At 31.3% G+C, this 72,089-nt stretch overlaps 1 protein-coding gene and 3 long non-coding RNA genes across 8 annotated transcripts; 2 read left to right on the top strand and 2 right to left on the bottom strand.

The window, feature by feature from the left end:
• Positions 1-16,394: 16,394 nt before the first annotated feature.
• Positions 16,395-28,684, top strand: LOC143249049 (anoctamin-6-like). Of its 4 annotated transcripts, XR_013027411.1 has the most exons (7): positions 16,395-16,526; positions 19,021-19,169; positions 20,355-20,470; positions 23,927-23,982; positions 26,079-26,212; positions 26,671-26,834; positions 28,048-28,684. XR_013027411.1 is itself a non-coding variant. In XM_076498247.1 (6 exons), the coding sequence occupies exons 1-5, from the start codon at positions 16,524-16,526 to the stop codon at positions 24,325-24,327; spliced, it is 387 nt and encodes a 128-aa protein (XP_076354362.1). In that variant the 5' UTR covers positions 16,395-16,523; the 3' UTR covers positions 24,328-24,369; positions 26,079-26,212. The 4 variants fall into 4 exon arrangements, 2 of the variants coding, with proteins under 2 accessions (XP_076354362.1, XP_076354363.1); XR_013027410.1 differs by lacking the exon at positions 28,048-28,684 and having other exon boundaries at positions 26,671-27,001; XM_076498247.1 differs by lacking the exons at positions 26,671-26,834; positions 28,048-28,684 and adding an exon at positions 24,265-24,369.
• LOC143249052 (uncharacterized) lies at positions 26,440-30,669 on the bottom strand. The gene is made up of 2 exons (XR_013027416.1): positions 30,553-30,669; positions 26,440-29,605 (listed from the first exon to the last, which is right to left on the bottom strand). It is a non-coding gene; the product is annotated as an uncharacterized LOC143249052 (long non-coding RNA).
• A 3,958-nt stretch (positions 30,670-34,627) lies between these two features.
• On the top strand, positions 34,628-38,691 carry LOC143249051 (uncharacterized). The gene is made up of 3 exons (XR_013027415.1): positions 34,628-34,893; positions 35,597-35,761; positions 38,428-38,691. It is a non-coding gene; the product is annotated as an uncharacterized LOC143249051 (long non-coding RNA).
• A 20,162-nt stretch (positions 38,692-58,853) lies between these two features.
• Positions 58,854-65,592, bottom strand: LOC143249050 (uncharacterized). Of its 2 annotated transcripts, none has more exons than XR_013027413.1 (3): positions 65,089-65,592; positions 63,849-63,954; positions 58,854-59,771 (listed from the first exon to the last, which is right to left on the bottom strand). It is a non-coding gene; the product is annotated as an uncharacterized LOC143249050 (long non-coding RNA). The 2 variants fall into 2 exon arrangements; XR_013027412.1 differs by having other exon boundaries at positions 58,854-59,640; positions 65,089-65,566.
• Positions 65,593-72,089: the final 6,497 nt, after the last annotated feature.

Raw genomic sequence — 72,089 nt, 5'->3', positions numbered from 1 at the left:
AACTGCTCGTCACGTACATTTACAAAATACATAAATTATTAAGCTCTGTAAAGTTACTAACAGCAAAAATATACTGACCTTAATCTTTAACTTTAAGGCCTCCTTAGGGACTTAAAAACAAACAACAACAAAATAAAACTTTACAAACAGTGCGTGCACCACCAGGTATAATATACGGCCTTCCTAAGATTTATAAACAGAATCATCCATTGCGCCCGACTAGGCATGGGCAGCTGGTTCGGGTGTTCGACTCGTAATGTAAGGATCGCGAGTTCGAATCCCCGTTACATCAAACATGTTCGTCCTTTCTGTTATGAGGGCGTTATAAAGTGATGGTCGATCCCACAATTCGTTGGTAAAAGAGTAGCCCAAGAGTTGGCGGTGGGTAGTGATGGCTAGCTGCCTTCTCTCTTATCTTACATTACTAAATTATGGATGGCTAGAGCAGATAATCTTCATGTATCTTTGTACGAAATTCAAAACAAACAAACCAGTACGCCCTATATCTTCTGCAAGCAGAATGCACAGTTATAAAACAACCAAATTCCTTATACCTATTCTTAATCCATTAACATTTAACAAATTTATTGTTATTGGTTCATTTTCATTTGTTAAAGAGTTAAAAGATCTACGCCCTCGTAATGAATGTTTATTGGGTCCTTTTGATGCAAGTTATTTATTCATAAACATTCCTTCGGATTAAACCGTTGACATTTGTTTGCAAAAACTCTTTCAATAGGAGTCTCTTGTTCATGGCTTAATTAAATAACAACTTAGATCTTTAATTATTCGTTCTTTAAATAACAACCGTTTTGTATTTAATGGACAAATTTAAAAGTTTGTCGAGATTATGGGAAGATTACGATGAAAAAGTTATATTACATTAATTTATTAACATAATTGTTTTAGGCCTTTTTACTTGAACTCAAGTCAGCAACTGCTTACAAAATCTAAGGATATTTTTACCGGCTAATTCCTACTAAAGAATTATGTAAAATATAAATCAATTTGCTTTACCTTATTTATTAAGAGCTCTGGATCAGATTTGTTTGTTTTTGTTTACTTCCACTTAATTTAATATCGATAGTTTCTTGTGCTAACACTTTTGAGTTCAATCTATTTTCACTATTCGAATTAATGATCTTTTCCGAATTTTGGGCTCGGCATGGCCAAGCGTAATAAGGTGTGCGACTCGTAATCGGAGGGTCGCGGGTTCGCATCCCCGTCGCGCCAAACATGCTCGCCCTTTTAGCCGTGGGGGCGTTATAATGTTACGGTCAATTTGTTGATAAAAGAGTAGCCCAAAAGTTGGCGGTGGGTGGTGAAGACTAGCTGCCTTCCCTCTCGTCTTACACTGCTAAATTAGGGACGGCTAGCACAGATAGCCCTCGAGTAGCTTTGTGCGAAATTCCAAAACAAACAAACAAACAAATGACCTCGCTTGCTCTAACGCCGTCTTTCTTAGCTGGCCCTACACCCTTACTTTATGGGTGAAGATGTCACAGTAAGAATAATAACGTCCGAAATTATTCTCTGAAGTTGAATGATTGGAAATCAATAAACGCTTCTGGTTCATTTCTGTTGTTTCCGATTAATAAACGTTACTCACAGTTATAGCTTCCTAGGCCTATAGCACACTGACTGGTTACTGTCTCTCAGCTCTGTATAAGAATTACGGAAGAGTGTACAGGGTGTTCAGAAAGTCACTGTGCAGTTTTGTAATCATATTTTATTCAGTCTATTTCAAGCCAGCAACTGATAGCGGTGTTTAGAAACGAAATAAGAAGGATCCAAGCCTGTATTGATGCCAACGGGGGTCACTTTCAACATTGTTTGTAATTGCCATTCATAGTTACTTCCTGTATTCTATATTGAAACATGTCTGTTAATAAATGTATAAGTGCACAGTGACTTTCCAAACACCCTGTAGTTATTTTGACACTGTTCTCGCGCGCTTTTGTCAACTAAATATTGATGCTTTTCACTTTCAAAATTTTTAACAAATTTCAACAAGCAGGACTTGCACACAATACGTAGTCAACAATATACGTCACATGGAAAAAGAGAACTATATAGAAACAAACGCAGGTATTAAAATAAATGTACAGCGGAAAATTCGTTACAGTACACATACAGATTCTTCTACCAAAGGTGAAATTTAAAGGAGAACTAGTTACGTTGAGGCATAATGTTTCACTTGATTGACCGTAACCACTGCTGTTGGTTGCAGTTTCGCCTGTTGAAGGCTCATCAGCGCAGCTTGAGCTGGCTAATCAAATAAATATAATTAGACTTCTTATCACCGTGATTTGTATACAACATTAACGGAAGGGGGTTAAGTCGTCTTCAATCACCAATAAAGTAACCTAAAATAGTTTAAGTATTTGAATGATGTTAGAAGTCGTGCCTTAATCACTATTCCACATTATTTATTACTTTGTTAATGTGATTTATCTCAAAAAATTAATTTATTTATGACATTCGTATTTTTTTCATGTATATACATATATAACTCTAATTCTCAAACATATGGTTTCAGTTGTTTGTAAACATTGTTATACACGGTTATTTATTTTACATGAAATATTAGATTTGAAACTTTTTTCGTTTACGAATTTAATATTCAGTTAGAGATACGAGAAAGTCTTTGTTTGAAATGTTGGGTCTACAGCATAGCGTATTTTATATTTATCTGTGCTTAACAACTTATTATCGGTAGTTAATATGTTATCAATTATTGTAAACAATAAGATAGTGAATTAATATTTTATGTCGTGTTAGACTTCCAAAAGCTGTCAAAAAATGATTACAATTACACTTGGAATAAAATATTAGTATTAAACCTGTTAATTTTGAAACACTTTTATTCCCGATATTTGACTTTTCTTGCTCATTGATATATTTTACTATTTCTATTTTACTTTTTTCTATAATATTTTCATTTTCTGCCTCGTTCAACTATTTTTTTTTATTTTATTTCGTCTTGATTTCCTTTCACTGTTTCTTAACTCCAATAAGCCACCAAGTAACTCAGCAGCATGTTTTCGAACTTACAACACTTAATATCAGGTTGATGGACACATCACAGATAGCCCACTCTGTGGCTTTATGTGAAACTACAAACCAACAAACAACTCCAGTAATAGTCATAAAGTCATCTCAAAGGTTAAAGTTTAATTAATATTATATTTTAATTTCACCAAAATAATCCCAATTCTGAACTTCATTAACATATTATATCTTTAGTTGCCTTCTTTTATTACCTGTTAAAATTATGTCACGTTCGGTTTATTTACGGATGAAAAATCTCAATTTATTTCAGCCTTTGTCTGCTACGGATTTTTTAATCTTGAAATTTAGTTTCACATTTACTGTCCATTAATTTTGAAAGTTAAGAAGTTGATATAAACTTCCTGTATCATACTTTATGTAATGTTCAAATATAATTAGATTGATATGAAATTCTGTGTAATAGTATTTTGCGCTTATAAAGTACCTTTTATCTTTATCCTTTGATACCATTCTGCCTGACGTCCATACCAAGTCAAACATATTTTTGTTTATTACGTAAAAAAGTAAAAAAAAAACTTCTCAAACTATCAAAAGTTGTTAACCTTTCGAAACTGTTAATGCGGTCGTGTGGCTATATACATCAGGGAGTCTAGGAGGTTATGTGAGTCATGGTTTCAAAAACTGTTACCAGATGGCAGTATCAGTAGGAGCAATTCGTGATGACGAGTAACCTACTTGAAGTAAAAATGTATCTCAGAACGCTGCTCCTCACCAGTACAGTGGTATGTCTACGGATTTACAATGCTAAAATCAGAGATTTGACTCCCCTCGGTGGGCTCAGCAGATAGCCCGATGTGGTTTTGCTATAAGAAAAACAAACAAATCTCAGGACAGTTGGTGTGGGTATTAACACTTTTGCCTATAAAGCAGAGAACAACGTTTCGACCTTAGGTCATTTTCAGATTAAGAAAGATACAATATTTGTAGGAGTTGTATTACTAGGAGCGTTTTGATAGGGGGCGTGTCAGCGACAATCCTCTCAAAGACTCAAACCACACTATTCTCTCACAGTTCTCAGGTGATGTTGCAATCTGGAATAGTGTCGAAAAACCAATAACAGCAACAAACAACCACTGCTAAACAACATAAAATTTTCACTGTACTAAGTGGAAAATTAAAATAAATGAGCACAAAATACAAGCCATATTATTTGCGACATCGTAGAAAAGGTTTGGGTTGTTTTAAATTTCGCGCAAAGCTACACGAGGGCTATCTGCGCTAGCCGTCCTTAATTTTGTAGTGTAATACTAGAAGGATGGCAGCTAGTCGTCACCACCCATCGCCAACTCTTGGGCTACTCTTTTACCAACGAATAGTGAGATTAACCATCACATGCTAACGTCCCCATGGGTGAAAGGACGAGCATGTTTGGTAGAACATGAAGCAAATTAATATTACAGTTATATCTAGATGTGACTCTTACAGGTAACAATATCAGCAAAATTCTTAAGGATTGCTTTGACTCAAACTGCATACAAGACATTAATAGCATAAAAACCAGAATTTGGAAAATAGCGAGTTACTTTAAGAATGTGAATGATAAAAAGAAGATTCAACAGAAAACATATTAAAACTTTACAGAACATACATCAGACCAGTCGTAGAATATGTTTGTATAACATGGATAACTGTATCAAAAACACTCATCAACAAACAACAGCATATACAACATTGTATTTTAACGCAAGCATATACAGTCCCACGATCAACAAACTAAATATTTCTACACAACTGTTCAAACATGCCAATTCTATTAAACAGACTCCTGGATAACTCGCTTCAATATTATAACAGAAATATTAATTCAAATGAACTGATGAGCAAACTAGAGAGTTACATAATACATGAAGAATCTAGCTCTAAGTACCTCTCCCTCTGAACGTCATAAATAAAAAACTTAAAAGTCCAAACAGTGCTAGGCTAATTGAGTCGTAGATAGAAACGTAGCTCTATTTTAAAATTTTGTATATAAAAATAGGATTATGCGTTTGGGTGCATATGACTGTATTCTGAACACAGACTAATAGTTCGATCATAAAAAAGAGAAGCTATAAAAATATATGAATTAATATTATCCCATGAAAAGACTAAGTTAATTACAACTATGGACAATGGGCAAAATTTAATATACTGTAAGTAATATAACAACAAAGTAAATGCTAATTAATTATCCAGGATTTAGTAGCAGTGCAGATAAAATAACAGTTCCAGAGAGGGAGGAAGAGGTATAGAGTAAACCTGTCCCTTTCTGGTCCGAAACATGGACTAAATCCAGATGAAGAATAATAATTTGCTAGTGGTTGTATAGTTCTAATAAGTGGCACCAGAGGATAGTGTGTTATCTTCGTCTTCCTGAAAGAACTGTTTCGTGTCGCCCTACTCATAAAATGTCCAAACTCAAAAAATGTATCACTAACGGTAACGTATTAATGTGGTGTGTTATTGTTATTAAGCAGAAAACTACCCAAACATATACCTATACTCTTCTCACCGAAAGTAACGAAACCCTATTTGTAGCGTTATTAGCCCTTTGTCTTATCGCCGAGCCAAGTAATGTAGTACAGTTGTATTCACCTGTTTCTAGACGATCGTATATGAAATTATCTATTCATACATTTAATGTTCTCAGATTTATATAGTATAAATATATAACTAGAGCTTGACGGTCAAGTCTTTGTGTATAAAGTCAGCATGTTACACATATTGGTCAATTGCTTTTGCAATGTTTAGGAAGATTATGTAACAAACATTATCTACTTCTGCAATGTGATACAAAAAGTGATTTTGACTTTGTAAGCACATTTACCCTTTATTAATATTTTTATGTTTTATGAAGCTTGAATTAATATGTATATTTGTTATTTTTGTGTAGGAATTAAACTCACTATCCACTAGTTCTAATGAAATGGAGAAGCTAGAGAGACAGACTGTTTACAGTTTAGATTTCACTACATTCACTCTCAGCTATTAACATATAAGTAAACTTACAAGCTAAAGAAAGACACAATAACAAGTTATTTTATTACGTAGGGTGAAGAAGGGGGAAATCTTTTCATATAATTAAATTCTTTTTCAATGCTTACAGATAATTTTATAATAGACATTTTTGGGGGTATATATCAAGGGTCAAGTGTTCTCGTTCTAATGAAGATCAGTCTAGTCGTTTTTCTGTTATTTGTTCTTTTTCATAGGCACGATCAAAAGTACGTAGAAAGGTTCATTTGGTTTAAGTTTGTATTGCTCGAATTGGGATAAAGGATTTGCATAATTAAATAATCATCATTGTTCTGTCTATTGTACTGTATATTACTCTAACATTTCTACAGAAGGTCAATATCTATAGATTTCAACAGGTTTTTCAAATCGGTAAGCTGTTATAACAGGTAAAAATTATAGATAAAACTCCAACTCTATCATCTCAGGTGTTATCAACACAGTTATTATTTCAAAATCTTGAAAAAAAAACCAACAAAAACAACGTTTTCCAGAGAATTATTGATGTGGAAGAATAAAGTATGAAGGCTGTAAAATTTACATTCAAAGAACCAAATCATTTGTATTTTCTTCGGTTTAGGGATGTTACAGGTATTTCACAAAAATATGATTTTGACACTAATAAAGGAAGATATGAAATTTATTACTAAGTGGTCCATGATTTTGACGGTAAGAAAACAATTTTTAAATGGTATAAAGCTTATTTACTTGACGTTAAACACAAAACTACACTAAGACAAGTATCATTGTCAGTGGAGATAAAATACTTCAAGTTAGGGAATGACATTAACAACCTCAGTTTCATTACTGCAGCTTTAGCTGTGTTCTGACTTACTAAAATTATAGAAGGAATATTTCACGTATTTGTTACACAGAAGAACCATAGATAATTGCCAGGAACACGTACCAAACATCAGACTTTATTCATAAGACACCATGCCAACAGTACTTCGAAAGAAATTTCTGGAATGACATCGATAGTCACGGGAGGAAAGTTACATCTTTGTTTTACAGAAACAGATGTACAGGTGATATCTAACATCAAATATTAAGATATTTTGTTATTGAGTTTTTATACATTTTTAAAACATATGTACATAACCAACAGATAACTGAAAGTTTTTATTCACATATGCCGTTCTGATATCGACATATTCCGATAGTACTTTATTTAATTCAAGGACAAGATGTTTTTCAACGCATGATAATTCCCTCTTATATCCACCAACACTGTTTTCACGTGTACGGTTATATATACGAGTAACTCTAGCCCTTCATTATACACCACTCTGATCCATCTCTAGGACAGTTTCTCGTAGATTTTACGGATAAACTTGATAAAGATCGCATCTCATCGTGGGTCGATGGTGGACTGAGAAACTGCGCATACCAAAGTATTAAATAGAGAAACCTAAACTTTTCATCAGTGAAGTATATGGTCGTGAATATGTTTTATATTGAAGAACGATCTACAATTCCTTGAAATTCATCCCTTAAACAGCAGCCATCATCAACTGATCCTGCTTCCTAGAACATTCCCACTGTTTAAAGGTTAAATAGAATATATTGAAACTTTAAAGACACTCCTAATAATCATTCGAGAATAAAACTATATCTGTTGTCTAATTTACATCAAATGTCATATCCTTCAAGTCTATAACATGCTACTTTATGATTACTATATGACAGCATCTTTTAAAAGTAAAATGAGACTTGCGAGCTGAAAAGTGATGCATAAACAGGACCTAAAATCGTTCAAATATAAAATGTTCTTTTTCTGTTTTACAGGTCCAACAGGATCTGTACAAGGTGATAATAATTTTTCCTAGTTACTGAATTACAATTAAAGGTCCTTTTCAGGACCATCGAATCTTTAAAAAAAGATGTTACGATTACACATTTAATGTTTTATATCTGTGATCGACTTAGTTTTCAAGTTAAATTGATGTACGTATATGAATCGTGATAAATTCAGCATTTTTAACATAAAAAGAAATACAGTATTTATTCTAATATATCAAACAAAATAGATGTGTGAGCTATCTAATTTCTATAAACATTTAACTTTCGTTAAAAGTAAAGGCAGAGGAGCTGCATAGTAACGCTATTAATAAAAGTGATGACAGAACTGCCAAGATAATAATTGAAATCAATAGAGATGACATTCTTAATTATAAACACAATTTGAATTTTACCTAATATTTGTAAAGAAGGAATTTCATTACGACCTATTGTTTTCGACAATTGAGTTTTCAGCCATACTTTACTGGGCTTTAGTTGAATTTTTAAAATGTTCAATATCATTGAATTTATATAAATAAATGTCAGTATGTGTCTGTTTCTCATACGTCTCCACGTTTATTGTTCAATTAACACAAAATTTATCACAGTGATATAGCTGTATTTGTTATTCGTCTGCAAACCATTAACTAGATAATCAGACCAACGTCTTGCAATTCCATCTTTCACAAATGCGAATAGTTATCTTTAGTGTTTTAGGACAGTGTTTTCTGTGTATTATAATCCTCTGTTCTTAGTTGTATCATTTAATTACATAAAACATTATTGATTGTATCAATACCTTTAGTACATCAAAAAGTGAGCTTAAGTTTTATGACAGTTGACAGCAAGAAAGAGAAGACCCAGGTGAATATTATATTCTTTGTTTTTCATGTTTTATTTATTATTTATATCACTGAGTAAAATGTAAAAAATAGTAACTTATAAGATAAGGTAAAGTAATTCTTTTTAATATAGTATGCTTGTGAGCAGCCCCTGGGTTATTTAATTTTTGGGTTTTGGTTTCAGTTTCGGAGCTCTTGTAAAAACAATCTTGTAAGGGATGTCAACATATTTAACATGATTATTATTTTTAGTTTCATGTCCAATAATATTATGTTCGCTTCGGCAACGTTTTAATTGGCACATCAGTGTTGGTTTCGCAGCTTTACCAATAATAAATTTGTTTCGGTTTTCTACATTTTCAATAGCAATAAAAACGTGTCTCTGGTAATGTTCTGTTTTACTGCCAAGTCTCACAGTAATAATTTTATTAACATTGTGAACAAGTCTAGTAGAGGGACGCCTGATGTTGTTTGACACCTCCCTCTGAATACGTTCATCGTCTTTTACTTCTTTTGGTGTTTTTGCCTGAAGATATAAATCATAATTAGTGAGGCAACAACACTCATCAATCGAAAAAAATGTTTTAATAACAATAATCAGTTAATAAACATTTTAAAAATATATAATTTATTCTTTATGTAACAATCATTTTACTATAATATGAGTAAAACCAAATAAGTGTTTGTATGAAAATTGTAAATTATGAAGTTGGTTTAAAATGTCTGATAAACGTTTTCTCGAAACTACGAAATATATCTCAAGCATTGTCCCAAATAGTGAGGAAGGTAATATACAGCAGACAATAGCTTTAAATAATGTTTGACATATATGTTTTGTACGTTCACAAATACTAACTTGCTAAAACAAGATAAAACTACTGTTATAAACAAATGTTAGTTATTCTCCTCATTTCATTGTTATATAAATTAAACATGAAAAGTTATGTAATCTGAACTACAAATGACTATAAAGAGGAAGAGTTTTCAAACTGTCTTATCATAGTTGTAACACTGTAGTAAATCACACAGTTTATAGTACTTTAAAATATTCAATAATCTTAGTAAAGTCCAAAAGAAGACAACTGGATATTTCACTAAATGTCTGTAAGACCAATGAAAGTTGACTGACTATAAAAAACAAACACTGATGCAAAATGTCTCAAAGTGTTATTAACAAGATATGGTGGAATCACGTGTAACAAAATGGTACAAATACACTGGTACTGGACTAAAAAGAATAAAGTCCACATTTAAGTAAGTTACCGTTATCTAACGATTCGCTACAATTATGTGATAACTGTTAAAAACAGAATCAGATGTTCGTAGCTGCAACCGAACGTCATTTCAGTGTATGTACAGTTAAAAACACAAGAGGTTTGGTAATATTACTGAGACAAGGTATATTATAGTTATAGTAAGACACAACTCACTTTAATATCAGTAGTGGAAGTACGTGTGGAAATGAAACATCACGAACGGACATTCTGACCTTTATGTTTTCCAGATGTCATTAAGACGATACATAATAGCAATGGAAGTACCTTTTACACTATCATATATGTTTACGTTTGGTTCTGGCTTTAGCTAAATGGATGATAATTGTCTTCCCACATGTAATAATATTGAAGAAGAGGTAATTGACCAGTTTAACTAGGGTACAGACTTATCATATCTCAATAGTATCGAACATGTATAGGTCTCTTTTGGAAGAAGAATTACATGTATTCAAATGACTCTGAATGCGTGTTTTTCAGTAGTTGTGGATGTCTTAACAACACTCATTGTAAGCATGCAACATCGATATGATATTGATCACTCAGTTTGACATAGTATACATTACATTAAAGTGAAATGTTTTTAACTACACTAAATATTAATCATAAACGTAATATGAATGAGAAATTAATTCAATTTTGAACCAGATACAGATATTCACAGAAATTAAATATGAGAATGGTTGTAATTATTTTATAACAGTAATTTTGCATTAACATTAATAATGTACTATTAATTCCATTATATTTTAGTTGCTTCTTGCAATATATATATATATATATATGTAGGTATAAATAAACTTGTACGAAGTGAAAGTTTAATATTAAGAGCAGATCCTTGTTATTAATGGTTATATACTAATGCTGTATAATACTGACTACTATAAAGTAAAAGAACTTTAAACATACGAACCGTTGTTAGTGAATCAGATTTTAATGTTTCTTCAGGTTTGTCATCATTCACGATTGTCCTAACATATTTCTTTAATTTAGTTTTCTCAGAACCTGAAGCAGGCTTCCTCAGGTTTTCTGTTCGTTCTGTTTTCTTTTCTACTGAGTGATTTTCATTTATTGTCTGCAAGATAGTTGGTTCTGTTTGATTTTCCTTTAACAACATATTAGTTTCTCTTTTATCAAACTTATTTGTCGAGACTTTCTCACACTCAAGGATCATTGAAACAGCTTCCAAAATATTTAATTAACTGGGGGTGACCTTTTCAGTTACAAGCTCCTGGTCTTCTAGCTTTGTATAGGTAAAAACACCACAAGACCCGAGGACGCGGTTTTTCAGGGCATTCCATTTGCCCCGGGCTTTTTCATTCATGTTGCCGAAGCAACACAGAACGCTAAACAATAATAAAATAATAATGATAATAATAAATAAAAAATAGATGAGAAATAAAAACGCGATTTATTTATTTCATTTTTCTATATAAACAACACTACTAAAGATTAACTCTAAATAGTTGTGTTTTTTGTTGGTTTTATTCGTAAACAAACAGATCTACAAAAACACTTGATAAATCACCATACAGAAGTTTGGTGAGAAGTGTTAACTGTAACTGAAAAGTTTTTTTACCTCATAAATAAGGTTAGTTAAACATATTCAGCTTTATTAGGTTCATATTAGTATTTTCACAAATTAACTACCAAAGGGGCACTGAACACACTTGACATTTTCAAATATCCAACCCAACTATTCAATTAAAAGATAATTGGGTATTGAGGTCAGATGTTCTCTTACCCCTGTTCCACATAATTTAATTATGAAAAACTGGAAGATAACATGTAACTTACCACAAAACAATAAAACAAATCGAAATTAGTGTCAGCTCTTCCATCCACCAAAGATACCATACAACTGTAGGTTTGGAAGCCCAGGGGAAAGTGACCTTGAGAACCACTTCAGTTGGATCTTAAGAGAGAGAGTTGTTTTACACATTGTATCGATTACATGAAACAGAAAGAAAACTTCAAATGTAACTTAATAACAAAGTGTATAATTCTTTAAACGAAAAAATAAACTTGATTTGACATATTAAAAAATTACAGTTAAATAAATATGATATTTCTTATATATTTTCATATTAAACATTGATAACAACCTTTACAATTTGACAACTGTAAAAATAGATTTTTTTCTTTACACTTTAAACGATAATTAGCAAAGAAAAATGACGCCTGTTATATTATTTGAGCTCCTTACTAGTAGACAAGTAGTACAGTTATGTAATAACAACAACTATATAGTTATATAACAGGAAATCAGTTAGGTTGTCTAACATTTTTAAATTATTAGACAATATATCAAGAAACCTACTAACTTTCCATTCCAAACACACGTGATCAGACGATACAAGAAATATCTCGACATTTTCTTTACGATAATTGAAATATTATACAACTCAGTATGATACAGTTAGTTAAATTAACTTTGATTTACTTAAATTATAAGAATATATAACACAAATTAAACAAACTGTCTTTCCATTGACTACTTAATAAAGCCAGTTTGTTTGATCGCTATTCACTTACTGTATTAAGTTTTATAATTAGCTTCTTCTCTTATTATGGTACATTATTCTTTTATGCTATCGAATCGTATCCACTGAATGGTAGTTTCTGCGTCTTTACAACACTATTAAAAACAGTAATTTTTACAAATTTCTCTTTACTGTGAATTTCCCAGATAAAGAACAATACCATTTTGACCACAAACACTGAACGTCGTATTTACAAATGTCTCTTTACTGTAAATTTCCCAGATAAAGAACGATACCATTTTGACCACAAACACTGAACGTCGTACGTCACTACTGATGAAGTTTTTTCGCTTACTTGGTAACAATTCTTTCCAATAGTTTTATTCAGAACTTATAAGACGGTGCTTACGTTTTGATAATCCAATGTTATTATTACCTTATATTAAAACATTTGTTTTGTATTTTAACAAATTACTTTATTTTATCACAAAAATGACATTATGTACATAAAATAAACATGTTAAACATAGATTTAAGTTATGTTTTGGGACATACACTGTTTTAGTTAAATATCTTTAGGTCTTTTTAGTAATAATGTGACGCACACAGATGTGCTATTGAGACACTGTTATATTTGTTTGTTTTTCAATTGCGAGGACAGCTAAACGAGGGATTTCAGCGCTAGCCGTTCATAATTTTGGAATGATATACTGGAGAGAAGACAGCTATTCGATACTATCTGTCGTAAATGTTTGAGCCCATCTTTAAAAACGAGTAGTAGGATTTCCAAGTAAAAGCAAAGCTTTTTAATGCATTAAAAACCATGACAGTTATGAAGAAGTATCGTATTATAACAATCTGCTTGAACAAAAAATGAACATATTTAAAACATTAAGGAAACAATAAAAGAAAACTTTAAAATTATTTTGTTCCATTACTTCTACAAAGATCTTTATTATTAGCTCCTTCTTCATCAGTAATTTTATTTCCAGGACAAGGTATACAGGCGTCAGCAGAAATAAAATGTCATGTAAATCCTTCCTGGACACGGCAGGCAGTGAGTTTGAAATCCATTGTCATAGTGACCAGGAGGACATGAATCTAAAAGTGTTAAAAGTACATAGTTAAGCATTAATTTACTCAGTGTTAATTTTGTTGTTCTAACAACGTCTTTACTATCAAAAAACGTGTTTGTTTAACTAAAATTCCATATTTTTAAAAGTCTTTCATCTATTTGTTTTTAATGTGAACAGTTTAAAGTAATTGAGTATCACATATACTTACAACACCTGTTAACATCTCTTTGGTATCCACGAGTACAGTTGAGATTCTCGGCTGGAACATACACTGGAGAAAACAACAGAGAGTTAATATTTTTATTAGCACGTTTTGTGTCACCGTTGGAATTTTAAGGATTTTCACAATGAGCACGACGCACTAGTTATAATATTAATTATGACTCACTCTGTAAAATAACAACATAAATGTTCCTTTAGTGAGAAAAATAAAACGTGTCAAAACAGTTTCTTAACAGTAGACTTTTGTTTCTTTATGTACTTCCTGATGGAGTTAACTAATGAAACTAATCACACAAACTTGGAAGTTTATGAAATTTCCAACGATCTTTTTTTTATTGGTACATTTGATTTCTGTTGGTGTTTCCCTTGTAAAATTCTTATTTGTCACACTTAAACTGTTGTCACTGTTTATGTTAATGTCAGTTATGATAATACAGGTTCTTTTGGGAATATTACGTTGGTAAAATGTATCAGTAAATGATTTTGAGGTGTCTTGCAAACAACAGAATATCAAATAATATCTTTATATGCAGAAGTTGCATGAAATGCATTCCGAGAAAATTTTTCATTTGAATTTAATATCAAAGCAAATACTTAATTTTGTTGTGGATTTATCAAGATAAATAATATTGCGATATAACACCTTTCTCTGTAAATTTAAAGTATTGTTTATTCAGAATACGTTCTTAAAAACTTCGTAGATATGATTTGTATCTTTACAGTTCATAAGATTTTGCTTCAACATTCATAAGTTGAGTTCATTATGTCAAAATAACTTTGGAGCCTCATCACTTCTCTCTTCAGGTTTACCATAATCCATCTAGTCTCTTATCACATAGAAATCTATAATTCCTACATCAGTGACGTGACTGGTATGTCTGTGTGTACAATAACATGCATATCTATCTAATCACTCAGCGGTTAGAAGACTGAGATATTTTTTTTTACGTACCGTCGCCTGGGACACTTCAGCGGTTTTTATTTCTGACATTTGTGTTGGTACGACTTGTTGTAGGTCTTTTTCCGAATTGTTCTGGCGAACCAAAATTATTTTTTCGATGCTCTTGCGTACAAAAAATATTTTTGTTTTGAAAAATTTAAATTCTCATTTGAATATATTTTCATGATTTGGGCATATAAAAATTTACATTGGAAAGGTCTGTTACATACCTTTCCCAAAAGTAACCAATTTTCGGTTACATCACACCATTTACGAAATGTTAAGCTATGTCATAAAGTTGTTCTGATAAATTCTGATCTGCCGTGACTTTATATCAAATTGAGTCACATTATATGCCAGGTTGCATATTCAAAACTGTTTTGGTATAGCTTACTAATCCCTATACACTATAAAGTATTATTGTTATGAACATCAGTGGCAGCCTCTGACTAATACTGTATGTTTATTACAGGAGTACCGATAAGATTACGCGTTCGTCTTCATCACTGCCCAAAAAATAGCTCTTTTCAGGGCATCTTTAGCATCAACTAATTGAATGTGATACATCTTCCAAGAGTATATTATGGCTGTCAATATCAACATCTGCACCTTGGAGTTGGGCAATATCACCCATTACAGGAGTCCTGATTAGATGGATTAGTATATGGACGAACAAAGAGTGTAGTATTGATGGTAACATTTAAAGTAATTATATGTGGATATGTTTACCAATACTTATTCATACCATACTTCAACATCGACATTTCCTCTCATTAAAATTAAGAAAAACTGATTTCATGTTATCTCTAAAGTAATAATTCCTTGTAAGTACTTTTAACACAACTGTAATAACCTCTTGTATACATTTATATTTCTGAGGAACCAACTTGAAGTTAATAAATTTTGCAGACGTTCTACAATGGGTAATTTAAAACTTTTTATTAGATAATTCATATATAGTTCGATGTTTCTAGGTTATAAAGCGATTAGGAAGGAGATTTGAGATAACGGTGATATAGAGAAACCTCAGTTAACAACGCGATACTCACCCAGTCAATAACCCCAAATACAATAATAAAAAAATACTTAACTTCTTGTAAAAAAAATAAAGCAAATACAATACTAATGTCATTTATAAAATACTTTATGGCAACTTCCACGTATTTTACGTCGGAGAAACAAGCCCAAAACTCAAAACAACATTCATGTAACACAAAAAAATAGAATCTCACGTTTTTAAATTTAACACTGCAACTCAAATAACTATACTACAGGTAACATTTAAATTTCATTCAGAGAATCCATCGTCATTAGACGATAAACTAAATAATTCCTTGTAATACCAGAGCAAACACACGTTAAACCAATATAAAGAAACATGTATTTGTAAATTATTTGAAAATACTGAACCACAAGAATAAGAGGATCAATTTAAAATAAAACACCAGTTTTAATAAATTAAGTTTTAATTAAAATTCCTTTTAACCAAAGAAATTATTCAGTTATATTTATCCCAGTTTAAACATTAAATCATCGTGTAATATCATTGCTTCGCGAACTTAAACATTTTCTACCCATCCTGTACATATTTTACAACGCATAAAGAAAAGAATATTTTTTATTGCTATAGATGAGACCGACTAACGGGTTCTAGCATTAAAGAAATCTCCTAAAACGAGACTTCCGCACACCACTGACGTAAAATCGGTTATGAGCAAATTGAAAAAAAATGAGGCTGAAATATTTGCGAGCAAATGTGACGTTAAACATAATTATTAGTCTTCACTAACCTCTGCACTCCCCATCAAAACTTTATACTATTACAGAAGCATCCGTTTATGGTAAGAACGAAAATATCTAATTTGTATACGTAAAAATAAATGTAGAGCTAAGTTGTTTATGTTTGTGTGTTTTCTTTTAGCAAAGCCACGTCGGGCTATCTGCTGAGCTCACCGAGAGGACTCGAACCTTTGATTTTAGCGTTGTAAATCCGTAGACTAAGCTAATAAAAAAAAAAAAGAGAATCGAACGGCAGTGGTATTAACAGTTCGAAACTACTGTATAGAAACTTTAAATAGATTGAAAGTGTAGTGTATCAGTAAAATATTTTTAGAGTTTCAAATTTTTATCCAAATCTTTGAATTCCTAAGATTGATTTGTCAGAGAGTATCTTGTTTACTTTTAGCCTCGTTAACTACCAAGCTCTGTTAGAGAAAAATCAGGAATTCCATAGCTCTAACCAGTGAATACAAATGCTTTACAAACGATAATTAATGACAGAATTAATTTTTTTCTGTGTTTGAACATCCGGCTTGGTTGTTTACAAAAAAGTAACACAAAATATGAATTTTTTATCGTGAAAAATTAAGTTAAAAGTGATACTATTGCCATCATAATCTTACGTATACATGGGCAATATAAATAATTTTGTAGTCAATACACATGTAGAAACGGGCAAATTTACATAATGTATGAATAAAACAATATATAATTGTTTGTGAATTTCGCACAAAACTACTCAAGGGTTATCTGTGTTAGCCGTCCCTAATTTAGAAGCGTAAGACTAGAGGAAAGGCAGCTAGTCATCACTACCCACCGCCAACTTTTGGGCTATTCTTTTACCAACGAAAAGTAGGATTGACCGTCTATAACACTCCCATGCTGAAAGTGTGAGCATGTTTGGCGCGACGGGGATGCGAACCCGCGACGCTGAAATTACGAGTCTCACGCCTTAACACACTGAGCTATGGCGGGTCCTGACAGCATATCAATCAAGATTTACATGTATTTATACTAAATTTATACAAAAATATTTAGAAATACTTTTTCGAGATTTGTGACTGTAATATAAATCCCTTTCACGTATCAGCCCTCAAATATATTCTACCATCATGTTTTCGTTATACACGCTCCCACTCAATGTTGGAAACTTGATGGGTCATATATCCTCTTTGTTCAATAATATCTTTTAAAACTGGTGAGCACATTGATGTTGCTTCCTTGTCAGCACCTACCACCTGTAGGCTGTGTAAATTATGCTTTTTTTTTTTAATCTGTCAAGGCCCCCCAGTGGCTCAGCGGTATGTCTGTGGACTTACACGCTAAAATCCGGGTTTCGATACCCGGGGTGGGCAGAGCACAGGTAACCCATTGTGTAGCTTTGAGCTTAATTCAAAACAGTAACAAAAAAAAAACAATAATATGTCAAGTCAGCCTTTACTATCCATTATCTTCGCGCAATACCAATTTAGTAACTTAACAGATGCAGGTGTGGAAGACTCAGCATTTTGGATAATTTTCTCTTTCTTGATAGCTGCTGTTGTTGATGGTGAGAACTTAAATGCTTTCGTCAAACTTCTTGATGGTTTCCAGTTTTGTTGTTACTGAGATGGTTTTTCTCGCAGTTTTTTGGCTTACCAATGGCACTGGAATCACTTGCAGTAAACTTACCAATCATTTTGTATTTAAGGACAGAGTACAGTCTAAATAAAACTTTATAAGAACATTGGTTGACACCTTTCACGATCCAAACAAGACGCTTGGGATGTATGAACTCTTCGCACACAGACTGGTTAAACTAATGTGCCATGGCGTTTTATTAAGTTACATTCAAAATATAATTAAACCACTTAACTACCATGATGTACGAACAAACTTGACAACAAACCATAGATAATAATGTAGCTTTTAATATATAATTTTTTTAGTTCTTAATAATATAAAAAAATATTTAAAAACAATTTTAAATTTCCCTAGTGAGAGAATTTGAATATTTGTTCTTCAGTTGTTACATCTTTTGAACTTCCCCCTTAAACTATGAAATGTTATGTAAAATGTCATTAATCTTCTAAATCTTTATCTTATGTCCTTCAATCATATGGAACTACAGAGCAACCAATAAAAATGCGAAAACCTCTTGCCACACCCACCTTCAACTTGCTCAAATTTACAAATTGCTAATACATTTTTCTGAGGCTAAGTTCTATTAAATTTATAACCAATAGGAAGTCTAGAATACAAATAATTGATTAAAGTATGATCCATCCTATATGATAATTGATAAATTTAGCTAATCAGATAGCCAGAGACAGTGAGATATTTTCTCAATGACAAACTGGGTATATCCTGCTTCAAACATAAATTATTGTGATATTATATTTTCCTTTCTCTCTCTCTCTCTTTTGAAGAATAGTATCAGTTTTTTTAACAGATTTTCTACTGGTTATAAATTATGTTGTGATAAATTTGTTATACATTTCACATGTATTTTTGAGGAGTTCAGCATTTTTAAAATCATACACCAGTTTAAAAATGTTATTTTTGTATTTCTTTTAGGTACCAGAGTTTCAGCATTCAAGGGGTAATGAAAAAAAATTAAAAGGAGGTATAAGTGGTGTTTGTCATTCAATTTCAAACCTCTTTGCCTCCAAAACATCAAAGAGGCAACAGTTTACAACTGAATATAGAAGAGCTAGGGAATACTTGTAAGTACACATGTTTGGGCTTTCTGGATTTTATTTGCTATAAATCTTTGTTAATTTTAGTCAGGTGATATTCTGTACATTGAGTGTTTTAATATTTTTTAATGTTTGGTTAGTTTTGTATTTTGGCCAAAGCAACTTAAGGGCTAACTGTGTTAGTCATCCCTAATTTAGCAGTGACATACCAAAGAGAAGACAGCTAGTTAGAACCACCTACTACCCACTCTTGAACTACTCTTTTTATTAACAAAGAGTGTAATGGATTTTAATGTTACAACATCCCAATAGGTAAAAGTATGAACATGTTTGGGGATAACAGGGATTTGAACCCATAACCAACAGATAGTGAGTCAAACCATTACCATCATTTCTTTTCACTGTGGGCTTGGTTGAATCTGCCAAGTTTGTGACTCCAAATTTATCTTTATAGTTTCACCAGAATAATTTCTAATACGTTTTGTGTATCTTCATAAAAATTTTATCAACTGTGAATGATCATTAAATCATTTGTTGAGTAAAATGTAATTTATAATGAAGTCTCTTTCACTGCAAGAGTCTGTGAATATATGGAATCAGAAAATTGACTACTGTGGGTGTAAAGTGATTATCATGTAGATTAAAAACGTAAATCATCTGAAATTTAAATTTAAACATCGTAAATAAACTTAAAACATTTTAGTCAGTAAAACAAGACTGTATTTTGTATTATTCTACCCAAACTCTGTATGAGGTTTGTCAGTATGACCAATCTTGTAACCATTAAAATAAATCAAAATTATCCTTTTTTTATTTGTAAAGTTGGTTAGAAAGGATTTTAGATTTAACAAAAGATTTGTCTTTATTATTAAGCCTGTATGGTTCATCAGCTTCTATATTAAACATTTTAGATTGGCAAGTAAGATCTATATAATAGTGCATGTAATGTCACATCAGAATAAGATAAATAACATAAATCATAACATCCTTTACTGGCCCAGTAAAGGTTTCCAGTAAGAAAAGAGTATTGTCATGTCACTACATCTGTATTATTATTTAATGTGTTATACATCTTAAGGAACTCTAATAGTTAATTACTTTGTAAATGTGACTTGTTGCTCTAACAGATGAAAGAGGTTTGTAATTTTAAAAATATTTTGTTCATGTGTGTTCATATTTGTGTGAAAGTTATTTTTACTGGTCTTTTTAAAGATTTGATGTTCTAGAGAAGAAATATTTCTTTAACCCAGCCCAACGTTCCCAAATTGTGGACTTCATTTTGAAGAGAAAAAGATTCAGTAACAACACAAACGAATCTTATGCATTTGGCAAGTGAACAACAAAAATCACAATATATTTTAACATAATATGTATTTAGTTTCCTTTCTGTATAATTTACTGTGCATCAGAATTACTGAGAAAAATTCATAAGCTAAATTTATACTTTTTGAAAATAAATTTCTTTATTATGAACTGAGTCATTAGATAATCTAGGAGAGAAAACTGAATTTGTTCAATTAATTTTATAAAATATGAAATTCTTTTATGTGTCATACATATGTGTTTTTCCTTGTATTTCAAAATGATAACATTTAGTGATGAGTTTATAATAATTAATATGCATGTAGGTAGCTTTTTTTGAGAGGTGCTAAAAGTATAAAAAAAGTTTCCAAACAAAGCAAACTTTTTAAATTGACTTTTGTAATAAGTTCTGTAAATCTTCCAACTATTCTAAAAGGTAGTTCATCATGTTTACTTGTAAAAAAGTTTTACACAAAGTACCATCATATACAAGTGGTGATACAAATTTCAGTTTTGAGTACAAATTAGCTTTCATAAATTCGTTACTCTTTTGCTGTGACCTCTTCTGTGGGTGATTCAAAGTGCTCCTTCCACAACCGCCTACCATGTTATACACAAAAATTAATTACACACTTTTATGGAGAGTCTATGTTAATAAATTTAGTTTTTAGTTCACTTTTATTTTTTGGCCAATCAGTTTTAACTTCTAAATTTTGAGAAGTAGCATAACAAAAGTTTTAAGATGTAACTTTTCTATATCATGTTAGGATTTACTAACAGGAACAGTAAACAAGTAAAATTTACATTAAGATAGAAACATGAGCTAAACATAATTACAAGTAAGAATCTGAAATTTGTGTAGCTTACCTTTTTGATTTACTGATATATCCTTAAATTATTTAGTCCAGCATGGCCAGATGGACAGGACACTTGAATCACAGTCTGATGGTTGCAGATTTAAATTCCTGTCACACCAAACATGCTTGCCTTTCAACTGTGGAGGCATTATAGTGTAACAGTCAATCCCACTATTCATCGGTAAAAGAGTAGCTCAAGAGTTAATGGTGGGCAGTGATGACTAGCTGCCTTCCCTCTAGTCTAAATTTGGGACATCTAGCACAGATAGTCCTCAAATATTTAGTAGAAATAATGTTATGAAATCTGTTAATTAAAAGTTACAGTGTGTATTTTTAGGGCTAACACTTAAATATCTGTGTCTTAAAATACCCTTTTGGTTATAATGATTTGTACTTGTCATCATTATATTTTGTTTTGACCTTGTACTGACCAGCTGCTGATTTATTTTCTCATGTTTATATAAAATCCCAAGATGGAATGTTTACCTGAACTTTTCTGTCATATTAAGCTTTACAATTTAAATTTAGAGACTTGTATTTTTTTGATGTAGTTTGACATAAGACTATTAGTGTGTACTAGAAGTTTTGTTATTTATCACATGATGTGAACAGTTAATGAATCTAATTTTATATAGCAAACTGACAAGAAGTGTTTAATATTCATAAGTTAATACACAGAAAACAAGAAGCTATAATTATTAGAATGTACTGATTGACTGGTTGGCTACCTTTGCTTATTAACACTTGATTATATCTCATAAGTTTCAACTAGATTAAGTTTTAGTCCTAAAATTAATTGTGCTGAATAATATTCATAAATATAAAAATTAATAGCTATAACTGTATTGTACACAAGTAATCAATATTTCTCATAAAGATCTGTCTGTGAATTTCTAAAGCCTAAAATGAATCAGTCTGAGTGAAAGTTTCCATTTGAAAAGTAAAAAAATACTTCTTTTCAAAAAATATTTTTCTGGCAAAACTTTACATATCATCTACTATTTTTCAACCGTAATACTAATAGAAATGAAATTACCAATGTGCAGTGAAATGAGAAACTGAAAAATAGGAAATATAATGAACAAACACGTTTTTTCCTCTCTGAATGCTAGGCTTTCTATTTTCTTCAAAGTTTCAACTTAGCATCTCCCTATACTCTTCTTTTAATTTTATGGTTTTACTGCCTGTACATAGAACAAATGTCTCCTGTCTAAAGCTTAGGAAGTTGTAATATTGACAGATTAACTGATGAATAAAGAAATAGCAGAACATAGGTGAAAAACTAAAGATGTTATGAGAACAGTATAATTATGATGTTAGAAAAGCGTGAGTTCAAGAAGTCTTAATAGAAACAAATAAAATCTTTGTAACCCTGGGTATTCCTGATACAATCACACAGAAGTGGAAACCAATGCACAGTTAATTTAAATAACTTCAGCTGTGGTCCACTCTGTATTTTATGTAGAAAGTAAGCAACTTTCCCTAATGTTTAGGTCAGTCCTATATAGTTAGCATTGTAACAGGTAAAAACAAGTTGTTTTGTGTTGTGATATAATATACATAGAGTCGTTTGATAATAAACAGTTTGGAAAGAAGTCAGTTAATTCTGCTCTTAGACTGTAACCCACTATAAGTATTGGAGGTGTGTGTGCTTTTTTATTTGGACAATATATTGTACAGGCCATTCAAGATGTTGTAAAAACATGTTGGTTCAAGATGTCTTGATAGAAATGAATAAAAAACCCATAATTTGAGCACTTTTGAAAGGTGGACCTTTCTTAAGTTACAAATTGAAAATGGTGGTGTAATCAAATGAGTGATATACAAATAAAGGTAGTTTAGTGACATTAGGAACGTCATGTGGTTTTCCAAGAAATGTCTATTTCTCTATGTTTTTGTGTAAACGTCTCATTTCTAGTATAATACAGCCAATGGTGAGAATGTATGCGAAAAGGTGCTAGGAATATTTTACTTTAGAAATGGCTGAATATGTGTGTATTTAAAACTGTACTTATAAGTAAAGTAAAGGTGACACCTGGAGACAGGTTGAAAAAGATATACTGATTAGTTTATAAAAAATTATATGAAAAATTATCTTAAACAAATAGTATGTTTTAGTAAATTCAGCTTTCACAATACGAGAATAAATAAGCAAAGAATAAAAATAATTTTTTTGACAAAGATGAAACCAGTGAACGAAGATCAACGATTCCAGGTTCTAGATTAAGTCCAAAAGGTTGATCAGTATTTAGATTAGCCATCCAATAAGTTTCTTTTATTTCCCTGTAAGCTTTAATTTTGAATCCTGTTTTCAATGGTTCAGGAGAACAGTATAATGAAACCTTATTTCATCTGAATAAGAAAGTGAAAATTTGGTAAATAATAATATGGTTATAGGCTTCTTAAACTACTAAAAAAGACTTAGTCACTGGCAACCCTGTAGTACTTGACATGTGTGCTTGGGTTTGTTACGTATGATATGTGTGTTTCAATATATATGATATGATATATAGTGATGAATAAAAGTCATTGCAATCACTGTTAACATTGTTTTATTAAATATTTTTATATTTAAATATTTCATGCCTTATGTATTTATACTGTGATTTTCTCCTATTTTTTCAGGAATAACAAAGCTTATCAAAGATCGTGTCTACGAAGCTGCCTTTCCTTTACATGAGGTCAGTTAACTTATTGGATTCTTCTTTCCAAGTGTGCTTGATGTTGATAAAGTACAATTTTTCATATGTTAAAAGTATTGTTCACAGTTATTTCTACAGCCAGTGTGTATTATATCAGGTTTATGACCTGATGAATTTGTGTGATAGGGTTGCTCCTGTAGTTTGTTATTAATATTATTTTCCAGCAAAGTACGCTTTAACATATTTTTATTAGTTGTCATTTCACTTCCTGTATCATTAAAATAATGGTTATGTTGATAATTTATTTTGACGTATTATTAGGGGGAATGTCATTCTTCAGATGACAAAGCTCCCAGGAAATGGTTATTAAACAACTGGGCTTAGTTTTCAACAATATTTAAAAAAGCAACCCCTTCACGACATCAAGTGAGTGCTAATAATTTCCTGGACAGAATTTATTTATTTAATATAAAAAATCACTTGGTAAAAGTTTTGAGTTTTACCTAAAGATTGAAATTACCAAAAGAAACATCTTATATTTGTATGCCATGTTTAGAGTCTCAGTTGGAGTTTTATTCTTACTAGTTGTGTTTTGAAAGAGATCATTCTAAATACAATAATTATATATAAGGAGAGTCAGTCATGATAGGAGGGAGAGAATTCTCTTGTGTTGCTATTGTATTATTTTTATTGAGCTATAAAATTCAATAAAGATGTGGTAATAACCAAAAGAGATGTAGATCTAATAGCATTAGGATGTAGTTAATCAGATGTTTCTGTTATATAATATAGTTTTAATTTCTGAATTTCAAAAGTAAAATATTTTAATTTGTAACGTCTTAGTGTTTACATTTCTGTATCACGTGATGGCACTTGTTTGTTCAAAATTGCTAAACTTAGACATCTTTTCACTTGTATTTGGTTGACTGAAATTGAATACAGCTTTCAGACTTGAAGATTTTCCTCGTACATAACATAAAGTTATAGTTACCAAGCCATCCCATAAAGCTCTGTTCTACATACAGTCTTTCAAAAATGTAAATAATTCTCTCTCTTTCTGTCTTTGACATTTGCTATTACATTATTGATAACGATTAGAAAATAAATATTTAATATTCTGTTTTATGTATAATGTCATCTCGTTCACAGGATGGCTTTTAAGTTTTTCCGAACATAGATTCAAATCTGCTATCACTATGTTTAGTTTAACCAGCTAAGGAAATTGTTTTGATGCACAATGTTTGGTTAGAAAACCAGTTAAATTGTAAAAATTATAAGATATTGTATGCTTTGTGTTTATTATTGTTTGTGCTCTAAATTGTCTGTTTGAAATTGATAAATAATTTGGGAAAAAAATGAAAAACAGTCCATTGAAAATTTGGGTGAGCATCTCTCAATACTCTAAGTTTTTGACAACAAAAGAAATTACAGCATTCACAATTAAATACTAGATTTTTGCTATTTTATATATGCACATATTTTGTTTGTTATAATAGTGAAAAAAATTCTTATTAGGTAACATTAGAATATATGAATAAAGAAATAGATTAATTTATTTGCAATATATGTATATACTTATGAAGATCGTGTGTATTACATAATTTTATGCTGTAATTTGAACTAAGTGTATACAAGGTCCTTGGTTGTAACATAGGCTTAGTATGTAGGAAGTTTTCATATTTAATTGATGCAAGCCTGATGATAGTCAGGATAAATAATGATAAGCTTTTATTGTAATCAGCAGGGATTTTAGAAAGGAAAAATATTATTTCTTTTTTTTTTGTGTGGTTACAAGGTTAAACAAATGGCTTAATCTCATGTAATGTAAGGGTAGAGAAAATTATGCATAACATATAAATATTTACCAAAAATAACTTGATATTCAATTAGAAGATTCTAGAAGCTATGCAAATGAAATTTGGAAACTGTAATATCAAAGATATATACATTTTATTAATTTTAGCATGAAAATCACTTTACTCTCATACTAGTCAGAGTTTAAAATTGAGACAAATCTTTATAAAAAAAAAAAAAGTTCTTATGGATGGATTTTTGGAGTTCCTCATTAGTTATTGTGTCCACTATATTTTGTTTGATAAGAATCACTTCACTGTTTTTCCTTTAAATTTTTTTAGGGAATATTTTGGAGTTAAGATAGGCCTCTACTTTGCTTGGCTGGGATTTTTACCTGCATGCTGATCCCAGCTTCAGCAGTAGGAGTGCTGTGTTTCCTATATGGGTTCTTCACCTTGATGGGTGATGCTCACAGGTATGAATAAGGGGAGAAAAAAGTTAAAAGAGTTGTCAAACAGTTTATTATTTTTATAACTCATGTTTGATCATTTTCTAAATTATACCTCAGATAAATCAGTTACTTAGAGATATGTAACTGATGGAATGTGGTAAGTGATTAATCACTGGACTAATTAATCAGTGTTTAACTAATTAATTATTTTCGCACAAGACATTTGTAGCTGGAATAATTGCAAAGAGTAATAATTGGAACCATTAATTTTTATTGGTTGATATATTTGAACCATTAATGTACCTTAAAATATTTTTAATAATTTTTGTGACAAATTGATTTAAACATAATTTCAGTTAATCAGTTATTTTTTGTGGCATTATCATTGAAATTGACAGTTGTATATTATGATTGAGTTAAATGTTCAGCTGTACTGTGTTTATTCTATAAACTTAAAACAAAATTGCATTTTTTTTTTACAGTAAGGACGTTTGTCAGTACGACAAAGACACAATTTTATGTCCTCGGTGTGACATAAAAGGATGTAAATATGAACAACTAGGACAGACATGCACTTTTGTCAGAATTACACATCTTTTTGACAATGGTGCTGCTGTATTTTTTGCTGTTTTTATGTCACTCTGGGGTAAGTATTATATAGATTTACATGTTAAAGTTATATAAATAATATTCTCTTCTTCAGACTCTGTTAGAGCTTTCATACACAAAATATCAAATTTTTTGTTATTTAGTTTTAAGACTTTTTTAAGTAATGCTTTTCTTGTGCCTATTTTCTTTTAGCATGTTGACTATCTAACATGCATAGTAATTTTGATTTTAAGATTAAAAACATTTGTATGCATCAGAAAATGTTCAAATTTCACATATAAAATTTTTATAACCTCCGGATAATTATCAAACATTTTTGTACAAAAAAAAACTTAATGTTTTGTCTGTTATTTTTACTAATGAAACTCTGTATGGGCTTGATAGATTTGACCACTATAAACAATTAGGAAATTAATATAAATAATGCCTTTTTTCATTCTAGAATAACTACAAACTATAACTCGTATAAAATAGCTTAAATTTAATAACATTATACATTTATATACAAGGGGAGGACAAAAAAGTGCCTCTCCCTTGAAAATATTAATTTATTTGATATCATATTGGAACAGATCTTGTGAAGTGCATTTTACACATTTTTCTATTATCTAATAAAATATATAACAAATTAACAGCATTTTCAAGGGGGCCACTTTTCTTGTCCACACCATGTACATATATAAATTTATTATATTGATCTTTCAACTGTGTCTGGATAATAGTGTAGGAGTTATAATGACAGGGTGCAAGTATGCTCATGCTACCATATCCAGTAACATAAAACTGATCTTACAAAGGACCTGAATTTTGGGAAAGTAACTCACTAAGAAAATCCTCATGATATGTGTGGTAATGGATGCCCATAGCAAAAGGGTTACTTCAACATAAAAATGTCCAACATTGTATACCTGCAATACTTGAAATGGCCTTAATTTCAAACCAACATAAAGCACATCACATTTGCTACACATTCAAGACTTTAAACTTCTATAATTGAAATCTCACATTAAACACTTCAAATTAATTCCAAAAGCATGTTATTACTTTGAGATATCTTGTCTGTAATTTGGGACTTTTCAAGGAAAAAATAAAACACTTTACAAAGTTTGTTATTACTAACACTTTGGTGAACAAAAATAGTTGAATAAATTATCATAAGCCATGTAAGTTTAAAGAGTAATTTGTATTCTGTTGCAATTTCTGTCTTTAGTGATGATAAACTTTATCACTTTGTTTTTATTTACTTTCAGCTGTAATATTTATGGAATTGTGGAAAAGATATTCAGCAAAAATTACCCACCATTGGGATACAACTAATTTTGACACTTTAGAGGTAATGTGTACTTTTACCTCAGTAATTAATTTTATCACAATGGACTTGTGTATTTGACATGAACTTTTAACCATGGCAGTATACCTATTGTGATTGTGAAGGTACTAGTTGTGTCATGACAAATTTGACAGTAATCATACTGTCGATGAAACATTCTGAACTTTACTCTATCAGATTTCAATATCAGTGACTTTTTCTGGTGATATGAATATCATTTCTGAAACCACTGGTATGGAATACTGCAAGTAAGAATATAGAGTTTTATCGATGAAACATTTTATAAATTTTTCATTTCACCAGATGGGTGATATGAATATCATTTCTGAAACCACTGGTATGGAATACTGCAAGTAAGAATATAGAGTTTTATCGATGGAACATTTTATAAATTTTTCATTTCACCAGATGGGTCACTTTTCTGGTGATATGAATATCATTTCTGAAACCACTGGTATGGAATACTGCAAGTAAGAATATAGAGTTTTATCGATGAAGCATTTTATAAATTTTTCATTTCACCAGATGGGTGATATGAATATCATTTCTGAAACCACTGGTATGGAATACTGCAAGTAAGAATATAGAGTTTTATCGATGAAATATTATATAAATTTTTCATTTCACCAGATGGGTGATATGAATATCATTTCTGAAACCACTGGTATGGAATACTGCAAGTAAGAATATAGAGTTTTATCGATGAAACATTTTATGAATTTTTCATTTCACCAGATGGGCCACTTTTTTTCACCAGTCACTGAACCCTTCTCTTTCAACAGAGGAAAGTTTAGGGACAAAGAGTCGATATTGAATACAATAACCACTCTCTCTTGTATTACTCACCATTGGCTTTTACTCCAAAGGAAAGTTTTTGCAAACAGTACCTCATTGGTTTGCTACTCTTGAAAATCCAGCAAGATTTAACAAATGACACATTATGGTGTTAACAGTCAGTGGGTCCACAAGCAATCCATTAAGCCACATCAGCAGCAGAGAAATCAAACCACAACCCTGGATCTTTTGCTTTAGTTTCTTCATCTTTTGTAGACTGAAGCATTTTACCATAGTTCAGCAATTTTCATTTTCAGAAATTATTTCAACTTCAAACTGTCTTGTAGAGCAACTTGCATCAACCTTAACACCATAGATATCTGGAGAATTTACAGGCAAAGTGAGATCAGTTGTGAAAGTTGTTCCAGTTGAGCAAACCTGTGACACCTCAACGTCATCATGATTTTCTGACCTTCAAGTGGACAAAGTGGTACTTATAGGTGTGAAGCTTGGTTCAACTTTAATTATGTCAGTCAGATAGAGTACAAGTGACTTCTCATGGCAGAGATGGGTTCTGATTTGGAAGATCTTGTTGTGTAAGTTCAGTGAAAGAAATAGTCTGCTATCTAATGCCTTTTGTTGGTTCTTTTTTGCCAGTTTTTTCTTTTGTGCATCACTTAAATTAAGATGTTTCATCTTGCAGTCTGAAAAATACAGAAAACACAAAATAATACGGATCATATATAGTTATAATGATAAGAAAAACACTGAAATTTATGGAAAAAAAACATTCATAAGACAGTCAAACATACTAAACTCTAAGTCTACATTTAGACAAAGACTGTCAGAAAGTTATCCTAGGGTCCAGGTCCATCAGCACATAAACATGAATTCATAAATACTTTCATTGACTTGCTGTATTCTGATATGTTGAAAACCATTCATGACTGGCCTCAATCCATTTTAGAAAAATTAATTTTCAGTCATTGTAAAAGTTTCATTTCGGTTGTTGTTATGGTAGCTGATTGCAAGAAGCAATGTCAAAGGCTAGAGTACCTTAATCCTAATATCTGAAGAATGAGTTGTAACCTCAACTTTTCTTTTGAGCTCAGATTTGACCTGGGAATATTAGATGAGCCAACAAACCATACATCAACAAAATAGGCATATGTCTGAAACTTTATTGACATGCCTGGATGCGAAGGCAAATTCAAAACGACAGCCTTACACTGGGAATAGTCCACTTCATTATTCCAGGCTACAGTAGCGTTTCCAGTGTACTTACACTAAACTAGTTACAGTATTTAGGCCTAACGTTATTGTCACTCAGTTCTCAGATAACATTAACGTTAGGCCTAATGCTAATACAGGGTTACCCGTAAGTCCCTACCCATCCATATGTTATTATGTTATATTCAATTATGTATTATATATTCGTTTCTTTTTTTCAGAGAAATATGGCCGATGTAAGCCCATTTATACTTGAAAATGTCTCGCAGAACATGGCGTCGCATAATATTATGCAGCGAGAAGGAGGGACAGCACACAGATACACTGGATACATAAGATATATGGATGGGTAGAGACTTACGGGCCACCCTGTACATTGCAACTGAGGCCACTAACGTTAAGTCCAGTACTTAGTACTAACCTTGCTCACATGAACTTGTTAAGTTTATGCACTTTTTTCAATCCTAAATTGATTTTCTTGATTTTTCAGTTCTTTACATTACCTTCGTATGACCACGGTGCCACACTACTGTACTACTACTAGTAGTATGGTATAAACATTGCAATGTGAACCTTCTTATCGAACACGTCGAAGTCTTACGTAATTTGACCTAAAAGGTCGAATTATCGCCTTTAGACTGCTCCGATCATTCAATTGTTTTCCCAGCTTTTCAGAAATGTAATACAACACATTGTGATTTGAATTTATCGTCACAAAATAGTTGACTTACACCTGAAAGTTTGTCTTCGTTGTATTTGTGTTTCTGTCTCGGATTGTTCGTTCGTCTCATAAAAAAATATTACCAGAAGGCACCCTTGTACTTATCTCCTTAGTAAATCTCAGCTTCAGATCTGCTTATATTATTACATAATTACAAGGGTACACATACATGCCCAAATGCTCTTATAGGTTACATGTAATATATGAACGATGGCATTGCTACAGTAGCATTCCTTTCTGAAATTTTTCTTGGTATGATAAATTACAAAACATGTACTCACAAACAAAGGTTTAAAACAGCAAGCTATTTGAAGCCAAAAAACTTACGGCTCAGAAAACTTCAGTGAAAAACACACTCATAAAAAATATTACAAAACACACAAATAAAGCAACACTAAGGCAAATAAAACTTAAACAAACAAGACAATAACTCAAATATGAGGCACGAAAACAAAGCCGAAAAAAACATTAAACTAGCCACGTCTCTGTACACATCTGCTACCATTTCGTTTGACTTATATTTCTGTGGTATCATTTGTTTCTGCAGATGTTACTGAATAAAGCAGTAAAAGATAAAACAAAACAGTTCCACTGCCTATAATTTCTTATAAATAGCCACAGCAGAAGGAATGATTGAGAAAAATATTTCATCTGCAAGGTTAGACATCATAACATGTGATCATCTTTTACCTGAAGTTTTATCAACATTTTGTACCGCTCTTTACAGTAATCTTTCGCAAATCAATTACTTCTTACTTCAGATACATAGTTTAGTAGATTCTCGAAACTTTAGTCACTAACCGAGCCAAAGAAAACTTTTTTAACAATGCAGAGTAAAATCAAGCACGGTAGATAAGAGCAATTACAAAAAAAAATCAACCAAAGTTGAGTGTGGTAGTGAAAGAGGTAAGGGCATTATAACTAAGGGGAAATCTCTGTGGTTATCCCTTCCATTGGTGCCCTAATCATGGTTAATCCAGGGCTGCTTTAGTTGATTGTAATCAAATTACATGTGATTTTACGTATGAATGATGACAATAGTAATCTTTAGAGGAAGTTAAACTTGCAAGTTTGTTGTGGGGATTCAGTTCATTTTTGCTGAGAATTTCCTTTATACTTTGTTTTAAACTTTTGATTTGAAGTTCTTCTGTGATATATTTGAATTTTTGGTCTGGTTGTTGTTTTGTATTAAGGACAAAGCTACACAATGGGCTATTGTACTCTGCTCATCACGAAACCCAGTTTTTAGCGTTATAATTCCGCAGATATCCCGTGAGCCACTGGGGGGCTTTTTGGTCTGGAAGTATACTTTTATTTTTAGGAAGGTTGGTGTCAATTTTTCTAATCTGCAAGTTTTGTAAACGTTAAATTTCGCATCATATTTTTTTGTAATTAAATAAATTTCTTATTTTCTATTTCGCCATAACAGAATCAGATTATTTCGATAAAGCTTACGTTGGTTAGTGGTAACTTTAGGCTTAGCTGGCTTTTTTTTTTTTTTTTAAGATACGTCAAACGGAAGTTATGCTGTAATTTTTATTTTAAAAGATTAGATATAAATATATACTCAGTACTCTCTTTGGCGAAATAAATTATTTTCGCTACCTTTTAAAATACTCAGAATAATATATCAATTATTAGGCCTATATTAAATGTAAGGCCTCCACGACGATTAACTTCCCTTTTTCCTTTTCTTTGGCCTATTTCCGTTTCGTAACATCTCGTCTGCTAATTTTTGTCTGTTTCTCTACTTTTATCATTCCAATCACACTATTTATTTATCTTTAGCGTAGATAGTTTAGTTGCTTTGCGCCATGAAACAGCAAACCAAACTATTTATCTTTATTACACCTAATCGTCTGTTTTCTGTATTCTACACATCAAAAAATTTCACGCAACACTCGAAAATCTCTGCATCAATGAGTTACAAACAATGCGTACGACCCCTATGGAGTTTCGTAATTAAATTTGTCATAATGTTTACTTTAAATTAATTTATTGTGACTCTCATGTTACAAATAAAGCTAAACAATCATTAAGTATTTATTCTTAAAATAAATTGTATAATTTATTTGATAAACATATAATCTTACGTAATTATATACATATATGACTTATCCCACGTTACGTGCCCCGGCATTCTCAGGTGGTTAGGGCACTCGACTCGTAATCTGACAGTCACGGGTGCGAATCCACGTTAAACTAAACGTGTTGGCTCTTTCATTCATAGGGCGTTATTATGGTCAATCTCACTATTCGTTTGAAAGAGTACCCCAGGAGTTGCTTTTCCTCTTGTCTTACTCTGCTAAATTATGGACAGCTAGCATAGATCGTTTTCGTATAGCTTTGTGCAAAATGCAAAACAAAGAAACAAATCTACTTAACGTAATTACAACTTCATAAATAGAGTATCATATTATCCAGTGTTTGTTATGTTATTAGAGGCAATATTACCCACTTTCATTCACATCATTCTTGGGTTTGTATGCAACTATTTGAGCATCTGCATGATATAAGGTTCTACTCACATTTCATTGGGAAAGTATTTGACATATTATTTGTTACTGGGGCCCTTTTCTTCACTTCTAGTGTTTTAAACTGAGATGTTCCATGTTATTATTACTTCATCAACAAACACAACACTAACATCCTCTGACTCTGAGGTTTCTGTTTATTTATCTGTTCCTCCTCAGTTTTTGTTTTTGTTTTTGAATTTCGCACAAAGCTATTTGAGGGCTATCTGTGCTAGCCGTCCCTAATTTAGCAGTGTAAGACTAGAGGGAAGGCAGCTAGTCATCACCACCCACTGCCAACTCTTAAGCTACTCTTTTACCAACGAATAGTGGGATTGAGCGTCACTTATAACGCCCCCACGGCTGAAAGGGCGAGCATGTTTGGCGCGACGTGGATGCGAACCCGCGACCCTAAGATTACGAGTCGCACGCCTTAACACGCCGGACCGTTCCTCGTCAAAAGGCATTCAATCTCACTTGAGTTATCGGTTTTTATTTTGTAACAGATTTACTATTGCACATTTAGTGTTGTACCTTCGCTTCTTCCAGTGCAATTTTATATTTTCTTATGACGTTTACTGTGGGCTGTTTAATTCACAAGTTCTGCCTGTTCTCGAAATTAATAGAAGATTCTCGATCGTAAGAATCAACAAAGTACAAGATGTGTATGTAATGCTAGCGATTGACAATATTGACAACTACTTTATTCGTTGGTTCAAGAGTAGCCCCAAAGTTGGCGGTGGGTGGTGATGACTAGCTGCCTTCCCTCTAGTCTTACACTCCTAAATTAGGGACGGCTAGGTGCAGTGGGCTAACAACCTACTCACTTGAAAAAAAAAACTTGTTACGGAAACCGCAGTGATTGCGGCCCTATGTTCCTTAAGGAATTGAGTGGTAGATGATGATGATGAGTGTTTAGCTCACTTTTCCATAATAATTTATAAAACTGTACATAAATAAAATTACAGCTTTTGAAAACTAACTTCCATTTTAAAATATTTCGTGGTTATTTAAAACAGTTTTTTGTCGAAAGATATCAAATTTTAATTTATTCATTTGCTTGTTAGTATTTTTCTGAAATCACAAACATGGCTCTAATTTATTTCAGAAATCTTCATTAAGACTCATTTCTTACCAAAAGAGTGTATTTACTATACATTGCTAGATATGAATACACAATCGATGTTCAAATGTTATTTTCTCAGTGGAAAGTATGAGGGCTCATAACTTTCAAAATCGGATTTTGATACTCGTGGTAGGTAGAACGCAGATAGCCTGTTGTGTTGTTTTGTACCTACCTACCAACCAACCAAACAATGAAGAGTTATTTTATTTTTCATAATGTATAATTAACGCTTATTTATAATTAAAAAATATGTAAATATAACGTCATACAAAATCTAACAACTATCTAGCGCAAAAGTCTTTTATAGACCGTAGTTCATTGATTAATACCGAAAAATAAGGATTTTCAATAGGAAATATACAGCTTTCGGTTATCACAATTTAGATAACTTTAGTGTAAATGGTGAGTTTAAATGTTTTATTTTCTGGTTGCCAAACTTTCTTGGTCGTTTAGAATGTTCTTTTTTGCAAAAGACAAAATTTAATATGCCGAGTGATGTAGCCAACTCAACAATGTAATTCAGGACCAGGTTATTCATACTTTTAGAAAGAGAATTTATATTTTTGCTATACTTTGTTGGCACTAGTATGATGCATGCAGAAATAAACATAACCTCGACCATTAAAGCATAAACATCAGCATAATGATACGTTTGTAATCAAATGGACAGTTGATCCGAAATAGAATCGTAAGGGGACCAACAAAACAAAAACGAAGTTAGATGTTAGAATATAACTTTTTAGAAGTTAGTTTTCCCAATACCATATTCTATGTTGTATGGTCTTACTCTCAGTACCATAGTGAACCATGTAATACTAACATTAAAGCTGAGTTTGAAGCCACATTATCGACAAAAGTTTTATTGTTGCATTAGACACATGTTAAATCTTTTGGAATTAGACTGCAGTTTGAAGTACTAGACACAATACATGACGTTTTGGAATAGTGTGGGATCTCTTGGTCCATCCTGGCTCTTACATCCTCTAATTTAAACTATAAATGTTAATGAATAAATTTTTAGAAGTCTTAAAGCCAACACTTATTCATATACTTATCAAGCTTTCTGTTAAACTTGTTTAAATTTTCTACTCCATAACATCCAAAGAAAACCCACTTCAAAGGTCAACTATCTTGTAAGAAAAATAAAGTTATCTTAGCTGAAGGTGACTTCTACTCTGCCAGTATCCACTAAGTAACTTGAAACCAGGACTGGAAAGGCCAACTCCAGTTTACTGATGGTGGTTTTTGTACTTATCTGTTAGTCTTCCTGGTGAGTTATAATTATTATAGTCATGCTACAGAAAGTCCTTTACAACTTTGAATCACTGCAGTTTTGACGTTGTAGACTAGATGTAAACATTGGTCTAATGCTATTTGTTGTTGTTTTTTAAACTTTGTTTTGTTTTACCTTGATTTCCTTTAATGAATTTTACTAAATTTACTTTTACCTTTTTACTGGATGTTTGGCACAGATAACCTGGCTGCTTTATGCCATAAAACATTAAATCAACCAATCAACCAACCTGCCAGTGTTTATACTAAACTCCTTTTGCCCTACTATTCTCACTGTTAAGTATGAATAAAGATGATGCATCAACATTATCAATTCCCTTTACAATCTTTAACACCTCAATCATATCACACCCCTCCTCCAATTCTTTTTTTCCAAGAGAAAGCAGTACAAGAGTTTTCAGCCACTCCTCATATGACAACTCCTCCATCTCTTTTGTACTTTAATTATTAAAAAGTCTTTAACACTATATTTGAAGTAAATTTTTGTCACACATCATCTTTGTTTAACCATATTTCAGTTATTCCCATAATATCAAAATCTTTCATTCCTACTAATGCTCTAAAGTTATTTATTTTATGTTTTTTTTTTCTGTTATTATGATTGTAAGAAATAAGTCTACCCTTATAATTACTTCTATACTAATTTCCTCAACTAAACTTTTCTCTGCCTCTTATTTATTTTTCATTAGTTTATTGTGGACCTCACCACTATCTAGTCATGTTGTGTATGTCACTAGTAACAATAAATATGAACTTAATGAATTTTAGTATTTAGCTGAGACTTTCCAGTTTTTGAGAGAGAATAACCAAAGAGGAAATAAACATGTGGCTTCAATCAACACTTTAACTCCACTGCATACTTGTGTAGATTTCTACATTCAACTCATAGTCAGAAAGTACATAGTCAAAGTTTTAGGATTCTTCTATAGTAGATGTCTGTGATTTGTTAGTAATAAATTTGAAAATAACATGCAGTTATTAATCCACTTATTTTAAAATTAGATATTTAAAACAAGTTAAATGTGCCTACAAGAATTCTTTAGACTATGATGACTACAGTTGTATCTTAAATGTGACAGTTCTCTTTATTTTAAAAGTCCACTAAGACTGATTAAATTATTTTAGAATCCATTTCACAAGCTGAACTAACTTAGAATACCGTGTAACAAGTTATTCTCCATATTTCTATCAAACTGTTAAATTCATTTTTAAATATCAACCAGTTTCAAAATGAGTATTGTTATAATTTTTTTAATGGTACATTATGTTAATAAAATGAACTAAATATGTTAAAATAATTCACCCAGAAAGTTCAAAGAATACGGGTATTTCATTCAAAGTTAAATACTTATTTTAGTGTTGGCCTGCTGTATACTTTGTATTGTACCTCAGTGTTTTTACTATATCCTACTTGAGTTAGAGCAATGAAGTTTTATTAAATCTGTACCAGATTAGGTTAGAAAAACAACTTTCTTTACCAAGAAATATTTAAGATACATCTGTAATACAGACCCATAATGAAGCAACAGTTCCGTTACTTAGTAAATTTATCTAAAACCCATATTGAGTTACATTGTCCTTTATGAGCAGAAATATATCAAACAGTTTTACAATTTTCAACAAGAAACATATTGAAACATGTTTAGAATCAGAAAGAATAATCAGGTTTGTTATTCTTCTGAGAACAAAAATATAAGAGAATGTTACATAAGAAATATGACTGGTTAATTGGTGTTTAATAATTTTAGCTTAAAGAGACCCACAAAACATTTGCAATAAAATTAATATATTTATTGTAACAATACTTCTTTAAATACTAGAGTAATACAAAAGAACTCTTAACACATACACCAAAATTCTAAGTCCACTTGTCTTAGGCCCGACATTTGTTAATCATTTATTTTGCATACATCCTTTCTGCTATAAAGAAATAAATTACCAATGTAATTTATGTATATTTTTTGGTTTAATTTAGTTAGGGCTGAACTTTACCATACTCAAAACAATAAATAAACTTACCATGTTGTTGTATGACTTATTAATGTTAGACCTTTTTTAACACTTTGAAAAGCTTTTAATATGTATTACTTCAAAATGTTGACTGAAGTATATTTACACCTGCCTTTTGTTTATATCTTTTAAAATGAAGTGCACATAAAGTTTCAGAACAGTATTATTATAAGATAATTTAATGTTACTTAATACATTTTGTTAGAATATTTGTTTTATGTTGAAATAAATGCAAGTTAAACATCTGTGCAATGTGGCTAATTGTATTTCTATTTGTTGTATTAAGATGTGTCTCATTTTAACATTTAGAAATTTATATTAGTAATAAAGTTTTTTTAACTGTAATGTTAGTGCAACTTATAGCAGTTTAAATATATTATAAGAATTTTGATATTTTATTCAAACTCAGGTTTTTTATAGTTGAAAGTGATTGATAATTTGTTTTATTCTCAGAATTACACTTTCATGTAGTTGTAAAGTTATATACTTTAATATTAGTAAGACAGTAGTAAATTGCTTTTGGCAATGTTTTGAATAATATTTTAGTTGGTATTTCCCAAGTTAAATTTATTTTGTTTGTTTTCTGGATGGAATTAACTAGTGTATTGATATTTTCAAATACATATTTCACAGATGAGAATGAGTTTTCAATGTTGTAGTGTGGTTAGAAGATGAAGAAATAAGGTTTTATAAGATTGAAGACAGAAAAGAGTTAAGAAATATTAAATCATTCAAACTGGTAAAGTGTGCCTAAACAAGTGTATACGTGTTTGTATGTATTTTAATTGACAGGTACTTATATCTTTAATTTTAGGAACTGCTCTGGTAATTTGTTTTCTAGAAGTAAAATTGAGATGCTATTTCAAAAACACGTGTTTTTCTGTTGAAGTTTGTGGAATAAATGAACTTATCAAGTTAATTCTAAAATCATTGATAGATTACTCTCTGTTTTATAAATACAATTTTTAAGCTATTTTTGCATCTTGAATTTGTTGACTACAAAATCACATAAAGCTTTAAACAGAAACACTGTCAGTGATGCAGTTATTTCCTTTTTTTACTGCTTAGGTTTCCTGTGTAGATTACACTGTATATATGAAAACTGTGAGGTCATCCCATAAATTATATAATTTTTAACACTAAGATTTAAAAGGAGGAAAAATAACTCAAATAACAACTTTAATCAATTACATATTTTTCATCTCTTCTCAATAACAGTCTGGAAATGTATCAAAATATTTTCAATATCACACTTATAAAAATCAAGTTGTTTTGAGATATAAAAGGTACAAGGGTTACTTTTTAACAAATCATAGAAGTAAACTGTTTTTCATTCAGATGATGTGTCAAGTTTTTGAAAAGATAATAATCTGAAGGAGCAAGATCAGGAGAATAAGGAGGATGGAGAAGTTTCTTCCAGCTAAGCTGTTCATTTTTTTTAAAAGTGACCCTAGCGGTGTTAGGATGTGCATTATTGTGGTGGAAAACAACTCCTTCTTGATTTACCAAAGCAGGTCTCTTTTTATTTGTTTTTTAGTGCAGCTTTCAATTAATCCAGTTCCTGCCAGTGTCTCTCAGTAGTTATTGTGTGATTTGTTTGTAACAACTCAAAGAGTATTACACCACCTGAAGTGCAGGTTCACTTTTGACTGTTTTGTAGTTGGTTCTACTGCATTAACCCACTGTTGGCAGTGCAGGACATTTTGATAAGTATCCATTTCTTATCTCCAGTCACTAAATAGGTAGTTCAAAAATGAAGCTTGAAGTTCATGAGAGTGAAGAGATGTGCAGATGTCTACTCATTCTCTCAGGTTATAAGCTGACAACTCATGTGGTACCCATTTTCCAAACTTTAAAACTCTACCAAGTTGCAAATGTTGATGGACAATGGAAGGAGATGAGTTAAGTTTCTGGGCTAATTTTTCAACAGTTACAGCACAATCTTTCTCAAGTGTTGCTAGAAGCAGGTCATTATCAAACTCAACAGGGCACCCAATGAGAGCTGCATCCGTTACTCTGTAGTCACCAGTTTTAAACTTATTGAACCATCTCTGACACTTCTCCACATTCAGAATGTCATTGTTGTACACATCTTGAATGGTTCTTCAGTAACACTCTTTCATTTTCTGAAGTTGTAAAACATTATATTCCTTATGTGCTCTTCTGATACCTCCATGATAATTGGGGCTTCTAAATTAAATAAAGCAAAAATTAGTAAAGAAACAAATTGGTTTACTCTGAATGTGGTTTCATCTCTCATTTCATCCCATATAATTTGTGTGACTTTGAGAATAACTTCATTTAGCCAAGAAATATGTATTTAAACTTATCCTATCCCAAAAAACGACATCACTTATGGGATGACCTAATATGTATATAAAAAAAACAATTACTTGCAAAAAGAATATTAATAACTTTTACACGCACACACGTATATATATATATATATATACATGTTACTGTTTGTTTATGGTAGTTGGAATCACTATCTACTTGCTCCTTTTTTATGCATTTTTTCAGTAGCAAATATTTCTATCATATTATTTTATTCCCAAATATCTGATATATATAAAATAAGTAAATTACTGTGAGTTGCACATCTTTCATATCAAACTTACCAATTTGTGTTGCTATGAATGAAATTTACTACATAATGTTTTGAGGAAGAAGTTACAGTAGAACCTTTCTAATTAATACTTCATGTCACATGATACAGTTTTGAAAATGACACACCTACAATGTCATGCATTATGAAAATAATGATGAAAGTTGGATGTTAAGTAAATTTTCATAAAGACCATTTATGGATATTTATAGAAATTTAAAGATATCATTCCACCTTTTATAATATTTGCTGAGATGAGTGAAAGAAAAATGAACAAATCAACTAAAAAAACATGTACATTCTAAATGTAAGTGATACCATTATCAGTACTGGTAACTTGTAATATAAAACAAATATTTTAAAAATGGTGATGATAAAGTTTAAATTGTTTATAATAATTAATGGAGAATTTCACCAATTGTTTGAGAAACAAGTAGAAAATCTTATTTTTTGTTCTTCGAGTTAAGTTCCAAAGTAAAGAACATTCTGTAATATCTTGTATCACTTATAAATTTGGGAATTATTCAAGAAATTACAGTAAGACTCTTGTAAGACTGTTAATGAGTCGAGAGTTAATTTTTTTGTAATGTTATTTTTTGATGCTTTTTATGATAAAGCATATGTAACATTTTTGTCGGTAGAAATTTCAAGCTTGAAAACATTTTCTTACAGAAGAATGGTTAAGTATGAATCCCTATAGATTCTTTCACAATGCCAATCAAATTTACAGTACACTTACTTTGTCATTGTTTATACAAATTGTGTTGGTAAAGAGTTGTAGTTTAATGTTATATACTCTTTATTTATCAGCCTGTCTTTATAATGCTCTTCCCTGTAACATATGTTAAACTTGTAATACAGAAGTGTGGAAATGTGTTAGGACAAAGTCAAAAATAGATTTCAGGTTGTCTCAAAAGAACAATAGAAGGTGAATCCCATATTAAACATCAATATTTTATTGTTATTCTAACTTAGTACAACTGAAATATAGTTAGAGTGATTGATTAAGGAAAGAGTTAACATTTTGTTGTCTCTCTTTTGCTTTAATTACTATAGATGGTTTTTTAGGTATTGCTGCAAGATATTTAATAAGAGTGTCCTTTGAGATTTTATTCCAAGTGTCTCTGATACACTCACATGAAGCTTTTTTGGAAGTAACTTTTGATTTGTCAAGTTTTCAATCTATCAAATCCCAGATCTGCTCAATTAGGTTGAGACTGCATCTCTCTGGGGGGCAATTACATCATTTGAATGATTTCAGCAACAGCTTTCATAGCTAAGTAAATTTTTCTACATTGGTTGTATGAGTATTTGAGGTTATTATAATCTTGGCAGTAGAGTCCTTTACCAATAATATGCAAACTACCATGTATACCCTACTTGATCAATACTGCATTGGACTTGTGCTGGTCTATTATTCCATTTATTTTGTAGATATTTTCTATCACCTCAGCAGAAAAATGTCCCCAGATCATCACACTGCTTTTATCATGCTTTATGGCTGGTGCTATGCATTGAGATAAGTATCTTTCTACTATCTTCAGCCAGACATATTACCTACACTTTGACCCAAATACTTCAAACTTGGACTCATCCATCCATAACAGCTCTTTCCAATTATTAGCAGTCCATTTTTTGTATTTTTCAGTAAATTTAAGTCTCTTGCCAGCATTTGAATATCAAAGTAAAAGCTTTTTAACTGATACACAACCAGATATTACATTATCAGCGTGTCTTCTTGATTCTTTAGATCTGAACACCTTTCTGTCATTTAATATATGTTCATTTATATCACTTTGACATCAGTGGCAGTCTTTCCTTTGTACTGAAGGCAGAATGAACAAAGATACCTGACATCAGTATCATTGAGTTTAAGTGTTCTGCCTCAATGTTCAAATTTTCCTGTCTTGGCCTCAAGGGTGTGTTTGACAGTGTTTTGGGAACAATTGAAGTCTGCAGAATTTGGAGAGTCCAGAGAGAATCACATAAAGGTCTTATGCAAATTCTCTGATCTGTGCTTTTGTGACTGTGGTATGACAACAAAACTTAATATATACTGTTAAACCCTGTTTTTCATTCCTGAAGTCTAGGACTTATTTACTTATTCCATCTGATACTGTCAACTTCTCTTTTAGTTTGTGATTTTAAACATTCTACAAACTTTCTGTGGATGTAGAAAGTATATTTTATCATTATGTACATTAGTATTTTGGAGATTTAAAGTTGCTAATTCAAGAATGCTGGACATTTGAGATGATCTTATTCAAATTAGGTATAATTAAGCTATAACATCATTCCTGAAGTTTAGGACTTATCCACATTATAACAAATACATCAAATAAGTAAGTAAATTTATGACTAATTATCCTTTTTTCTTTTTATATTGAAAATAATATTTTACACAATTTATAACATTTTTATTTGGATGCAATATTAAGTATACAAAAGTAATGCTTAAACACCAAAAACAAATACTGTGTGGAATACCTAATAGCCTATAAGTTACACTGCTAAATGATTTACCTTTTGCTTTTCAAATGAAATTAATATACTCATGCTATTGCTACTTAGTAGCACTATGTGGCTCCCCAATGGTATGTCTGCAGACTTATACCACTAGAAACCTAGTTTTAATACAGTGGTGGGCAGAGCAGAGTTAGTACTACATGTCATAAGAGTACATTCTGACTGCATAAAAAAAGTGTTAACTGTGTAATGCCAAAATGTTATGAAGTTATGTTATTACTAAGCATATGCTACACATTATTTGGATATTATCAAACTACCATATCACCATGTGGTGTTTATGCTGGTTTCATTTTATTTATTTAGTTTTTGTGAACATCCAGCTTTCCACATTTGCTCAATTTCTGTCTTAATCATGTGAGGCTGACAATATGGAGGTAAAACTAGTTAGATGCTGTACCCTCCAATGTCATTTTTATCTTACTTCCCTCAGTACCTCTGAACACCAAGGCAAATTACATGATAACACACCTTATGATTTGTGCCAGGTACTGGTTGTGTGTGTTGTTGTGGCTGCGATTGTTCCTCTCTCATAAAGTGGCCTTCAATGATATTCCATTTAATATTTGGATAAGCTATGTTAGATTTGTGCTGTCCTTTCTTTGGATGTTCCATACAAGTACAGTTTCCTTTCTCTATTCTCATACAGGATATAACAATTAGAAACAATGTTCTCATCCTCCTCTGACTCATTGTTTTCATCTGCAGTCTCCTGGTCAAGCCAGTGAACTAAGGGTTTGTCTGAGATGTGAGGACACAGCTGATAAATGTGTTCTATGTACATTGCATTGGATCTGTGTAGCTCATACATTACAGGGCTAACTTTGTCAGAGTATTGTACATACCAATATAGCCACATCGATACTGTTTTCATGCTTCTGGCATGTACTACAGTCATTCTCAGTCATTACATTGGGACATCAGTTCTTTTATTCTATGATCTTAACACAAGTTAATTTTCCTGCAACATTTATATTCAATATGCTATTATCTCTTCATCATCCTACATATTTCTCCTTTATCTGAATCATTCTTTCCTCCTCAAAACAACAGTAGCTAGTGAGGATAACTCATTGATCTACCTTCCTTCCATTAGTAACCTTTATCATATGTCTGATCCGTAAAGACTGTGTCCTATATGTGATCTTCAATGTTTCATTGCTCACACAACTGTCATCTGTAGTGCTTGTTCCCCTCTCTTTATACCTTGGCAACTATTCTGTTTGTGATATTTCTCTTTTCAGCTTCACCAATGGGGACAGGGTTTTTGATTCAGTTGGTTTATTTGTCTCTTTTGTTGTCGTCCTGTACTTTTTTGTTTTATATTTATTCTCATCATATTTGATGTCTTACCTTTTCTATTGTATTTCATCTTTATCATCCTCTGGAAGAACTTCTTCAACTGCACTAGTTGACTACTTCTAATACATTCATCTCTCGCTGTTTGTATAGTATCACCATTTCATCCTCACTAGGCTGTCTTCTTTGATGTGTAGCCACTCTTCAAATTTCCATGTGACTTTGGTTAGGTAAGTTATTTTTTATTATTATTAATTTTTTCAGGGGCCTTATTTTCCTTTTGATGGTAATTACTTGTTGTTATTAATGTTATTGCATCTTTTGAACTTGAAGTGTAGACATTTTGCTCCTCACCCTATCACTGTATGGATGTCAGTTCCCAGTAACATGGGTTTTGGATGTAGTTGGCTTGCTGAGTGTGGTCTGTTGTGTGTTATTTACTGTACTTCTGGAAACAGTTCCATTGTTTTTTTCACACACCACTTGGACACTGTTTTCCATCCACATGTACCACAATTTTTTTCAATGGACAATGAGTTCAACTGTAGTATAGTCTCTCACATCAGTTCTCTGCATCTTATTCTCTTGTTTCCAGACGTTTTCCTTCTATGGTTTCAAAGTATTCTTCCTTTATTTCGTCGCTCTGGTTCTTTTGCCTATGGAATATGAATTCTGGGTATTTATGTGAACATATGTATAATATTATAATTTATTGATATTAAAATTGTATTTTCGATAGGTATTTAACTCCTTTCACACATCTCACTTTCTTGTTTAAAGCAGAATCTTCCAATTTGTGGCAAAACTCGTTGTGATATTCTGGTAAAGTTCAGTAGAAGAAATAACATGGGTAACCCTGAATATGTGACAGTTTTACTGGTTGAGGGTTGTCCTGATAATTTGCATGAGACACACATTAGAATAAGTCATTTCTGATGGAGGGAGGCAGAAAGCTTGTAGCATGTGTGTAAGAATGTTGTTTTACATATAGAGGGCAGTAATGCATGTGAATAGCTATTTATATAAGAAAAGGTAAGTAGTGCATGGAAATGCATTTTCAGTAGAGAAAGTAATGACATTTATAACATTATTACACTATATGTGATGAAGAGGGGAAATGTATGTGCTGCTTAACATATTCCTGATGTATTGAAAATGTGATTTAAATCATAAAATATAGAAATGTTCAATATAAGTAACACCTTGCCATTTTCTGACCTACCAAGGAATTAAAAAAAATGCAGAATAACAAGTGGACAGTTTGATATATATCACACAAATACAGCTGTTTCATTTTACTTCAACATAAGTTTGTGTTCAAAAATAACTATTTAAGTCCTAGCAAAAATAGTTACATAGTTCATAAAGTTAAAACTTTGAAACTGAATAACTGCACATTTTGATTAAAAGAGAGCATTTAGTAACTTCTGTAAAATAAAATAACAGTGTATAAAGACATCATTACCTTTTGAAATTGTAAAGCATATTTGATCATATACAAATTTACAAGATTTATAGAGCAGAATAATCAATAGTGTCATTGATATTCTTATACTTAAAAACATACATTTACTTCAATGCATTAATTCACTCATGAATGTTTAGCTGAAAATATTCTAAAATCGTCACATTACTAGTACATCTTGATTGTAACACCAGAATCACTTCCAAAAAAGTTATTAATGTTATTTTAACAAGTGGTGCTTACATGTGTCAATTTCACTTATTGTTTATTTTTTATTGATGCTTTATGGTAGTCTTCATATAATGAAAGACATTTAGTTATGTATGATATTGTGTTTCCTGTATAATAAGATATGCATACAGTTTTATTATTGTACAAATATTTTAAACAGGTGATTTTCCATTGTTCATTTGTTTTTTTAAAGCGTAATAATTTTATCACTAGAATCTGGTAATGTCTTTGCATTCGAATACATTACAGATTCTGATGATATTTCTTTAATTGTTTTAGTGGTTCAGCAGGTGTATATAAAGCAATAGATAGAGGAACTTAGTTGTAAGTTGCTGTTAAGATGCTTTATCTAACTGAGCAACCTAATAAAGAATGTTTAATTACTGAACTATTAATATTGTGTGATGTGAAACATCCGAACATTGTGAACTATGTGGATAGTTACCTTGTAAGAGATGAACTCTTGGCAAGTGTTCTTAGTGTTACATACACTGCTGGCTAAAATCTTAAGGCCAATGAACATAAAGAAAAAATATGCGTTTTGCATTGTTAGACTCAACCATTTATTTGAGAAGAGCTTCAAAAGATGAAAATAAGAAAAAGGGAAAATAAAAATAAAAACCTTTTTAAGCATTTAATAGGGGAAAATGAACACTATGAAATTAGTCCAAATACAAGCTGGTCAAAAGATTAAGCCCACACTGAAACGAAGTGATAATCAGTAAACACGTAACGAAATTTAGTCATTTGTGTTCAAGCATTAGTGTTGTCAACATCTCCCACTGTCATCTCCTGTGTTACATTGGATAAAAACATGGCAAAGGCTAAATAGTTGACAGAGTTTGAACTTGGCAGAATTGTCGAGTTGCAAAAGCAAGGTCTTTCTCAACGTGCCATCACTGGTGAGATTGGATGTAGTAAAACTGCTGTTACAAATTTCTCAAAAGACCCTGAGGGATACAGAATGAGAATTTCAAGTGGTCACCCCAGAAAATTTCGTCGGCGTTGAGTAGGAGTATTCGACCGGTTGTCCGGCAAAACACCAGCTGATTGTTGAACCAGATTAAGGCCCTTACGGATGCAGAATGCAGCTCAAGAACAATAAGACAGAATCTATGAGAGAAAAGCTTTAAAAACTGTAAACGTCTTCAAAGGCCACACCTCCTTCCACATCACAAAACAGCTCGGGTTAAATTTTTCTGAGAAGCACCAAACATGGGATGTAGAAAAGTGGACAAAGATTTTGTTCTCTGATGAGAAAAAATTTATCCTGGATGGTACAGATGGCTTCTAACGTTGCTGGCACGATAAGGATATCCCACATGAGACATTTTCTACACGACACAGTGGAGGAGGTTCCATCATGATCTGGGGTGCTTTCTCCTTCCATGGAACAATGGAGCTTCAGGTTATACAGGGGCGTCAAATAGCAGCTGGCTACATTGGCATGGTGAAGAGAGCATCTTTATTGACTGAAGGCCCTCACTTGTGTGGAAATGACTGGATCTGCAATCCACAATGCTCACAGGACAAAGGACTTTTTTATGGCAAATAACATGATTCTTTTGGACTATCCAGCGTATTCGCCCAAACTGAACCCCATTGAAAATGTTTGGGGGGTGGATGGTAAGGAAAGTCTATAAAAATGGACGTCAATTCCAAACAGTACATGGTCTTTGTGAAGCCATCTTCACCACTTGGAATGACATTCCAACCAGCCTTCTGCAAATGCTTATATCGACCATGCCAAAGCGAATGTTTGCAGTTGTTCTCAATGCAACTCACTACTAAGATCTCTTGTTAGGCATTTTCTACCCTGCTTAGTTCTTTTTTGGTATGGTCTTAAACTTTTGGCCAGTTGGTATTTAGGCTAATTTCATAGTGTTCACATTTTCCCTATTAAATGCTAAAAATTTTATTTTCCATTTTCTTATTTTTCATCTTTTGAACTTTTAATCAAATTAGTGGTTGATTCTAATAACACAAAATGTATATTTTTTTCTTTATGTTCATTGACCTTAAGATTTTGGCCAGCAGTGTATTAGTTAATTCTCCTGTAATTTTAATTTTACATTCCGTAGAGTGTACGTTAAGGTAATACCTATTATATGTAGTAGGACAATTTTGAATAACACTATGGGTTTAAGAATAGTTTCACATATCACTCTTACAGGTTTGCTTTTTTAAAATTTTGGTTATACATAATACATGATAATTTTAATGTGAGAGCCTGTGTTTGTAGCCACAATTGCTTTTGATACACTGATTTTCATTTCATTTTATATGTAACCATAAGTTTTCAAGCCATAAACAAAACACATTCAAATTGAGCTAAGTACACTGCATATTTTTTAAAAAAGATCCAAGGGTACAAGCTACAATGTGGGATCAAAAAATGTATCCTAGGTTTTGGAGGTGACTGTGAATAGGACCCATATTGCAATGGGGAGACACTGTTTTTCAACCTTAACCTCCAATTTGCTAGTCTTACATGAGAAATTTAGAAATCAGGAGAGTGAGATGTGGGTGCTCAAGCCCACAACGTCCCACATCTATATCACTACATATATATATGACTTTAAAATAACTTAAATACTGTGCTACAATAACTCCTTGTGATGAATTCAAGGTAGCACGAGGGGTAACCTCAATAGGTATATCCCCAATTGCTATTGAATACAAGAGGAGTTCACTGTGGTGGGTTGTGGATGTTTCAACTAGTATATCTCCAGATCGAAATTTCTTTACTAACTTTGGAGAGCCAGCAAGACCCTCTAGTCCCTTCTGAATAAAAAAAGGGGACAATTGCCCTAAAGGTTTTTCTGAAAGAGAATGTATTATCAGAAAATGATATACGTGTGTTATAGATGTTGAAGAGTGCTGCTCAGAGTCTTCATGATGTGGCTGCTTACCTATTGACTGTTTTTTCACTATTTTATATAAATTTTTTGAAGGAGTATCCATAGGAAAAAAGAAAAATTTCGGTACCCACTGACCCCACACACCATGGAGCCCTACGAGGGGACGCACTACAATGTCATGCAAGGACAATGCAGCAACACCAGGATTTTGTGAGCACTATATCCAAACACCAGCATCAGGCACAATGTCCACAACACCCGTTGAGAACTTCCAACACTGGTATTTGGTTGACTCTAGCCCAAGTGGACCAGCCAATTGACCCAAGGGGGGGCCACCCAAAGGCCGCCCGTCTACAGGCCAAAGTGGTGTGTTAGGGTTGGACCCCTCAACCACCAGGATCCTCTCCTCCCCTTCATGGGCTGCCCTGCAGGCAAACACATGGGTGGATGCTTAGATCCCAGAGAAGGTATCCAGACAGAACAGAACCTTCCCTGGGAGGTCCCCTCACCACATACATGAATCCACACTGACGGGTCCTGGAAAATAGAAGTTGGAAAACAAATGTCAGGGGAACCTTATATATGTAAAAAATGGCTCGTTTGGGTTGAGAAAATATTTTACGTAAAGGAGCGAACAACGTTTCGACCTTCTTTGGTCATCCTTTGTGAACCTGACGATGCCGTTTTAACATATATTTCTCTACAAGTGGGTTTTCTCGACATCACTGATTATTATTTTATCAGAGGAACCTTCTCCTTTATTCCAGAGGTTGGTGTCCCCCAAGGAGGGGTAATTAGCCCTATTCTGTTCATCAATATGCCCTTAAAACACCCAAACTTGGAGTATGCATCACAATTCGCAGACGATGTTATGCTCTGAAAAAGTGCTCCAACCCCATCCATAACAGCGACAAATCTACAACTGTTGTTAGATAATATAGAAGAATATTGTCAGAAATATTGTGTTGAACCAAACTTACCAAAAATCAATTAGTTACATTCACAAACAAAACATAAAAGAGATCCTTCCAAATTATACACGAGCAAAACACTTCTCCAGACCACAACAAACCTGTTAGATTTAACCTTCAATATGAAACTAACATGGATGAAACATGCAAATAACATATTTTAAAAAACTGGAAACGCACAAGTTATGCAAATAATCTAACCGGCAAAAAACCAAGGAACCTCACCAGACAACATAATAAAAATCTACAAAACATATTCACGACCTACTATCGAATGTGCATTTCCAGTATGGTTAAGCATGGGACTGAAACACATAAATAAAATACAATCAATACAAAACTTAATAATTATTGCAGCATACATAGTCTGTTGTGGTACATTGTGAAAATTTATGTACAAATATACAAACCACAGCCAACAGACTCTTGCATAGTTCTCTAAATTACTTTTTAAAAAATTGACAAAAAAAACGATTACTGTGTGAACTTGATCACGACTATAAAAATGATGAAAGTAGACCAAAGTATTAAAGTTAAAAATACATTTTATACTCTAAAAATAGTCAAATTTCCTTTGTGTAACCTGCAAAACCTCCTAATTGAACACCACTCGTTTTTAAACATTCCAAACCAAAATTGTGAAACAATCATAGCTATAATACACTTTTTGTTCTGCTACTACAATAAGAAAATGTAAGATTGTGTGATTATTACACATTTAGTCAATAAACTATAAAAATTCAGAATGGCTATTTTAGTCACATGTAATCGAAAATTATACACGAATGGTTTACGTTTTTTTTCAAATTCAAGTGCTTCACTCACATCCTGCTTCCTTCCCACCAACACTTAATTTAAGCACTTTATGTACATATATGCTTTTTGTTTGATTTCCTTTATTTTTCCATGGATATACTTATATGTACACACACACACATACTATTGTTCAGCATTCTTTACGCGCCTTGCAAGTTTATAAGTCTTTAATCGTTTATGAGTTAACGTTCGTTGTTTTTCACGTGTAAATAATATAAATAAGCTATTCTACTTTTAAAATTATTATTTTTCACTGCCTTTTTTTCTTCAATATCTATGCCTATGTACATAATACACATGGTTAAATTCTTGTATTTTAAAATAAGTTCCTTTTTTGTTAAACGTTTTATGTATTTAAAATATTAGTATTGTTGTCGAAGTTCAATCATTGAGTTTAATTCTGTTATACAATATATATTGCTGTGTTATTAACTGTTTAGCTTTAAGTTTTAATTTGTTGATTGCTTCTATTTCACTCTTGGTAAACGCACAATCAACAGTGCGGTGTTATTTCATACATGGATGTTTACAGTCATTTTCACGTTTCTTTTCAAATTTGTTGTTTCTATTGTGATTTCAACATGTTACATTTAATCTAAACTTCTTGTATTAGAAGGAATTTCCACTTTTATAGAATTGTAAATATTTGTTTTTCCTTATATGTCACTTAATGCAAGTTTTAGCATCTTTTATTGTATTTAAGTTGAACAAGGGTTTTTAAGTATGCAAATATTATATACCTAACTTTCCTGTAATTTACATTTCACTTCATTATATTTAAAAACATTCAAAACTGTAGCACATTGAGTCACATGACAAACTAAGCTTAAAGCATCACTTCTTGTAGAGTTTCTGTTTAAGGAACTCATTTACTGTTTCATGGAATACCTGCATTGCATTTTATTTTACCTTGTGCACAGAGAACCACCAAGCAAACATAACACGAAGCACAGACATCTCTACATTCTCGTTTCCATTTTATGCTTGGAAGGCTACACACAGATTGTTTTGTAATAGTCAAAACGTGTTGTGAAAGTTTCCTGTAGCTTTGTAACGTTCTCAAAGTTGTTGATTCTGTCAATCATGTTTTTCTTTTATTTACACATTTTATTTAAGCACCGCTTCCATCAATCACAGATGGCCAATGCTTTTAATTTTGCTTTATAATGCAATTGTTTGTAGTTAAGCACAAAACCACACAATCTTTGTGCTTTTGCCACCATAGGTATTACAGCTCAGTTTTGAGCTTTGTAAATCTGCAGACATACCACTTTACAAAGTAATAATAGTTACAAATATTTGCTTTTCATCATTTCTTGTGCGTATGTTTTTCCCGCTGTAAATTAATTTTAAAAAATAGCTACACACGTCTTTCAGAAAACTAAATCCAGCACCAATAGTTTTGCACAGATCACAGTCTGTATGCTATAACTAAATTTCAGATTATCATAGTTGCTTCCACTGGATTTGTGGTGCATTGTTTATAACTACTTAATATTAACAAGAAAAGCATATGCTCTGTGAATTTATACCAAATTTATTTAACAAGGGACTATTTTTACATATGTAGTACACACAAAACAAGATTATTGTGCAGAAATATACAACTGTTCATTTGAACGTAACTTCATAAATTGAAGACTTGGAAAAATCATGATTTAACAATTAATCAATTCTCCCTTTATTCTATTCAAATCAGCTTCCAAATCTTTTGAATAATATAGCATTACTGTTATAATATAGTTAAAAAAAACATGATTTTCCTATGTCATTAATGAAGTTATAATACATATGTAAACATTAAAAACGAAATCCTTTGATTTTATTATCATTTTCATCCTAACACAAAAATGACATTTAATTAGAATATAGATTTCTCTATTAAATAAAATAACATTTCAATCCAGTGATATACGAAGGCATTGCAAAGTTGGGGTACTTAGGTAGACATGCAGATTTTATAATGAGAGACTGAAAGTATAAAGAGTTGCTAAAACCAGCTAAATCTATGGAGTCCTGGGATTAAAAGCAAAACACAGTCAACCTTGAGTCATCACCGATATCTTGTTAAAAAAAAAATTAAAATTATTATAACTACAACTTTCTTTCAAAACTGAATATTCAACAACCAAAAAAACATGGTTCTTCAACATTGGATTACAATCCTATATCAGTGAAAAGGTTGTTTTTTTGTAATATACAAATACATTGGTTAGCTTGTATAGATCAAGTCAGTAACTGTGGTGCAACATAACTACAAACAAAAAATGTAAGGTGGTTTGCTAAGAACATCATGTATCATCTACAGCAAACATCTCAGAGCTAAAGACCAGTATAACAAATGTCAGAGCTGCTGATATTGAGATGTTGCAGCAAACATTGACTGAAATTAAACATCAGTTAAACCTGCTGAGAGCCACTAATGGTGCACATGTAGAAGTCTACCAACATGTCAATAAAATCTGATGAGTTGTGCTGCAAGAAAGAAAACTACATGATTGTATTTCCTTAAGTAGTTAATTATTAAATTTTAAAATAGGAATGATAATTTTGAATACTTTGAATTTTAGTTGTGAGCTTCAGCCATTTCTTGTGGACTTATGATAAGAATTTTAAAGTAACAAACATTGCTGTTGAAATATGAACATAACATTTAAAGATTCTTCCATTTTTTGCACACAAAATGAAAAGGAGTCAAAGCAGAATGAAAACACTCAATGATTCCCAGTAAATACACATTCTGCTCAACTTGTCATAACTGTTGGGATTGATATATTTGACAACAGAAAAACATGACAATGCAAATAAAGTTCACAAAACATTTGCAAACAATATGTATGTTAAATATAGTAAATTAGCAATTTCTAATAAAGAGAAAACTCAATGAAAATATTAGAAATGTGAATAGAATGACACTAGATGACAGCACTACAGGTTCAGGATGAGAAGTTAATTTTTTATTAATGGAAGCTCCTTGAAAAAAGGCATACAAAAGAGGTGATGAGTTAATAGTGTGAAACTGTCCTCGTTTTCTTGTAAGGAAATTTTTTATTGGAAGTAAAAAACTGATATATAAAATATTTTACAGACTCATCTTGTGTTATCCCTATTACTAACAGTAAACCTTCTTGAATTTACAATTGAAGGCAAAGAGAGCTTTGAGAACATGGCTGTATCATACTAAAAATATCCCTGGAAAAATGTTAATTTACTTTATTCAGTGAACTTCCTTCAAAGATAATAACAGCTGGTGTAAAATCCTGCTATTTGCCAATCAGCTATTTAAGGAGGAAGATATACATACAAACGTGATCACCAAGGAAGGGAATGACCAGGATTGTAACATAGGATGGGAAATCAAAAGATGGGATCTCTAACAGAAAAATGTAAAAATGTCTTAACTAAAGATAAATAGCAATGTATAAATAAACTTCTGTTTAATCCAGATTGTTAAATCCTCTTCATCATAATGAATAATATCATGAAATGATTCAAGCAAATAACTCTAAATATTAAAATATCCTGTATCATTTTAGCTTATGTTCCAACTTCTTCAAAATTTAATTTTTACTTTAACATTTAAATGACAAGTAAGTAAGTAATATTTGGAAAAACTCTTACAGAAAAACATTTCTGGGAAGGGTTTTATTAGCATGAAAAAGATAATCTTTCAAGCAAGAAGGAACATACATATAAATATAGATGTCAGGTTTATGACACTCTCTTGATACATACAGAAATGTTACAAATAAACAACAACCTAATACTATAAAAATACCTAACAACTGTTATCCTAATGAAAAGAGTGCCACCATCATGCAAGTGCTGTTCAGTATAGCATGACAAAATAAGAATGAAGAAAGTCTATAGAAAGGAAAATTCTGAACATAATAGTTAAAGATAAAAAAAATCTTTAAAAAATATTACACTTAAAATACATATCAAGTAGAACTCTGAAAGACTGAGGTATAGGTTTTGTTTCCCAAGGTAAAGACATGAACAAACACCACTTACAGTAAAGGTTTTTAATGCAGTTTATTCTAAAACATTTGTATATGAAGTTATTTCTTTATAACTGATATGCATTTTTCATATATAAAAACATTTATAATATTTTAACATGCAAGAAGTCATAATTTGAAGATAAAAAAAGTATTTCAGTAACAACCTTAAAAACTTTATTGCAGGCATTTTCTAGAATAATTCGCATTGTCCAAAACAATTCAGTAGGAATCTTAATATAGCAAAACAATAAAAATTTAAACAATAAGATGCTTTAATAAATGAAAGTTTGTTCTGAATGAATGTTAATTTCCACTCTGAAGTTGATATTTCATTTTCATTTCTTTGGATGGAAACTTTACTAAACATTAGTTGAAAAACATACATTATTGTCTCTTGGAAAATGTTAAAAATAAAATTAATTTTCTTTTTCCTTCACAATCACTGTATTTAATAACACATTTGGACATATGATTGCATGAACAAAAGAAAGAGGAACACTAAAAAATGTATCAGACAAGGATACATTGCTACAGCTGTACCAAACTATCCTTAAAACATCTCAAACTGAATGTTATGAAATAAAATATAATGCCACAATAATAATGTATGTTGAATAAAGTTGTAATGTTTACTTCCATAAAAATAATTTTATGTCATTATAAGCAGAAGTATCAAATGAGAGGAACATCTTGATAGTGTGTCATAAAAATTGTCTTCTTATTTTAGTTGTTAAAAACAAACAGTAACAAAGGCTGTAGATTATATTCATCACGTTTTTATGACCTACAAATGAAATGATGTCTGACAAAAGTACTTGAGGGAGAAGTATATGTATCTAGAGTTGCATAGTAAATGTTACTACAAAGAACTGTGACTATACAGCAATATCTGTAAGTCACACACAGCCTATAATAAAAACAATCTACAAAACATTTTTTGGAAACTATGTACTAGTCATTCTGTTAACAACTGTATTATTATTTCTTAACTTAAAAACCCAACAACCAACATCTCATTAAAGTATGCTTGTTTGTTATTGGATAAAACAACATAGTTTCATATAATATAGTACTGGTAAATACAAACAAATTACTTTTAAAACATTAAAAATAAACATCAGCTAACAAAACAACACTAAGTATACAATTAACTTTTAATGTATTCTATCCATTCATCCATCCAATATTTTCAGAAACCAAAACAAATAATAAATATACTGTGTACATAAACATATAAATATTGCTCTATATACAACTCAAGCAAAAAAATTGTGTTATTAAATAGGATAAATTTACCAAAAATTTATAAACTGATTTTATGGAAATTGTTTGGTTTGCACACAAAAGGCACTTGAAAACTATCTCCCAAAAACTCAGCAACAAAGGTATAAACAGATAGTTACAATAAACTATTTTGTAGAAAACAAATGTACCCCACAAACAAAAAAAAACATACAATGTACAACACAGATAAATATCTTTCTTAGTTACTAAACAAAAAAACATTCCACAAAACTTAATTTCTTCAAACTGAAAAATATCAACATCTAACACAACCAGAAAAATAAGTTATACAGTTTCTTTGTAGCAGTTATAAGTTTATAATGATTAATAAAATATTTTCCAAACACACACACACACACAAATAGTTCTGACTTGTTTTATTTGAAATCTACTTGTAAATATTATGTTTTAAAGTTAGTTTCTCTGATAAATTTTTATTATTTACACAAAAGCAAAAGCATGACAATATTATCAAATTTTATAACCTTTTAACGAGTGTTAAAATCCCAATTGAGTTAAATGGTTTTAGCTGTTTCCAGAAATGTAAAACTAAACATAAAGAAGCACTTCATAGTTCAAAACATCAAAGCAATATACACATATTTACACTAATTATTCATGTCCACAGTAACATACTATTCTGATAAAAAAAATTGCCTATGGTCAAAACAAAGTAATACAAAAGACTGGGACAAGAAACAACTAAATAATGAACATTTAAGAGTAAGCAGTTTGAATCATGATGTGACCATTGAAGTCCAACCTGACAAAATGGATTGTAAACAACTAAGAGTTTTTGTGAAAACATTTAAGAAACACAGAGGCTGATACCTTACAGAAGTTTCCACCCTTCATGATGGTTATTAGCTTACAAATATTTTGAACCATTAAGACAACTGATGGTCACAGAAAATGTTAACCCTTATCACTAATCTCTGTAACTGTTGAAAGCCTGTGCAAGGGAACTTGCACTATCATTAACAAATTGTTTTATATTAGTTAAAAGGCCACTCTGACTTTTTTTCACAACAAATAACAAAAACAAAACATGAAAGTTTTTTACTTACTATCTAAACATGGCTATCTTTTGTTAGAATTGTATATTGCTCTGTACCTTTTTCATTTGTCTGAATCTCTTGAGTATCTAATATGATTCACAATAGGTATTCCATGAATTAAAAAAACAACAACATGATATAGTACTATACTTGTACTAACATAAATTAATATGTAAATCAGGAGTACTAAGTCTTCTGTTTACAATCAGTAACAGGAGTAATGTTACAAAAATTCTTCTTCATTAACAAATGTTTACTAGTAGTTCCAGTGCTGTAAACATCTACAAGTTTGGGATCTTCAAAATTGGTATTTCATATAACAAACAAATTAAACAAACAGAAGCAGAAACAGTATAGTGCTAGAGACAAAAAAAAACCCTTAATGTTTAATTACATCTCTCCCATGAGCAGTCAAATTTATAAATGAAAAAGCATGAATGATATTAAAAAAAAGCAACACTTAATGACTGTAATTATGAAAAAAAATGGATCTTAACATATTTTTCATGAAGTATGTATTATTCACACAAACAATGTAAATTATATTACCTTATTATTAACTGCAATGGACTATTCCACTAAAACCTCTTTGCAAAGGAAAAGTATTTAACTACACCATCTACCAGATAGTGGGGTTTATTTAATGTAAAGTACAAAAACTGTTGAAAATTATACCCCATAATAACCTGATGATGTATCATTCATTATGAGCCTAAAATGCACTTTACAACATTGCTAATAATTATTTTATCCAATTAGTCAATTACAATTCAACCAGTAGCATACTTATATGACAAGTAAAAGGCACAACTTTAAATGTTTCATAAAAGTTAAGCACAACTAACTTCTTTCAGTGTCAAATTATTAGAGAAACATGTCAAACATTATTCCCATTTTTAAGATTCTTTAAAAGTCCTTTTCCCATTTGTAGACTATCCTACCAAACATTTCTTACAAGCATGAGGTGTGAGATTTATTTCAAAATAAACTGAACACTGGCTTTCAGATATGCAGCACGTAAATATGTTTAATATTGAGTAAAAACCAGCTGCCAGCTCTAAGTGTCTGATGTAAGTAGAGGATGAAAAGTCTGTTTATACAATGACAAACAAATTATACTACTTTGTAATATTACTACAGACATATTTGTTTTGTATATGTAACAAATAAACTGAATTATTCTATAGTAGTAACATCATATGCTCTTCTGCATTAGTTTGGTAAACAACTTTGTCAAATTATTTAGCACCACAAAACAGTCACCTTATAGCAACATCAAGGTACAGCACAGTGACAATCATTTAGCCACTTTTTCATGGTTGTAGTACTGTTTGTTTGTTTTTAGCATCTCCCACTATATTAGAGTATTACCATATTAGCACATAACCATTTTTTATTCCCTTGTCATAATACTGTGATTTTCTAGTGTCTGCCATTAGGTTGCAGCAGTTGTGGTATAGTAACAATCATTTAGCCATTTATGGATTATTATAACACAATGTATTATTAGCACCCTTCATTATGTTACAGCATACCAGTCAACTGTACCTAAATTATTGTACATAATACTAACTGTTCTCTCCTGTATTGTCTGCTCATCATTTTACTTCACCACATACCAGGTTGGCAATTTTACTTTGCATCCACATGAAGATGTTTATTCCAGTAATAACTGTGACAACACTTGAAAAACTGTATTAAGTACCATTCTAAAAATCTCATAAAAGCCCTTGGTGTTTGTTTTGAAAACACATCTTAACAGATATTGTTTATACAGATGACTCTCTTAACACAACTATATCAGTGTGTTGAATCATAAAGAAGACAGTTTAGATCTATCATAGCTGCTATTTATTAGACTACGAGGTTTGTTTATATTCTAATATCTGTTTGTAACTTTACAATTAGTTGTTAAGTTATATTCAGAAAACACAAGGAATTCAGTTGTCACAACAACAGTTTATTAGATGATTCAAGTTCATTATCTACTATCTATATATTACCTTGAGACCAAACAGTTATGAGCTAGCTATTAAATCAAATGGAAAATTAGAAGAGAACTATAACACTGACCTGTGTTTAATGTCTTTCTTTTTTATTATTTGTGTTACGATCACAATTTAATTATAATATCAAACTTCCCTCAGAATCACACTCTTTCCCTATTCTATAACATAATAAATGGGCTAAACAAAAAGCAATTTAAAACTGAGAAATAAAGCAACACATGGGTCAAATAATTTTAATAATTTAGTGTCATAAGCGTTTTGTCTCTCACAAAATTTTAAAACTATATAGCCAAACAATCAAAAACTGGTCAATACATTTTGTTAGAAATAAGTAGAAAGTGCACTTCTTGGCCTAATTTCCCTTTATGGCAGACATTAATATGGTAAGCTCTGCTGCTAGAACTATCCATTTTTAACAAAACTGTGGTAATGATAAGAATCTTTATATTTTATTAATGTTAACTGAAAGCCTGGTTCACTCACTTCTCAGAATAATTGATATCAATGTTCTTGACATTGAACAGTCACATTTTACTAATTCATTAAACACACAAAAAACTGAATGGATACTTTCCATCAAGCCAGTAATTATAGGAAACCAAAATATGTAACAAAGGGAAGAATTAAGTACAATTATACTAATCACTGTTTGATGTTAACTGTCTGAGCTGTTTTAGGGCAGTTTCTACCAACTTCTTCTTGTCTGCTTCTCTCACCCTTAAGGGAGTAAAGAACATTAATTCACACTAAAAGTATGGATAGGTCAAATTAATATTTTAAAAAATTAGTAAATTATATTATTAAAATTGTACAAATCCTTTTCATTCACAAGCCTGAACAAGACCTACCTAAAAAAAATAAGACCCTTTAAAAAAATGTTGCATTATTTTAAACTTGTATTTTTAAGCAATAATTTTATTTCTAAAACAACTTGAAAGGTAGTAATACACTTTTTACAAATAAATAAACATTGCAATTGGTTTAAAAGCATGCATTATAAAATATAAAGTGTAAACACACCATTGTAAAGTAAAAAAAAAAAAAAATTATCTTTATGACACAAATTTGTCCAAAACAATGTTTTAGGTAACACTGCATAACAAATCATTTGCTACTAGAGAAAACTCAAGTGATTCTTGGTAATTAAATAGTTTTGGTTTCAGATATGTAATCAGAATTTGTCCAACACCTCTAGATTTTAAGACACTGTAGTATCTCACTACTTTATCAACAATATGTGTAATACCATACAATCAGCTCAGTTCAATAGGTTTATACTGTGAAATTAAGTTTACATAGAAAGTTTAATGGACAAAAGGAATAAATTTTGATAACTTCAAACAGTAACTGTATTGTATTGGTGTAAAACTCCATATATATTGTTCATATGTGCTACTTGTTCTTGATGAAATTATAATGACTTGCACCAATTTTGCTTCATTCCCATGTTCACCTTTTCTGCCCAGGAACATTTAAGGAGTCCCTCAACAGAGCTTAAAATGGGCAGAGTGATACACCTCTCTCTCAACTGTTTCTCACTCACTCACTCAGTTGGTTACTTTGTCTGGCTCTGCCCACACTCAAAACAAAGTCCATCTTCCTCACATCACTTTCACTTCAAGTAAAGTCCAAAAACCACCTAAACAGTTTATGCTACATTTGTGTTGTACAGTTTCCAAATCTGGCTTCACACAGTGGCTAAATAAAAGAAGAGCAATTGTGTCATTGACAATTTCAATGATACAGTGTGAGCCCAAAGATCATCTAACTTACTGTTATTTTTGCATTAATATTTCTGGATATTCAGACAAAACTAAATAATACATTAAATATCCAGAGATTGTGATGAAACCAGTACCTCATGGGGATGATTTTCTTGTGTCACATCCAGCAGCAAAGTGGGAAATAGAAGTTATACTGCAAAAAAGACAATGAATCATCTTTATTTCCTTCATTTAGTAATTTTACCCCTGTGGCATCTCAACATAAACTGCCTCATCTGATCACACAAGATGAGCTAAATGATCAGATTTGTGACTTGTTTTATACTGAAACAGCATGGGGAACTTTCATTTTCGGCAATGGAATTTATCATAAAAAGTCTTGCTTCTCACTGCAGCATGCAAGATACTTTGTGTTTCTGTACAAATGTTGATGCACTAATTGAAGAATCAAGTACTGAATATACTCTCAAGAAAGAAAACATTTTACCAATTCATCTAAAGTTAGTGTGAAAACTGTGCTTTTACATAATGGGAACACTAAGCCATTGGTTCCTGTTATTAATGCTGTGAACATAGTAGAACATGCAGCTTATTCCTGAAGCAATCAAATATCCACTACTGCTAAGTCTATAAAGTAAGTATACCAAACACTGTAGCTTTTTGTCTGTCTGGGATAGCCGATATCATAAAATTCATTTAAAAAAAAAGGAAAGACCAGTGAGAGAATTACGTTCCAGGAAAACAGAAAGTTGAGTTCCAACTTTCAGTGAATCATCAAGATATGTTTCTTCCCTCACTCCATCTGTCTTATAAGTTTCAAAAAGTTAGTGAAGTAAAAACTAAAAGGTCGTATTTTTGTTGGGCCACAAATTTGGGAAGTGCTGATGAATGGTGATTTTGAAACATTACTCAGTCAGAAAGAACTTACTGCGAGGAAATCACTCAAACTGGTTGTTAAAATTTTCTTAGGAATTTACAGAGATGAAAACTATGTTGTGACGATTAATGATATCCCTGAGAACAAGAGGAAAACTGGGTCCAAGATGTCACTAAAGTTACACTTCTCACACTTTTAATTAAGTTTCTTATCAAATGATCTTGGTGCAGTGAGCAATAATCTTGGTGAGCAATTCCCTTAAGTTATGTCTATAATAGAATAGTAACATCAAGAAAGACAGTGGAATCCTGTGATGACGGAAGATTACTGTTGATTCTTGTAGCATGAAACTAACAACATACATAAAAGATGCAACAAGTCAGTCAGGTATTTTGTAAAAAGAATTGAAAAAATAATAACATGATGATAGTTTTAAACATAGCTTAAGTGTATTTTCAGTTTTTTGAACATTCTTAAATGCAATTTTCAATAAATAAATAAAGTTATCAGAGAGTTATTTTCACAATATATAAGAATATTTAGAATAAACCTAACATTGCTCAAAAACTAGAGGTGATCAGTAATATTCAACAATTTTTAGAATCAGGATCAACAAACTACTCATGAACAGTTGTATTTTTATTGTAGTGGAGAAGCTTCTTTTGTGTACAGTGTAACTTCTAAACATATAATTACTGTGCAAAATTACTCAAACACTTATATGCTTTACATATTTCTAAAAAATTACTTTGATTCAATGACTTTAGGATATTTCAACACACAAACAAAAAACATGAATTTTATCTCATAACTAAAAGCTGATAGTTAAAACCATATATAACTTCTATTATAAAGAACCTTACACATAGAACAACCTTAAATATAAAATTTTCAAAACTACTTACAGATCAACCTATATAAAGTATATACTTCATGATATTCCTACAAGTACCTATATTCTTAGTTATGCCAACTAACAAGACATGCTTTAACAGATATGAGGTGTTCTTTCATTATAAAAAAGCCCAGACACCTAGTTATCATAAAAAAAAAGGTTAAGGAAAACTATCGTATTTATATGTAAGAAAGTATCAATTAATTGTGCAAATTTGTGGTAAGCACTGTTAAATATATGAATAAACAAACATTCTGAATTTAAGTGGTTTTCTACTAAATGAAACTAATTATGGCTAAATTAACTAACACATTCATGATTATTAACTTCAAAATGTAAAATAGAATTTTAGTTATAAACATTATACCATAAATTTAAGATTTTATTTCTATCTACCTTAGAAAAATAATATATTGATAATATTTATCTACTTTGTATTCAATGTTTTATTACTCTCACATTACACGTGGAGATGAAAATCTAAGAATGTTTATTTAATTTGAAGCATTGGAACCTATCATCTTGTGAATATGTGCAAATTGTATGCATGTATGATTAACTAACTACACAACAGACATTCAACTATTATTAAACTCTAGACAGTTAAAACTGATTCATTAATAATTATGGTATTAATACAGAGAATTCTCAGGTTATGTTTAATATATTACAATGATAAAAAACATCTATGGAGAGAAACTTTTTGGTAATAAAATCTACAACTTTTTCCAACTTCTGTCTCAAAACAAAATACCTACATAGTTCAAATAAAAATTAAATGAGTAATGAATATTATGTACATCTAACATACCACCATACTTATGATGATCAGAAGGTATTGATTCATCTGTCATGGTACCCTCAATGCAAGCAAATTTTGTGCTATAATCCCAAACACAAGATTTAGCTAGCTTAGGAGGTTTAGTTTTGTTCTAAACACATACATTAAGATAACAATGCAAAATAATCCTAATAAACAAATATATATATATATATATATATATATATCAAACAATTTAACCAATACTAAAAATAAACTAACATTAAAGAAAGAAAAAATAAAACATTACTTTATTCACAGTCTACAACTATTTATCATCTTACCTTCATTCTTTCTAAATTTGTATTTACACCTGTTAAAGGCTAGTTGAGAAACTAAATAAGACTTAACTTTTAATTTAAAAAATGAAACTTGACATCTTGCAGGACACGCCTTGGAGTAAGACATCAATAGTATCAGGTATCTTAAGGACAACATATGACTAGGTAACTAAACATACAACTTTTAAGGTGGCTATATGTTTTCATTTTCCTTTTTTAAAAATCAAAACATGCATAATAATTATTGGAAAGACTTTAACAATTTATAATAAAACAGTATAATAGTGACATTTAAAATTAACTTTGATTACTTATATGTTCCACTTACTTTTCAAGCAGAACTACAGCAACTTGTGGGTTTACCCTTAAGTTCTAACTATTTTCTTGTCCATAGTCATGAAAGTAGGTTGCCCAGTCCCATGTCAAGAAAAGATCTAGAAGTTATAAGAAAATATAACTACAAAAACTAGAAAAATTCCAGTGCACCAAAATAAAGTAAACTGTTATACCTAAATTAACTAACAAAAATTACAAGAAGGAATTGTACACCATAAGTCAGAAAGTAATAATAAGAAATCAGTTTTAGTGAAAGGAGACTGATGGACTCTGTGACTAAACTAAAATAATTGGAAGATGTGATATCGAAAAATATATGTAACTATTTTACTTAGTAGAGTTTCCACAGTTAATACATCTTTAATTATGTTTATTTGTTTGTTTTTGAATTTCATGCACGAGGGCTATCTGCACTAGCCATCCCTAATTTAACAGTGTAAGACTAGACGGAAGTCAGCTAGCTATCCCTAATTTAACAGTGTAAGACTGGAGGGAAGTCGGCTAGCTATCCCTAATTTAACAGTGTAAGACTAGACGGAAGTCAGCTAGCTATCCCTAATTTAACAGTGTAAGACTAGACGGAAGTCAGCTAGCTATCCCTAATTTAACAGTGTAAGACTAGAGGGAATTATGTACTTTACATTCACACTTAGACACAACTAGCTATCATCTGATCTTAACATTAATAACAGAAGGTGTATTTAATGGCTAAATATTGTAACAAAGGCTTAGTTGAAAAACTACTCCATTGAAACCCTTGGTAACTTTTATCTTACTTTTGTCTATACCTCAATGTTAATAAACAACTGAAAAAATATAAATAAAATGCTATTTAACTTATCGTGGTGCAATAAGTGAGCCTAGGGTATTATTTGTTTTATAATTAAGCTTAAAAATGTACTGTGCAATAACTTACTCTAAGCTCAATAAAGACAAAATATCAATTCTAAATCTAAATAATTTCTGAATTTAATTGTTTTGTTCTGTCACCAAAGTTAACAAGAATAAAAAACAAACCAAAATGTATATTAAACATTCACAACATAAATACCATAGTTGACCTAACAATATCAATTGGTAGTTTTGTTACAAAACAATGATATAAATTGTAGACCATTACTATTAAAACAAAGAAGCATGACACAAACTGTTTATTATATATATTAACACCAGAGGGACATTTAGAGTGTTCCTTCTACCACACACATTATACTCTTTAACACTGTAAATACCTGACAGCCATAAAGCTTCTTATTTCCAAAGAATGCAACATGTAGATCTTCAATGTTTCCAGTTTACTAAAATGTTTAGTTAAAATAAAGTTATTTCAATTTTAAGTCCATCTCATGCTACGTTTATCATTTTTATAAAGTACTTCATAACTTAATGTTTCATGAAAAATTCAAAATCTTCCTATTAACAGTAAGCAGAGCTAATCTTTATACATATACTCCAAAGGTGATTTACAAAACTGTAACTTTTATCTCTGTATTTCTATAGACTGATGGAACTTTTAGGCAAATAGGTCTATTCAGATACCAATAACTATTTTGAATCTATTCAATGTCACACAGCATGGCTTTCAAATGCATAACTAAACTTTTGGAAAAAAAATATCAATAACTAACATACTGAGCAAGAGCAAGAATTTAAACTGAACAAAATACACTATTCATTTCAAGCAGGCCAAACTAGCCTAACAATCCTTTGACTGTTTATGTACATGTGAAACTGAATGAGTGCTTAAATCTTTATCAGTACAACATATAACCCAATAAAGGTAACACAAAATATCTTAACTCGATTGACTATTCTTTTTTTTAGGATAATAAAAAGCAATGATTAGTAGGGCACATTACAAGTACAGATGTTGATGTCATTTATGTCAATAACAACAGAAGACATTCCTGTCATGTTTAGATGGACATAAAAAAATGTGTGCATTACATGAAAGATGGCAGTGACAACAGTTAAAAAAATGTTAAAACAGGTTTCACAGAATAGAAAAATAAAAAGGAATGGGAATTACAGAAAATGATAATGTAAAGAAATATATAGGAAACAATACTAATATATGGGAAATAGAAAAATTAATAAAAATATAGGTGATATTAATATACAGGTAACAAAAACTAATATACGGGAAATAAAAAAATGAATAGAAATATAGGTGATATTAGTATATAGGAAACAATCCTAATATACGGGAAATAGAAGCTGAGCCTCGAATACAGTACTGTAGTCCATATATAGAACAAGCAAAGCAGTGACAGCACCAGAACAGACCAACTTAATGTCAGCAAACTCGTTCCTGTGAATACCAACATGGCCAGTTATCCAGAAAAACTGGATGTGAATAGAAGATAGAAGAAAAGTGTTGAATATTGTGAAAATAAGGTGAGAATTAACACAAAGCGATTCTCTGACCAGTAGAGAGTGAAGAGAGTTGGTATAAATGGAACAGTAAGTGTACTGTGTAGCTTCGATATCATCCAGAACAAAAGAAATGCCATATAACTTGACAGTGAGCACAGAAACTGTAGAGAGGATATTGTACAAAACCACCTAGCTACAACAAACCATGGCAGATCCAATAGACTTAACTGATTTTAAACCATCTGTATAATTGGGAATGAAAGAATGGTTCAAAAGATGTTTGGCAATGAAAACAGTACAACCAAATGGAAGTATCAACCTTCCTCAGATGACTCAGAGAAAAGTAACAGGCAGAGGTGGTAATAAAACATAGTGTGGTGGGCTGATTGATGGAAAAAGCAACGTAAATTTGTGACATACTGAACTCAGTCAGCTTCACCTAAATATGAAGACCAAAGGGAAGAATGGCAGACTGTATATTCCCAAAAAGTATAACCAGTGGAACCCAGTGTACAGACTCTGAACTGGAGACATATGGAAAGACCCTGTTCAAGGCTGAAGTCTCAGATGGTGAATAGGGTACAGCATCTTCAAAGCCAAGGTCCTGGCCGAAACTTAAATAAGAGACAAATAGTTCAGTTTTGAACAAAAAATCAATCTGCTCCACAAGAGGTGGAAGAAGGGATCTGGATGTTGAAGATGTTCAGTGCCGTTGTACACTTTGTATTTCAGTCGGTTGGTTAAGTTTTACTACTGTGTATATTTGACAATTACATCATTATATTGGGTTAGAAAGGCATTGTAAAATAATAAAATCAAAAGCAGCCAATCAGGAAATGTTTAAAAAACTGAGACTGTGCTAAAATAAAAATTGTTATTGCATTTTCACAATCTGCAATTATTTTGTATGTCCAACATTTGTTTCACTACTTTCATTACAGTTGGTGTTATGGTGGTGAAGATGAGAGAGCAAGTTTAAAGTTCTATGAAAAATAAAAAAATGATATTCATTAAGATGGTATTATAAGTAAGGTTAATTAAACATAAAAACCATGAAATGAGCACAATTAATTTTATTCTTAGCATGAAAAATCACACTTTTCACAGAATTACTTGACAGAGAATTCACAAATTAATGGATAAATGTTTTATGAAAGCAATTTACTTGAAATATAATTTCAGTTAATAAATGGCTTGTAACTTTTACATAAACATTTGCCAAAACTCATGATGATACACTTTGTATATTTAGAACATTTCAGTAGTTCATGTAATTTCATGGTTACATGGAGATTACAGAACTGGTCAGAATGACCAAGCACACATACAGGTTTAATAGAATATAATTTAATTGATAATGGAATATGTATGTGGATCACAATCAGTAGCCTAAATGTTTTGAAGTGCATTTTTTAAAATTCTTCAGATACACTTGCCATTTTGGAAACTTTTTGTAAGCTTAATTTTCTTTTCACTTTTGATAAAACACCACCAGTGACTTGATCAGGAAAACTGCTCTTGATTGGATGCTGTAAAAAATTACTTTTCATAAATGTACTTGCTACAGTTAATTTTAAACATGAGTGAGGAATAAAATCAGGGAGAATGTTTATAATACATAATATAAAGTTTGTTTTTCAATGGCCCATAATTAATCTTTTTGTTAAAATACAGTTTACTACTAATTATTTGGTATTGGATACTTTTGTATTAAGGTGGTTAATTACCTCAGACACATTTCAATTACATTCTTAACCATAATGTTGGCAAGTCTTTCTACAATTTTATAGCAAATCATATTTCTTTATTGACGAAATTATAATAAAATAAATAGATTTTATAATCTTAAAATCCCTTTCTATGGGAAAAGATTAAGTATAGAAAATCTTAGTGATTTACATAAAAAACATAATTAAAGAAAAAGTTATTAATTCAAATTCTGTTAAACATTCATGAAACAAAAAGTAACTTCTGAATTACAAGGTGACAAGTGCCTGCAGGATCAAACAACTTCATGAGAAAGATAATCAATATATCTTGCTCTGATCCACCAAATACTTATGAAGCAGTATACAACTTTGGTCTTCATAAACAAGAAGGAATAGTGATGTATAAAGGACTGTTCAGAGTGATGCAACTTAAACTGATTATCAAGTAAAAACGAGGAAGTTATCTTTCTATTCAAGTCACTAGTTGGTCCTCGATAGTCTTCACTTGAAATATTGTGTGAGCTTTGTCTGAGTAATGACACTGATTTGTTGTAAATTGTTCACACCACAGCTACTAAAATTACTCCAGGGATGGAAAGGTTATATTAAGATCTCTTTATAAAAGATCAACAGACAAGGTTTTCAGTATGTTTAAGTGGGTGATACTAATGAATCAGGGAGATAATCCTGTCAGTGTACTATGTAGTGCTGGCTTGTGACTCTACACCATATTTTATGCACAATATCTTAAGGAAGATCCAGAGGCATGCTCTCCCAGAAATATTTAAAATAAGAAACGCCATTCTCTCTATTTTCTGGTCTTTTTTAAAATAAGGGTATAAAAAGTGATTTAATTTGCAATGAACATGTGATTTAGCATTTTCTGCATTAGGTGTAAAACAACTTTTCACAAATGTTATATCTTTTCTCCTTTTGTAATGTAAAGATGCCTTTGAAGTAGGCAAAACTCTTTGGTAAATATAATTTTTGTAAGGGAGTGGGTGGGGTGGTTTGATTCACTGACTGAATACAAAACAACATGACTACATTTAATTTCGTATGATTGAGTAGAGAATGCCCATTAAGTACATACTACTGACCATACAATCTACATTACATTTTTCTCTCTCACAATAAAGTATTTAAAATGACTTTAAAACATATTCCTTTAATTAAGAACATGAAAAGTTCAGTTAAAATAATGTTGATGACTGAAATTTTACAAAATAAAAAAGCTTGTTGACAAGAAATGTACAAAACCAAAGAAACTAGATAGAATTAGGTAGATTCTCTGTTTTCAACTGAAATACGTGATTGACTTACCTGGCAACTTATGAAAAGTACGTTAAGAGCATTAAAAAAAAGGAGAGAGAGAGAATAGACTTTATTGAAATATATAAAATATTCAGGAAAGATGAATGTGTTGTGATTTCTTGTGATATATCTAAAAAACCAAAGGATAAGAATGTACAAGTTTAGGATTTTAAAAAGACACACTAGATTTCAGGTAAGACCAATTTTATCCTCTTAACAAGGTGTCATGCATAAACAATAAATTATCACTAGCATTAGTGTACAGCAACACCTTGCAAGATAGGAATAGACTCCAATAGTGCATCCAGTGGCAAATGCAGGGTGGGCACATGCTAATCAACCAACAATGCCACCCCTACATGCGCTCATCCATCACACAGCCTGTCATTTCTGTACAAAAAAAAACCAAAAAACTGAAAGGTAACTGTATTGGCAGGTTACTGGTATATTTCCTGTAAGGAAAGACATGCAGAATGGTAGGAAGCAATCTGTGTTTTGATGTCATCCAGATTACAACGTAAACCTCGACAGTTCCATTGTATCAAGTTGGACATTATTACTCATGTGCAGGGAAGTTGGGTGGAGAACCCTTCTGTTTTCGTCCATGTCTTTTGTTCTTTACTGTCTTTATTTGAGGGAGGTCTGTCAACCTCCATGGATCCTGCCCTGGGTTGATTGGGTAGGTCTATGCTGTTTAAAGAGAATTCCAGTGACTGAGGACAAAAACAAATGATCCTTTTGTGGTGGGAGAAGATGATGCACCCAAAGAAATGCCTGTACCCAGAACCAGAGGAAGTGGATCTTGGGATTTGCTGGAATGTATGTTAGGGACAGAGATGGATGTTAAGTTGATTCATCAACTTTTTAACAATGCAGGTCAAAATCCTTTTCATTTGGTTTGAGAATGATTCTTTTGGAGGCACAGAGATATCTGTCTGCACTCACACTGTAGTTGTGGGATGACATGCAGCAGCCATACATCTGAGATGAAGTGCTGGACAGCAATTTTCAAGCCTCAAGATAAGTAATGTTATGAATCGTTTTCAAATGCTGCATCTCTTTTTCTTCTAACTATTCTGGACAAGAATGAGCACAGTTCAATGAACCACAACATGACGTCTTTGAGCGACCGAAACACTGACACTGGAAATATCTGAAAGGGTTTGTAATGTATGGCTATACCCTGCAATCAAGATAACCTGCCTTGATTGTGGCAGGTTGATGTGGTTATATAAATATCAGAATAAGGATGTGTTACACTCATACTGGTGGAGAGTTGTTGAATGCGAATTTGCACATGTGGCATACATGTGTAATTAGATAGTAATTCAAAGCTAGTAATGAGTGACAATCTGTGCACGAGAAGGAAATCATATGAAAAATAGCTATAACTGTGAAAAAGGGTGGGTAATTGCACTGGAATTTCAATGTGTGTTTTTTCAGTAAAACTTTATGTGTTATGTTATTTTCCCCATTCTAACTCTACACCTCATATACCGTGAAAAGAAAACATATTGCGCTTTTATTTTCAAGAATGACTTCATGACACATTTGGCTATCTTAAATAGCTTTAAGCCCTTAACAATATATGTATATTTATGCTTAAATTTTATTGCTCTTTGAACTGTGTCTAACTAATGATATCACCACACAAGTTGTGAACCACTTTGTAAACATGTAGCTTACGTTACCTGAAGAAATTATGTAATGCATTGGTTACTAATGAGCATATTACAGGAAAACGTTTTTTGTTTTTTTTATTTAACCTAATCTAAAACTTATATTTTATTTACCTTTATAATAATAAATAATACACATAAAAAACTAGAAATATAGTACTTACCTGGGCCTTTTTTTTTATCAACTCTCAATTAAAACTATTATTATAATGGTATTACTGCACTAAATGATGTTTAGTTAATCAAAATTGCAACAAAAAAGACAAAATAACATGCTAAAAAATTTTCTGGCTTTCTTACCATTCAGTAAGACCCAATAAAAATTTAGCTAAACTTTCCAATGTGTTTCCTGTGGGAATAAAATTAGCACTGGAAGCAAAATAAACAAACTCCTGTACAGAAAATTATGTAATATAATATTTGGATTTCTGTTGGTTAAAAGTATATAGTTTTAAATATCAAAGAGAACTAAATATTGGAAACTTGTGAAAGAGAAAACTTAATTATGGGTGTGGCTAAAGGGACTTGATTTTCTAGTTTATAGCTCTGTAACCAAATAAGATTGAAGGCTATAAAAAAAATCATACTTTGTCTGAGTAATAGCAATATTATAATGAGTGACTTATGTTAAATTTTGTACTTCTTGGACAAGTGGTCAATGAATAAGAGAAGAGGAAATACTTAAAGGGCAAATATCACAATACTGAAACAATGGAAAACTGAAGACATTTTTAAATGTTGTCTTATAAAACTAGGAAATTAAAACTATAATTTCCAAAGTTATTACCATGATAATAAAAGTAATTTAATTAAATTTTGAATATAACTCAGTAAACTCTCATGGCATGCCTCTAGCAATATGATTAATGTAAATATGAAAGAACAAAAGCCCAAGCACTGAGCCTCAGGTACTCCATAATTAACAAGGATACAGTTTAATTGAGGTACTCAAGTGATCAATCTTTTTCTGAAAGTTTAAATAGTCTCAAACCAGGTGCGCTAAGTACAAACCATAAATATGTAAAAAGCCACTGATTATGAGAGTACTTAATTAATACACTGAACTTTCAGAAAAACATGTCACTCACATACTGGTTGACTTGCCAAACCTTTATCTTTATTTATAATTACTTTCATTTTCATTTCCTTTCATAA

The sequence above is a fragment of the Tachypleus tridentatus genome, chromosome 4 (assembly GCF_004210375.1).
Source record: "Tachypleus tridentatus isolate NWPU-2018 chromosome 4, ASM421037v1, whole genome shotgun sequence".
NCBI lineage: Eukaryota > Metazoa > Arthropoda > Merostomata > Xiphosura > Limulidae > Tachypleus > Tachypleus tridentatus.
The sequence above is the reverse complement of the archived record's forward strand: the minus strand, read 5'-3'. Positions and strand labels throughout refer to the sequence as shown.

Bases quoted from the DNA above. Each gene is read 5' to 3' on its own strand.
- LOC143249049 (XM_076498247.1), top strand. The intron at 20,471-23,926 runs GCAAGTGAACAA...CTATTTTTTCAG, and splicing joins AAACGAATCTTATGCATTTG to GAATAACAAAGCTTATCAAA. The intron at 23,983-24,264 runs GTCAGTTAACTT...ACGTATTATTAG, and splicing joins CTGCCTTTCCTTTACATGAG to GGGGAATGTCATTCTTCAGA.